We start from the raw sequence: 72,089 nt of genomic DNA, 5'->3' as shown, positions 1-72,089 counted from the left end.
TGCAACTACTTTTTCCTTTTCAATAATTGCTGCTTTGTCCAATTGTTTAAGTATAAAATCGTACTCCTCTTTGATGATTTCTTTTCTATGACAACTCCCTTCAACTACTCCTTCATCTGCAAAGGTCTCTTCTACCTTCACCTTTAATGCCTCCTCTAGCTCCTTATGAAGTATGGATTCGCGAAGATGATCCCTTCTCTCTTGTTCCATGTCAATAGCATCATTGGGATCATGTTGCTCTTGGATTGATGGATGTGGATGCTCTTCCATGGAGGGTGGTGATGGGATGGATGGATCTTTATGTGGTTGAAAAGGAAGTACACTAGAGTGTTGGTCCATACGGGATATAAGATTTTGGAGTTTAGAGGTGAGACCAATGAGAGAGGTAAGTGTATTCTCCATGGAGGTTTGGGGTGGATAGGAGGGTTCATTATTTTGGAGAAAGGGTTCATGGTAGGAAGGCGGTTCATCTTGATAATGATAAGGAGATGGTGTATATTGAGGTGGTGGTTCATGAGAGTAATTGTGTTAGAATGGGGGTGGTTCTATGTATGGTTCATTTGGTTCATAAGGTGGTTGGTATGGTGGATACGGGTTAGGGTTATATGGAGGTGAATGGTAAAAAGGGGCTTGTGAGTATGGTGGTCCAAAGTCATGTTGAGGAGGGGTTCATAGGCATATGGTGGTGGTTGTTGATAATTAAAAGAGCGCTCACCATAGCCATTGCCTTGATATGCATTACAGAACAGTTGTTGATAGTTCATTAGAGGTGGTTGTTGCCATGAGGATTGATTAAATCCTTGTGGCTCCTCCCATCTTTGATTGTTCCATCCTTGATGCATGTTCTCATTGTAATCTCCTCTTTCTGCAACATAGTTGTAACCATACTCATAGTCAAAGTTGTGAGAGTTCAAGGTAGCTAAAGGAAATAAAAACAAAAAACTAATAAAAAATTGATGAAAATAAACTCCTAAAACTAGAAATACTAACAACAATATAAGATAAAAATTTGAAAAAGGTTTAAATTTTGAAAAGGTTTTATTTTTAAAATTTTGAATTTAAATTTTGAAATTTGAATTTTTGAATTTTGGAATTTAAATATTGAAATTTGAAATTTGATTTTGAAATAAGATAAGATAAGATTTTGAAAAAGATATGATTTTTGAAAAAGATTTGAATTTTGAAATTTAAAACTAAGATAAGATAAGATAAAAATTTTAAAATAAAAATCTAATTTTTTTGTAATTTTCAAAAAAATCAATTAAAATAAAGAGAAAAGATATTTTTGAAATTAATGAGGAAAGAGAAAAATAATAAAATGACACCAAACTTAGCATTTTTAGATCAAAGCAAAGAAAACAAACAAGAAAAATATTTACAATAACCAATAATAAGGCACACATTTGCAATTCCCCGGCAACGGCGCCAAAAATTGATGTGGCAAAAATTGGCAGATTAAAAAATTAATATGACAGATACGTTGCAAGTACTGTTCTTAACCAACAAAAATCCGCTTATCAATTTAGAAGGGTTGTCACAAAATTAGAATTAAAATACTGGGAGTATGAATCACAGATCGTCTCCCAACGAGTTGCAGAAAGGTGTGCTATTCTATTAATCAGAGATTTTCTAAAATGGTTTCCAGTTTGATAAACAGGAAATTAAATCAGAGAGTTTATGTAAATTAAATAAAAATCTTGACCAGGAGTAGATTAATCGGAAGTTCTATCCTTGTTGGAGTTCTCCCAAGATCAATTGATAATTGTAGGTTGTTCTACTTAGTTATCCTTTACTAGGTAGAGGAAAGTCAAGTAAGTCAGAAGTCTACTTCTATTCACAAGTTCTAATCCTCTCCCTTGGGAAGGATTAGTGTCAGTGACTAGAGAGCCATCCAACAATAAACCCAATTACAATTTTACTCTTGAGCATTCCAACTCAAAGTTCTCCTTTCAATCAACTCCTAATCAAGTTAGAGAACTACTCGCTCATCATGAATGTAAACTTCACAAAATAAGAAAGGGAAATAAAGGAAGACATGATAAACAATAATAAAAAAGATCAACTAAAAATAAAAATAGTTCTTGTATTAATAAGTTCTAAAAATAATCCAATGGTAACTCTAAACAAATTAAGGATATGAAAAGAGTAAGTAAAGAGTAGAAAAAACAAACTAAAGAGATGAAGTCTTGCGGAGGTAACAACTCTTCTCTGTATCCTAATCCAAAAAGCAATAAAAACAAAATCCTAAGAACTATGAATGTGTAGAGAGAAAACCTAGAGGAGGAGTAAAATCAGATCTAAAACTAAAAATTATGCGGAATGAATGTTGTGTCTGGTCTCTGCATGTTCCCTGGCTCTAATATGCGTTTCTGGGCCGAAAACTGGGTTGAAACGCCGCCTAGAATCCACGCCAGCGATTTCTGCAAATTCTGCAAATCGCGCACGTCACGCGACCGCGTCATCCACGTGTTCGCGTCATCCAGCATTTTTCCTTACCACGCGTGCGCGTCGTTCATGCATTCGCGTCATTCGTGCAACTTTCAAGCCACGCGTTAACGTCAGGCACGCGAGAGCGTTACTGCGATTTCCTCCATTTTGCGCGGTCACTTGAGCCATGCGCCCGCGTCACTTCTTGCTGGTCATCTCAATTTCTTGTGTTCCTTCCATTTTTGCAAGCTTCCTCTCCATTCTCTAAGCCATTCCTGCTCTATGAAGCCTGAAACACTTAACACACAGATCACGACATCGAATGGTATAAAGAAGAATAAAAATATACAATTAAAAGATCTTTAGGAAGCAAGTTTTCAATCATAGAACAATTTTGGAAAGGACTTGTAATATCATGCTAATCATGTGAATAAGTGGGTGAAAGACTTAATAAAACCACTCAATTAAACACAATATAAATCATAAAATAATAGTTTATCAACGAACCCTCATTGACTTCCAAAAAGGGGAAGTAACTCTGAGAGTCAATGAGGATGAGTTTAGGCTGAATGCTATTGAAGCAATGAAGCACCCAGACACATCAAAAGACTGCATGCGTGTTGATATTATTGACTCCCTGGTACATGAGATCAGTATGGCTGAGAGTCTCGAATCAGAGCTAGAGGATATCTTTAAAGATGTTCAGCCTGATCTGGAAGAACCAGAGGAAATAAAAGAACCTCTGAAAATTCCTCAGGAATAGGAGAAACCTCCTAAACCTGAGCTCAAATCACTTCCACCATCCCTAAAATATTCATTTTTGGGAGAAGGTGAAACTTTTCCTGTAATCATAAGCTCTGCCTTAGAACCACTAGAAAAGAAAGCACTAATTCAGGTGCTGAGGACACGCAAGACAAATCTTGGGTGGTCCATTAGTGATCTCAAGGGCATTAGCCCAGCCAAATGCATGCACAAGATCCTATTGGAGGATAATGCCAAACCAGTGGTTCAACCACAAAGGCGGCTGAATCCAGCCATGAAGGAGGTGGTGCAAAAAGATGTTACTAAATTACTATAGGCTGGGATTATTTATCCCATTTCCGATAGCCCCTGGGTGAGTCCTGTCCAAGTTGTACCCAAAAAGGGAGGCATGACAGTGGTTCATAATAAAAAAAATGAACTGATTCCTACAAGAATAGTTACAAGGTGGCGTATGTGTATTGACTATAGAAGACTCAATACAGCCACCAGAAAGGATTATTTTCCTCTACCATTCATAGACCAAATGCTAGAAAGGCTAGCAGGTCATGACTACTGCTTTCTGGATGGCTACTCAGGCTACAACCAAATTGTAGTAGATCCCCAGGATCAAGAGAAAACAGCATTCACATGTCCATCTGGAGTATTTGCCTACAGAAGGATGCCATTTGGTCTGTGTAATGCACCAGCAACCTTTCAGAGATGCATGCTCTCTATCTTCTCTAATATAGTGGAAAAATTTCGGGAAGTCTTCATGGATGACTTCTTAGTATTTGGAGACTCATTTAGCTCCTGTCTTGATCATCTAGCACTTGTTCTGAAAAGATGCCAAGAGACTAACCTGGTTTTAAACTGGGAAAAATGTCACTTTTTGGTGACTGAAGGAATTGTCCTTGGGCATGAAATTTCGAACAGAGGCATAGAGGTGGATCAAGCTAAGGTGGAGGTAATCAAAAAATTGCCACCACCCACCAATGTTAAGGCAATCAGAAGTTTTCTGGGACATGCAGGATTCTACAGGAGGTTTATAAAGAATTTTTCAAAAATTGCAAAAACCTTTGAGTAACCTGCTAGCTGCTGATACACCATTTGTCTTTGACACAGAGTGTTTGCAGGCCTTTGAGACTCTGAAGGCTAAGCTGGTCACAATGCCTGTCATTTCTGCATCGGACTGGACATTACCATTTGAACTAATGTGTGATGCCAGTGACCATGCTATTGGTGTAGTATTGGGACAGAGGCATGACAAGCTTCTGCACGTCATTTACTACGCCAGCCATGTTCTAAATGACGCGCAGAAAAATTACACAACCACAAAAAAGGAATTGCTTGCAGTGGTTTATGCCTTTGACAAGTTCAGATCCTATTTGGTAGGATCAAAAGTGATTGTGTACACTAACCATGCTGCTCTTAAATATCTACTTACAAAGCAGGATTCAAAACCCAGGCTCATAAGATGGGTGTTGCTTTTGCAAGAGTTTCATATAGAAATAAGAGACAGAAAAGGGACAGAGAATCAAGTAGCAAATCACCTGTCCCGGATAGAACCAGTAGAAGGTATGTCTCTCCCTCTCACTAAGATCTCTGAAACTTTTCAAGATGAGCAACTCTTTGCCATTCAGGAAATGCCATGGTTTGCAGACATTGCAAACTATAAAGCTGCAAGATTCATTCCCAAGGAGTACAGTAGGCAGCAAAAGAAAAAATTACTTTTTGATGCGAAATACTACTTGTGGAATGAACCATATCTCTTTAAGAGACACGCAGACGGAATAATCCATAGGTGCGTGCCTAGAGAAGAGGCGCAGAAAATCCTATGGCGTTGCCATGGATCACAATATGGAGGACATTTCGGAGGTGAGCGAACAGCCACCAAAGTCCTCCAATGTGGCTTCTACTAGCCTACAATCTATAGAGACTCTCAAGAATTCGTACGTAACTGTGACAGTTGCCAGCGAGCTGGTAATCTACCTCATGGTTACGCCATGCCTCAACAAAGGATCTTAGAGATTGAGTTGTTTGATGTATGGGATTTTGACTTCATGGGGCCTTTCCCACCATCTTACTCAAACACTTACATTCTGGTGGCAGTAGACTACGTATCTAAATGGGTGGAGGCAATTGTAACACCCACTAATGATACTAAGACAGTACTGAAGTTCCTCTAGAAAAATATCTTTAGTAGATTTGGTGCCCCTAGAGCACTAATCAGTGATGGAGGCACTCATTTCTGCAATAAACAGCTTTATACTGCCATGGTCCAATATGGAATCAGCCACAAGGTGGCGACTCCATATCATCCACAGACCAATGGGCAAGCTGAAGTCTCTAATAGAGAACTAAAAAGAATCTTGGAACGGACTGTAATTGCCCGTAGAAAGGATTGGGAAAAGAGCTTGGATGATGCTCTATGGGCATACAGAATAGCATTCAAGACTCCTATAGGAACCTCTCCATACCAGCTTGTATACGGGAAGGCCTGTCACCTGCCCGTGGAACTGGAATATAAAGCCTACTGGGCAACCAGATTCCTAAACCTTGATGCCAAATTAGCTGGAGAGAAAAGATTGCTCCAGCTAAATGAACTAGAAGAATTCAGACTCAATGCTTTTGAAAATGCCAAAATTTACAAGAAGAAAAGAGATGGCATGATAAGAACCTGTAATCCAGAGTCATTAAGCTAGGATAAAAGGTTCTGCTGTTTAACTCTAGGCTCAAGCTATTCCCTGGGAAACTAAAATCCTGGTGGAGAGGACCATATGTGATTATAGGCGTGTCACCATATGGATATGTAGAGCATCAGGATATTGATTCTGACAAAAAGTTCATTATTAATCGACAGAGAGTCAAACATTATCTTGAAAGCAATTTTGAGCAAGAATGATCAAAACTGAGACTAGATTAAAGTTCAGTAAGGTCCAGCTAAAGACAATAAAGAAGCACTTGCTAGGAGGCAACCCAGCCATTACTGTAGTTTATTTGTTATTTAAATAATAATTATAGGAGTTTAATAAATTATCATCATAACTAATTCTCATTTACAGGAGTTCATAGAGTTACAGAAGGATTCAGAGCAGAGAACACAGAAAAGAAGCTCACTGGCATGAAAACGCCAGTAAGAGGCACTTTTGGGTGTTAAACGCCAGAATGGGCACTATTCTAGGCTTTTAACGCCAGTAAGGATATCTTTCTGGGCGTTAAACGCCAGAATGGATACCATTATGGGCGTTTAACGCCAGAACTGCTGCATCTTGGGCGTTTAGAAAAATACCCATTGATAAAGACTTTCTGGCATTTAACGCCAGCTAGGGTACCAGGCTAGGAGTTAAATGCCCAAAACAAGCAGCAATTGGGCGTTAAACGCCCAAAACAAGCAGTGTTTGGGCGTTTAATGCCAGGAACATGGATGGGAGGTAATTTTGTTTTCCAACCCAATTTTTTTTATGTTTTCATCCATAATTTCTTGCATAAACATATTTCAAATCCTCATCTTTCAATTTCAAATTTCAAAAAAAAAAATAACTCTTAATCCTAAAAATATTTTCTTCTTTTCAAATCTTTTTCAAAATGCATATATCTTTTTAATTTCTTTTCAAATCTTTTTCAAAATTCATATATCTATCTAATATATTTTCAAATCTTTTTTTTCAACTCATCATACTATCTTTTCAAATTTAGATTTATCTTTTTCAAAACTCTCTCTTATCTTTTCAATTTTAAAATTACATCTTTTGCATATCATAATTATCTTTTTACAAATCATATCTTCTATCATATCTTTTTTCAAAAATTTTCGAACCCACCCCTCCCTTTTAAATTAACATTCGGCTACCCCCTCTCCTCCACAATTCAAATTTGGCTCTCCTCCTTCTCCTCTCCTTTCTTTTCTTTTGCTTGAGGACAAGCAAACCTCTAAGTTTGGTGTGTTTTGCGTGATCATTGAGCTATGACTCACTAAGATCATGGCTCCTAAGGGAAAACAAACCACTTCAAGAGGCAAGAAAGAGAATAATCCAAAATCACTTTGGAATCAAGAGAGGTTCTTAACCAAGGAACATTCGGACCATTACCACAAAATAATGGGTCTAAGGTCAGTGATCCCGGAAGTTAAATTCGATCTGAAAGAAGACGAATATCCAAAGATCCAAGAGCAGATTCAAAATAGAGGCTGGGAAATTCTAGCTAATCCTGAGACAAAGGTGGGTAGAAACATGGTTCAGGAATTCTACTCAAATCTGTGGCAAACAGAGAGGCAGAGAATGACTGGAACCGCTTTCTATACCTTTCGAACCATGGTCAGGGGAAAGATTATTTACTTCCACCTTAACAAAATAAGGGAGGTCTTCAAGCTACCTTAACTACAAGATGATCCGGAATCCTTTAGAGGACATATGCATCCCTGGAGCCAAGTGGATAACAAGCACAAAAGGTGTTCCAAACCAACTCAAGAGAGGGGATCTCAAACTAGTTGCTAGGGGCTGGCTGGATTTCATTGGGCGTTCCATACTGCCTACCAGCAACCGCTCCGAAGTCACTATCAGGAGAGCAGTGATGATCCATTATATTATGCAAGGAAACGAAATAGAGATTCATCATCTGATTTCTTGTGAGCTCTACACAATTGCAAATAAAAACTCCAAGGATGCCAAATTGGCTTACCTAAACTTGATTTCTCTGCTATGTAAAGAGGCTGAGGTGAAGATGGGAGTAGATGAGTTCATCCCAGTCGAGCATCCAATCACCAAGAAGTTAATGGAGGGACAACAAGTACAAGAAAACTCCATCAAAAGCAGGGCGCAGGAGTTCCTCCCAGAAATCCCTCAGATTGACTACTGGACCTGCCTAGAAGCATCTAACACCAAGCTGCAAGAAACTATGGATCAACTTAAGGAAGAATAGCAGAATCAAAATAGTATGATCTTCAAACTGCTTAAGGAATAGGAGAAGCAAGGGCGTGAACTATAGGAGCTGAAGCGCCAGAAGCTTTCTCTTGAAGGTCCAAACAACCCACAAATTGAAGGAGCATCCATCTCCCAAAATAAAGGTTGTTGAGTCCTAATCTTAATTCTATGATAACTTCTGCTATTAGAAATCTATCTTAGGAGTCATATGAGTAGTAGTAATTAGTATTTTTATTTTTTATTTTTATAATCTCCAAGTAAGCTATAATTTATTTTTCTCATCATCATTAGAGATGAATAAAATAGCAGATATTTTTAGAATAAGGAGGCAATTTTTTTCGAGTTCTTAATAAGAAAAATTCAAATTATTTATATGTGGTGGCAACACTTTTTGTCTTCTGAATGAATGCTTAAACAGTGCATATTTTTGGATATTGTTGTTTATGAATGTTAAAACTGTTGGCTCTTGAAAGAATAATGAAAAAGAGAAACGTTATTGATAATCTGAAAAATCATAAAATTGATTCTTGAAGCAAGAAAAAGCAGTGAAAAAAATGGAAAAAAAAAAGAAAAAAAAAGAAAAATCCAATAGCCCTTAAAACCAAAAGGCAAGGATAAAAAGGATCCAAGGCTTTGAGCATCAATGGATAGGAGGGCCTAAAGGAATAAAATCCTGTCCTAAGCGGCTGAACCCAGTTGTCCCTAACCATGTGCTTGTGGCATGCAGGTCCAAGTGAAAAGTTTGAGACTGAGTGGTTAAAGTCGTGATCCAAAAGAGTGTGCTTAAGAACTCTGGACACCTATAATTGGGGACTTTAGCAAAGCTGAGTCACAATCTGAAAGGTTCACCCAGTTATGTGTCTGTGGTATTTATGTATCCGGTGGTAATACTGGAAGACAAAGTGCTTAGGGCCACGGCCAAGACTCATAAAGTAGCTGTGTTCAAGAATCAACATACTAAACTAGGAGAATCAATAACACTATCTGAATTCTGAGTTCCTATGGATGCCAATCATTCTAAACTTCAAGGGATAAAGTGAGATGCCAAAACTGTTCAGAAGCAAAAAGCTACTAGTCCCACTCATCTAATTAGAATTGAGCTTCATGTAAAACTCTGAAATTGCCTCTTGATCTTCGTGCTATCCTATTTTATTTATCTAGTTGCTTGGGAACAAGCAACATTTTAGGTTTGGTGTTGTGACGAGCGGATATTTTATACGCTTTTTGGGGGTGTTTTCACAAAATTTTTAGTAGGATCTAGCTACTTTTTAGTACATTTTTTATTATTTTTTATGCAAAAATCACATTTCTGGACTTTACTATGAGTTTATGTGTTTTTCTGTAATTTTAGGTATTTTCTTGCTGAAATTGAGGGACCTGAGCAAAAATTTGATTTAGAGGCTGAAAAAGGACTGCAAATGCTGTTGGATTCTAGCCTCCCTACACTCGAAATAGAATTTTTGGAGCTACAGGAGTCCAAATGGCGCGCTCTCAATTGCGTTGGAAAGTAGACATCGAGGACTTTCCATCAATATATAATAGTCTATACTTTACCCAAGTTTAGATGACGCAAACTGGCGTTCAACGTCAGTTTTCTGCCCTATTCTGGCGTTAAACGCTAGAAATAAGTTACAATCCAAAGTTAAACGCCAAAAACAGGTTACAAACTGGCATTTAACTCCAAGAATAGCCTATGAACATGAAAGCTTCAATGCTCAGCCCAAACACACACCAAGTGGGCCCCAGAAGTAGATTTTTGCACTATCTATCTTAGTTTACTCATTTTCTGTAAACCTCGGTTACTAGTTGAGTATAAAAACTACTTTTAGGGATTTATTTTGTACCTCATGACATTTTACATCTGAATTTGTATCTTCTACGGCATGAGTCTCTAAACCCCATGGTTGGGGGTGAAGAGCTCTGCTGTGTCTTGATGATTAATGTAATTATTTCTGTTTTCTATTCACTCACACTTGTTTTTTTCTAAGATATTCATTCGCACTTCAACATGATGAATGTGATGATCCGTGACAGTCATCACCATTCTCAACCTATGAACGCGTGCCTGACAACCACTTCCGTTCTACCTTAGATTGAATGGATATCTCTTGAGTTCCTAGCTCACGAGTTTGACTACATCTCTTGCAACAGAGCATTCAAAACCGTGAGATCAGAGTATTCGTGGTATAAGGTAGAATCCATTGGCAGTATTCTTGAGATTCGAAAAGTCTAAACCTTGTCTGTGGTATTCCGAGTAGGATCCGAGAAGGGATGACTGTGACGAGCTTCAAACTCATGAATGTTGGGCGTGGTGACAGACGCAAAAAGATCAATGGATCCTATTCCAACATTAGTAAGAACCAACAGATGATTAGCCATGTTCATGGACCCTTTTCACTAAGAAGACGGCTGGTAGCCATTGACAACGGTGATCCACCAACATACAGCTTGCCATGGAAGGAGACTTGCGTGCATGAAGAAGAAGACAGTAGGAAAGCAAAAATTCAAAGGACAGAGCATCTTCAAAACTCCAACCCATTCTCCATTACTGCGTAACAAGTATCCATTTCATGTTCTTTCACTTTTCATAATTAAAACTAAGAACTACTATTGATATGCTAACTAAGAATAATAAGATAACCATAGCTTGCTTCAAGCCGGCAATCTCCGTGGGATCAACCATTACTCACGTAAGGTATTACTTGGACGACCCAATGCACTTGCTGATTAGTTGTGCGGAATTACATAGTATGAGTGTAATTTTCGTGCACCAGCTATCCTGTACTTTCCATCTAATACCTGACACTAGGCCAAGACCGGCTCTATTTTCCTGGCAATAGTGGTAGCTTGAAGAAGGATCTGATACGTCCACCTTGCTTGGGTGGCCAGGTCCTCATCTCGAAAGACGTTTTCAGTTCTCGACAGTAGCTAGGTGTCGATGAAGAAGCCCGTGTTGAATTTTTCTCCATCAAAAAAAACTTTCCCGAACTAGAGCGATTTTCTTTTCTTGGGGTTGGGGATGCCAAGCACTTCTGGCTCCTCAATTGGAGCACCCAAAGACTGTTCAACCCCCCACCGCTTTGCCATAGGCAACGTCACCACCAGCTCTGTGCTTGGGATGTGGCCTAGATGGAGGCTGAGATTAAACTTCTGGCTCATCGGCTTGAGGGATCTTGGCTTGAAGAGTGGAGGAGTCAGAGTTGTTGCATCACCAGGGAATAAGTGAGTCATCAAATGACTAATTAAGGTATTCCTAGCAGCCATTCCAACTATAAAAGAAAAAGAAAATCAAGTTACAAAATCGGCAATAAAGCAACAGTACGTAAATCGGGACATTTTTAGAATAACAAAAAAAACATGAACTTACCTATGCAGTCCCATCCAACTTCCCAGTCACCCATTAGGAGGTGAAGGTTAAGGGAATAAGAACCAAATATTGCCAGCAAGACAATGGCAATCTGCTGATTCTACCGACCTAAATCTTCATAGGTCATTTTTATCAAGTAGTTAGTGCCGACGCCAAAACTCCAATAGTTCAGAATGCACCTCTCCCCCTCCAGGGTAAGCCAGAAGGGATGATGACCTTGTGCTGTCCTTATTTTGAAAAAAAGTCTCTTTAAATCCATAAAAAAGAATCTTTAAAGAGGCCAAAGATTCTATGATTCTGCATAGCACAAAAAGAAAGGTATCCCTTTTATGCTTACCCTCCCAGGAAGGGTTCATGAGTAAATAGAAGAAGAGGAAGACTCCGACAGTGGCTGGGATCTCCAGGTACTCGCAGACCATTTTAAAGCACCAGATGGCAGCCTAGTTGTTCGGGTGAAGCTGCGAGAGGGCAACATCACACCGATTTAAAAGAGCCATAATGAAAGGAGAGAAAGGAAATCAAACTCCCAAGGTAGTGAACATGGGTTTATACACTCACATCTAGTCAGGGACATGAGGAGCCTCAAGATTTAGTTGGCAAACGCGTTCCCGAGGGCCTGACACTAATAGTTCGTAATTTGTCTCCTCAGGGCCATCAAGTCACGGAACTCTGTTAACTCCTCTGCGGTTACCTTGGAGGACGTGCTCGTGACATCAGTAGTACACCAAGCATAGTGATTCACATGGGGTCGCTGCACCATACCTACTACAGGGGCACTACTTAAATCGTGAGGTCAGGAGAAGATTCTAAGCCAAAACTAAGTTATTTTACACTTAAACCAAAATCATTCTATACTACACCGTTCTAGCCTAAACCATGGTAAAGACACCTATGGCACGACCTGGCTATATGGCGAGACACCCATCACATGACATGACCTTGATGTTAGGACTTTATCGTCGATCTAGATTTTCACAAAGTAGAATTTCATCGTTGAAAGTATATTCTAGACCAACAATTAACTCCCAAATCAAATGTCTTAAATTCAAATTATAATAACCGAGAGTAATTAAACCTCGGGTCGTTCTCCCTAGGAGTTGCAATGAAATGTACAATTATTGGCTATGAGAGAGAGCTTGGGGGATTGTGAATTGGGAAAGCAAGAGAGGCAAGGAATGTAAATAGCAAGAAAGTAAATGACCATACAAGGAATTAAAAGAAAGCAAGTAAAGGCAATAAAATGGAAATTAAGTGCTAAAAAGGGCTCTTGGTGAGAATTGGAGAATTTAGGATTCCTATCCTAGTTATGGACTACAAACATGGCAATTGTGTGGAGTCAATCCAAATTAGTTAATCCTCCTTGAGAATTAGTCAAAAGGGCATAATTGGTCTCAATCCATAAGTCCTAGTCAACTCACTAATTACTTAGTGAAAGACTAGCGTCAACGGAAACCAAACCAATTAGCCATTCCCACACAATGCAGAATGGACATCCACAACTCAATTTCACCCAAACAACCAATTTCTCAACCAAGAGTGTGAAAACTAAACATGCAAAAAATAAAGGTCAAAGCAATAAAAGTCAAAAGCAATAAAATGCAAGAAACCTCTTGGCAAGTAATTGACAGATAAGGTTACCTATCCTAGATATTGACCACAAACACATGATGATTATGAAGAGTTAATCCTACTTAGTCAACCTTACATCGAAGATAAGTCAAATAGGCATAGTTAATTTCAATCCTTAAGTCTTATGTTAACACTAGGGGTCACAGAGAGTCAAAGGAAATCAAATTAACTACTTACTCTAATATATCAAACAAGGATGGACATCAATGACTCAAGGGACACCAAAGTCAACAATTCCAAGCCAAGAGTGGAGAAAAACTAAGTGAAAACTAAGCCAAGCATTTTATCAAACACTTGGTGCGCATTAGAATAAAATAATATCAAATTGTAATAAATAAATTCTAAAACTACCAAAGCAAGAAAGTAACTGATGACAAGTCATCATATACCCATTTTTCAAGCTAATTTCACTTGTTTTGTTAGCATTTATGCACTTTCTTGTATCCTAAGTAAGTGATTTGGAGTGAAAATGCATAACTTCTCTAAATCAAGCAACCACCATGAAATTAATGATAATCCATGAGGTTTAAGCTAATTTTAATTGAATTTTAATTGATTTATAAGCCTCTTGAATTTAGTGATACTTGGAGTGGTTGTTTTGGTTTATTATAGGTGAAGAAAAGAAAAGAAAAGGAAAAGCGTGGCCTAAGAAGTGTAGCCCAAGGAAAGGAAAGCGTGGCCAAAGTAATAGGAAGCGTGCCGCATGCAAGGGGGAGGGCAACATAAAGGAACCAACCAAGGAAGGCAACTCTGCCCTGCCCACTACAAGGGCAGAGCACAAAAGTGTGCCTTGGAACCAAGAAGAAGAGAACCTTGCCCTGCCCTCCACAAGGGCAGTATCGGGCTCTCCAAGGAAAGAAATCAAAGGAAAAATGCCTATGATGCATGCCACAAGGATCGAACAAGGAACCATGAGGAAGCTAGGACTTAAGGTTGATTGCCGTGCCAAGAAACCAAGGAAATTAATGGAAGGTGTGTCCCAGTCGTGTTTCGAACACGGGACAGCAAAGTGGCAACACTGCCCTGCCCTCCGCGAGGGCAGGGCAGCATTTGGATTGGTGCACAAATCTGGCGCACCACACACAAATCTGGCGCACCAATTCCCTCCTGGCAGCACCATGGCACGTTCCTGGCAGCATCTGGCGCACCAATCCTCTCTTGGCAGCACCAAATTTTTCTGCCCTGCCCTCCGCGAGGGCAGGGCAGCATCCTATGCACCAAGGAAAATTCTGGCGCACCAATTCTCGATCCTGGCAGCACCAAGCACGCACCGTGGCGCACCAACTTTTCCTGCCCTGCCCTTGGCGCGGGCAGGGCAGCATTTCACGCACCAGCCGCACCAAGGCCGCACCAAGGACGCACCACGTCGCACCAATCGTCCGCACCATGCACCAATTTTCTGCCCTGCCCTCCACAAGGGCAGGGCAGCCTCCTGGGAGTCACAATTTTGGGCCGAAAAATTCAATTAAAAATCCATTTTAATTCATTTCTTCACCAAATCAAAAGCCCATCCAAATCCCAAAATCCAAGAATAGAAAGTGTATAAATAGAAGCTAGTTTGATGTAATTAGGAACCTTTTACCACTTTTACCTTTACTTTTGAATTTTACTTTCACCTTTCTTTTGAGCTTTGGCAATTGTTCTTGGGTGACTTTACTGAGAATTCTAAGAATTGGGGAGGAGAATTGATCTCTCTTCTTCCTCATTCTTGCCTGAGCACTTCTAATCTTCTGTTTCTGAGTTTTGAGTGTGAGAAATTGAGGAAATTCTGTCTCAATTCCCATTCAAATTCTCTTCAATTCTCTTTCTGCATAATTGAATCTCTTTACATTTTCTTTACTGCTTTCTCTTCTAATTCTTGTCAATTGCTTTGTTAACTTGGATCTAGGAAGGCAAATAGAGATCTAGGCTCTGCTACCTAGTCTCTTGAGACCTGAGACCCAATTTTACTTTTGGTTCTTCTGTGAACCTTGCTGCATTTTAATTTCCTATTCTGTTTGAATTTCAGTTTACTCTAATTCATCTTCTACTTAATTGATTGCTGCAATTTACTTCTTCTTTGTTTAGATCCTGCAATCCCATTCCTCAATTCCCTTTTATATTCAAGCAATTTACATTCCTTGCCATTTAAGTTACTGCAATTTACATATCTTGCACTTTAAGTTTCAGTTATTTAGTTTCTTGTTCTTTAAGATTCAGTCCATTTTACTTTCCTGTTCTTTAATTTACTGCAAATTCCCCTCTCCCTTTACATTTACTGTCATTTACTTCCTGTTAAACACAAATCACTCAACCAATACTTGATTCGCTTGACTAAACCAACCACTAAACTAAAATTGCTCAATCCTTCAATCCCTGTGGGATCGACCTCACCCATGTGAGTTATTATTACTTGATGCGACCCGGTACACTTGCCGGTGAGTTTTGTGTTGGATCGTTTTCCACACATCAAGTTTTTGGCGCCGTTGCCGGGGATTGAAATAGATTGACAATGATTAAGTGAAGTGGAGGTCTAGATCAAGCACTTTTTCTTTATCTTTGTACTAACATACTAACTGTTTGAGAAATTGCCTCTATCAATTCACTAACAGTTTATTTTAACTAACTTCATTTAATCCTCAAGTGTGCTGCCATTTATTCCTCCTGTTTGATCGCATGCCACAGGAAATCAAGTTTCTACAAACAAGGAGTATCATGACATGAAGCCACCACTCATTACACTCATCAAGAACAATTGTTCTTATGATGGAAATCCATCAGAGGATCCTCAACAGCACATATCTACTTTCCTGAGAACTTGTAATGCGGTCAAAACCGATGGTCCAGATCAGGACACTTACAAGATCCTGTTATTCCCTTTCTCATTAAAGGGTGAAGCTGCACAATGGTTTGAAAATTTTCCCCAAGGAAGTATCACTAGTTGGGATGATTTGGTCACCAAATTTCTGGCCAAATTCACCTCATCCAGACAGATCATCCAGCTGAAAGAGGAGGAACATCTATTCACACAAGGGGACGAAGAACCACTCTTCAAGGCCTGGGAAAGATACAAGAAAGCAACTGATAAAGTGGGTTTCCGAGCTTTCTATGAAGGATTAACCCTAGAAACAAGAAAAGCAGTGGACTACTTCTCAGATGGTCTACTCAAAGCAACAACAACTGCACAATGAAGTGCAGACCTCAATGACAAAGGAGTCAACAACCAACAGTCATTTGAGAAACCACAGAATGCAATCTCAGAAAAAGAAGTGATGAATAATGAAGGGGTGAATGCGTTCAAAGACTTAAACAGACAAATGCACCCTCAACCACAGCAAAACGTGGAAACATCTGTTGCAGTGAATGCCAAATTTCCACCATGGAGACCCCATTCCTATCTGAGAATGAGGGAGTCTCAACATCAAGAACAAGGAAGCTTCCACCAAGGCAACCTCATGATCACAAACAATCAATATCACACACCCACTAATACCATTCAAAGCCAACCCTCACAACACAGACACTCCCAAACCCATCTCAACTGGAGAAGGAGTGAGTACCAAAATCACAGACCAAGGGAATTCCATTATAACAACCCGAACTTCATAAACCATCAAAAACACCATTACAGCAATAACAACCACTACATGCCGCCACCACACCCACCCTTCCCACCTTTAACATCTCATAACCAACCAACCTCACAAAACTCTCAGAGAATCACAAACTTGGAGATCCTAATAGAGAGAATGATGAAACACCAAGAGGAAACAAGAAGGAACCAAACAATGTTAATCAAAGGAATTGAGGAGCAGATAGCTCAATTGGTGAAGCACTTTGCAGAAATGGGCGAGAAGGAACCAAATACTTTCCTCAAAACCATTGAAGATAAACCAACCAACAACGAAGATGCTACAAAGAAGGAAGGATGGAAAAGGATCATAGAGGACAATGAGAAAGGAAGCACCAGCCAAGAAAAACACAACAGGGAATTCCTTCAAAGAGAGACAGAGGATAGAACTAAAGACAAGCAGAAAATCCCCACTGGAAAGTTTTCACTAGGGGATCGAGTGATGATCAATATTCAAACCATGAAGGTATCCCCACAGTTGTCTGATCACTACACTGTGACTAAGATCCTTCCACAAGAATTTATAGAGGTCATCAAAGAGGAAACCGGAAGGAAGTTCACAGTGAAGAAAGACAAGCTAAGGCACTGTGATTTTCAACCTCCATGATCAGCAAAAATGAAGATGTCAAGCTAGTGACAATAAAAGAGCGCTTGTTGGGAGGCAACCCAACCTGAGGTAGTTTTCTTTTTCATAGCTTTTTCAATAAAAATGTTGAATAATTGGTATGCATTGCAAGGAGTTAAGTTTGGTGTTGCACACCAAAACAATTTGAGGGAGAATGAAAACTTCTAAGTTTGGTGTTCCACCAAAAATATCAGTTAAAAACACATTCTCACCTCTTGCATGATTCTAGCTCCAAGCAATCAAACATTATTCAACTGCTGAATTGTTTTCTAGCTTTTATTTCATTAACCTTTAGCAAGAATACATGGTTTCAAATATGGTTGACTTGTTGCATCTGAGGCAGTGGTAAAAAAATTAAGTTTGGTGTCCCTACACCAAAAATCAATCCTAGAACCACACTCAGTTTATACATACCAACCATATAATTAAGGGCTTGAGAAGCAAGCAACTTTGAGGATTATGCAGGACATGAGTCAACAATTGAATATACTATGCATCTTAACTCAAAGAGAACACAACAGAAGGAAGAATCAAAGGGCTGCAACTTCAAAGGTTGTATCTGAACTTAATCCTTGCTGCTGTGTATTGTTTCGAACATGGGAACCACTGTTTGTCTTGCTAAAAGTGTTTATCTAGTTGCAAGTGAAATTGTTTGTTAAAAATGATAAATCTGCACAATGCTTGCTATCCATCACTTAGCTTGAAAATTGCTTTGTTTCCCATATGCTTAAATAAAAGAGTTTGGTTTGAATTGAAAAAGTAAAATATCCAATGTTGCATAAGTATGAATGGAAGTTGGTGGTGGTATATGTGTTTGATTAAATGCATAACTCATGAAATAATTGTTGCATAATATCATTCTCATTCAATTGTGAGTTAGCTTGCTGTTACAAAGACTCTTATCAATAATGAAAAAGCCCTTGGTAACAAAAACAGAACGAAAAGGGAAAGAAAAAGCCAAAATGGCAAGAAAAACAAAGAATAAAGGTTGGACACCAATAGCTTGAACCTTAGGACATATGCCTGTGGTGTTTTTGTACTAAGATCTGCTTGGATGAGTAAATTCTAAGGGGTATTTTAAAACCCGGTCACTTAGATCAACTGATTTGGGATGGCCAATTGAAAATCCACAATAAAGAGCAACTTAGATACAGAACATTTAGCTATCCAAAGAGATGCTGGGCATCAATGATCCTAGGAAGAATTAGTGAGCCATGTGTCTGTGGTGGAAAGATGTTGAGCAAAAAGAAAAGAAAATAAAGCCAAAGGCTATGCTGCAGCATTTGACACCCAACCTCTAAAAGAATAAAAAGCTTGTTAAGCATTGTAAGCCAAGAAAAGTTAGCAAGGGAGGAGTCAAAAAGTGAGTCTTATAACAGCAAGTTTAGCAAACCTTTGATGCAAAATGTATATCATGTAACAGCAACAATAATTGAGTTATCATTGTCTGCATAATGACCCCATAGATTAAGTTCTGCTATCTGCATAATAAGGATATGTATTCTTTTCTTATTCATTTCAATTACTCTTAGTTTTGATGCTTGCTTGGGGACAAGCAAGATTTAAGTTTGGTGTTGTGATGACAAGTCATCATATACCCATTTTTCAAGCTAATTTCACTTGTTTTGTTAGCATTTATGCACTTTCTTGTATCCTAAGTAAGTGATTTGGAGTGAAAATGCATAACTTCTCTAAATCAAGCAACCACCATGAAATTAATGATAATCCATGAGGTTTAAGCTAATTTTAATTGAATTTTAATTGATTTATAAGCCTCTTGAATTTAGTGATACTTGGAGTGGTTGTTTTGGTTTATTATAGGTGAAGAAAAGAAAAGAAAAGGAAAAGCGTGGCCTAAGAAGTGTAGCCCAAGGAAAGGAAAGCGTGGCCAAAGTAATAGGAAGCGTGCCGCATGCAAGGGGGAGGGCAACATAAAGGAACCAACCAAGGAAGGCAACTCTGCCCTGCCCACTACAAGGGCAGAGCACAAAAGTGTGCCTTGGAACCAAGAAGAAGAGAACCTTGCCCTGCCCTCCACAAGGGCAGTATCGGGCTCTCCAAGGAAAGAAATCAAAGGAAAAATGCCTATGATGCATGCCACAAGGATCGAACAAGGAACCATGAGGAAGCTAGGACTTAAGGTTGATTGCCGTGCCAAGAAACCAAGGAAATTAATGGAAGGTGTGTCCCAGTCGTGTTTCGAACACGGGACAGCAAAGTGGCAACACTGCCCTGCCCTCCGCGAGGGCAGGGCAGCATTTGGATTGGTGCACAAATCTGGCGCACCACACACAAATCTGGCGCACCAATTCCCTCCTGGCAGCACCATGGCACGTTCCTGGCAGCATCTGGCGCACCAATCCTCTCTTGGCAGCACCAAATTTTTCTGCCCTGCCCTCCGCGAGGGCAGGGCAGCATCCTATGCACCAAGGAAAATTCTGGCGCACCAATTCTCGATCCTGGCAGCACCAAGCACGCACCGTGGCGCACCAACTTTTCCTGCCCTGCCCTTGGCGCGGGCAGGGCAGCATTTCACGCACCAGCCGCACCAAGGCCGCACCAAGGACGCACCACGTCGCACCAATCGTCCGCACCATGCACCAATTTTCTGCCCTGCCCTCCACAAGGGCAGGGCAGCCTCCTGGGAGTCACAATTTTGGGCCGAAAAATTCAATTAAAAATCCATTTTAATTCATTTCTTCACCAAATCAAAAGCCCATCCAAATCCCAAAATCCAAGAATAGAAAGTGTATAAATAGAAGCTAGTTTGATGTAATTAGGAACCTTTTACCACTTTTACCTTTACTTTTGAATTTTACTTTCACCTTTCTTTTGAGCTTTGGCAATTGTTCTTGGGTGACTTTACTGAGAATTCTAAGAATTGGGGAGGAGAATTGATCTCTCTTCTTCCTCATTCTTGCCTGAGCACTTCTAATCTTCTGTTTCTGAGTTTTGAGTGTGAGAAATTGAGGAAATTCTGTCTCAATTCCCATTCAAATTCTCTTCAATTCTCTTTCTGCATAATTGAATCTCTTTACATTTTCTTTACTGCTTTCTCTTCTAATTCTTGTCAATTGCTTTGTTAACTTGGATCTAGGAAGGCAAATAGAGATCTAGGCTCTGCTACCTAGTCTCTTGAGACCTGAGACCCAATTTTACTTTTGGTTCTTCTGTGAACCTTGCTGCATTTTAATTTCCTATTCTGTTTGAATTTCAGTTTACTCTAATTCATCTTCTACTTAATTGATTGCTGCAATTTACTTCTTCTTTGTTTAGATCCTGCAATCCCATTCCTCAATTCCCTTTTATATTCAAGCAATTTACATTCCTTGCCATTTAAGTTACTGCAATTTACATATCTTGCACTTTAAGTTTCAGTTATTTAGTTTCTTGTTCTTTAAGATTCAGTCCATTTTACTTTCCTGTTCTTTAATTTACTGCAAATTCCCCTCTCCCTTTACATTTACTGTCATTTACTTCCTGTTAAACACAAATCACTCAACCAATACTTGATTCGCTTGACTAAACCAACCACTAAACTAAAATTGCTCAATCCTTCAATCCCTGTGGGATCGACCTCACTCATGTGAGTTATTATTACTTGATGCGACCCGGTACACTTGCTGGTGAGTTTTGTGTTGGATCGTTTTCCACACATCAGTAACAATAACAACTAGAGAAGGCAATAAATGACATGAAATCATAAAATTGCATTAATTACAGTTAAAACTACAAAAGTGTTCATAACATGAAAATGACATAAAAGAGAAAATAACAAAAGAGATGAAGAAGATAAAGACAAGAAAGCATAGAAACATAAATGAAACTACACTAAAACAAGAATTAAAGTGCTGAAATTAAAAAGAAAATAAGCTAAAAACCCTAATTCTAGAGAGAGGGGGGAGCTTCTCTCTCTAGAAAATGACCTACAACATGATAAAAACCTAAACCTAATTGCCCCGCCCCCTTCATCCATCTTCAATTTGGCCTTAAATAGCTTCAAAAATAAGTTGGATTGGGTTTTGGGGCCCAGAAATTGACCTCAGCGGTTTCCAATTAATGAGCTCACGTGCAGGGACTTGTGCGGACGCACAGATGTGTGTGTCCGCACACTTGCCAAATCCTGACTTGTACGTGCGCACAAGTACCTGTGTGTACGTACACATGCTTATGTCCACTATTGTAAATTATATATCATTTCGAAGCCCTGGACATTAGCTTTCCAATGCCACTAAAACCGCCTCATTTGGACCTTTGTAGCTCAAGTTATGATCAATTTAGTATAGAGAGGTCGAGGCTGGCAGCTTTCCGAATCCCATTTCTTCATGGTTTCTTCCCTTTTGCATGCTCTTCTCCTCACTTATCCAACCCATGCTTTCCTTGTAAACCTAAAATCACTTAACAAATACATCTAGGCACCAAATAGGATTAAAGTGAATAAAATTGACTAAATTAAGCACAAAAGAGCATGTTTTCACTTTCAAGCACAATTTAGGAAGAAATCTCAAAAGCATGCTATTTAGGTGAATAAATGTGGGTTTATGTGATAGAATCTACTCAAATCAATCCAAAATATATCGTAAAATATGGATTCATCAATTTTCCCACACTTAAACCAAGCATGTCCTCATCCTAAACCAACCAAAGGAGATGAATAAAGGGGTAATTATTAATGCAACTACCTACATGCATGTAACTATACTAAATTCTATCTACATATATCTATACTATAATTCCTATTGAATTTGGTAAAAACAAACAAAAGAATCTCAATCAATCCAAAATAAAGCTTAGGGCCAAGACAAAGCAAATATAGCAATGTAATCAATGTCCGAAGATTGATTTGAAATTTTCAAAAATAAGTTCAACAACTTACAAGAAAATACAAGATAAGGGATGGAAACCTAGAATTGAGCGGTTGAACCCCTCATCGGATGTGTTTACACTCTAGTCGCTCAGTGTTTAGGGCTTAATCACTCAATCCCCCTTTAATCATGTTTCTCAAAGATTTGCAAGTCGTCTAACAATCAACTAATATTTGGTGCATGAATGCAAATATCATGAGGACTTTTGTGGGTTGTAATGGGGCTTAGGTAAGGGTAGGATTAATATAGTTAAGTGGGCTAATAGATTGGATCTTTGATTAGCTCAAGTATTCCACCTAATCCTATATCATCCTATATACATAACAAAACAACCTAACTACCCATTTATCTTTTTTTCTCTCATTCACTCATGCATGCTTCTTTTTAATTCAACTACATATGCATCTCTTATTTACATTCTTATTATTATTTCTTTTTTTTCTATTTCTTTTTTTTCTTTTTTTCTTTTTTTCTTTTTTTATCCTACAAGAGAGATGCATATGTTCCAAGTAATGAATGCATGAGTGTTTTCCCACTTTTCCAAATACTCTCAATGAATACCCCAAAGAACTAACTACCAATGTTTTCTCACAAATTCTCCCACACTTGATTAACACACACAATCAAATCCAAGCTAATCAAAGATACAATTCAAAGACATAATGGTTTTTCACTTAGGGTGAATGATGTGCTTATAATGAGAACAAAAGGGGAATTAAAAGGCTCTAAAGTGATTTGCAAAGGTAGATGTAACGGTTGGCCATATGGGTTAGTGAGTTCAATTTCAAAGATGACCTCAATCATACTAAAAGCAATTCAAAACATCAAACATAGGACATATATACTAAAGCAAATCTAATATTACAATCATAAAAGGAGTTTAACACACAAGAACAAAAATTATGGTTGAAAATGTGCAACCACACAATCAAAGCTCAAATCTCACTTGGTATTTGTTCAAGCTCTTTTCTATGTTCCCTAAAAGGATACTTCAAGCAAGTTCAAGAACAATTTTCAAATCCATCAATGGTATGCCCAAAAAGAGATTTCATGAAAATTTCCTGTAATTTTACCAAACTTATTTATCCTACTATGCAAATGCAAATATTTACTAAAATAAAACTATAAGCACTAAAGAGATATGTACAAACAATACCAAACAAAGTATAATGCAATAAAAGACTAACAAATATTCACAAAAATATACTATCAAAACTAGAAAAATAGTGCAAGTGTTGAGAAAGAGAGAATTTACGCCCTAAAAGATGTGGATCCTCCCCTACACTTAAACATTGCACGGTCCTCCATGCATGCACTCAATCCGGGGGTGAAGAGATGCTCCAAAAGGCTCCACCTTCAGCTGGTGGACACCGGGGCTCCAGGTTGCTATAGAAAACAAGAATTGAGAAAAGGTTAGATGTGTGGTATGGTAAAAGACAATGTGTGTATCCTAAGTATGTGCACACTTTAGAACATATACATTGGTCGGGTGAAAACGGCAACCACATAATCAAAAGAGATAGCATGTTCCTCAATTAAGAAGCCTAGGGTGCAAGTAAAGAATAAGCAAATCTTAAGGCACAAGCAACCCTAGGTAACTACAACTAAAGGGAATTGAATGTATAAGAGATTGGATATTGAAATTGTGCAAGTGAAAGTGCAAAATTAATAGAAAATGGCACAATTAACAATAAGAAATTCAATGATGAAAAACAAACTACTTATTCATCCTTAGGAATAATGAAATAATCACATGTATAAGGTGCATGTTATAAAAAGTGACAAGTCTTGATAAGAATCAAGTCAAGTCGACTAAAAAAATGCAAAGCATTAGCAAGGAACAAATACCTTGTTATGTGATTATATTCACTTTAAGAACCATGATGACTAAGTAGTTCAACTCAATTCACTAAGGTAAAAGTGCACAATTCAAAATGCCACACAAGGATTAAGTCTAATGCATATGGTAGCAACAACATATGAATCAAACTCACAATTCAACTAGGCAATTAAATAAGGCTTTGATGCTCAATGCACATATTCATCAACAATTACACTAAAACTTAAGCAAGAAGCAACCCAATCAACATCAAGCAAACACTTGCAACCTATTCAATTAACAAACAACTAAACAAAAACTAATATAATTACCAAAATAAAAATGAAATGCAAAAACAAAGTAAAACAAGTAAAGAAGAGGGCAGAAGAAAGGAAAGAGAGGGGTGGAGGAGAAAAGAAGAGAAGAAGTAAAGAAAAGAAAAGAAAAGAAGTGTAGTGGTGAAGAAACAGGGGCGTGCGTACGCACAGGGACGTGTGCGTATGCACACTAGGTGGAAAAGAGGTTGTGCGCGCGCACAACAACGTGCGGGCGCTGCGAACAGAAGGGGTGTCACAGCCTGTGCGGACGCACAAGGACTTGTGCACGCGCACAGAAGGAAAAAGGGTTTGCGTTCACACGCATAAAGGGTGTGTGTGCTACGACCAGAGGGGGATTAAGGGGTTGTGCATGTGCACATAGCTATGCGCACACACAGGTAGGATTTTTTTTTGACATGAAGCGTCAAAATTGCCAGCTATCACACCATCTATCTGTACGCACACAGGTCCGTGCGCACGCACAAGGCGCAAAAAGAGAAGGGTGCGAACGCACAAGGCATGCGAATGCTCCCAACAGAAGGGGTGTAAGCTGGTGTGCGCATGCACAAGTGGGTACGCGTGCATAGAACACGAAAATGGGGTTGTGTGCGTATACACAGGTGTGTGCGCACACACATGCTCTATTTTTCTCAAAAAAATTTAGTGCTCTAAGGCACCAAACTTGATATCCAAAATAGCTTTTCAACCCCAAAATATATTATCCATCAAAAACACATAATCAAAGCTAAAATCTAATCAAATTAAGCTTGAATTTAAACTAAGCCTAAGCTATCTACAAGAGACAAAATGCAATAAATGGAAACTATGTACAAAGAGAGAGTTAGAAAGGCGTTACCATGGTGGGGTGTCTCCCACCTAGCACTTCTATTTAGAGTCCTTAAGTTGGACTTTATTGAGAAGCTCTAACAATGCTTGGGTCTCCATATTCTCTATTGATTGCACCAAGCTTTAGTTGAGTGTCCAATAAGCTAGTAGCTCCCAACAAGGAAAACAAAAAGCAAACAAGAGAAATATATTCACAATATCAACATATTCACAAAAGCCAAAAACAAGTAAGCAACATATGTACAATCAACCAAAAAATAAGCTATTTACATATTAACATATTAACAATATCCAAAAACATACACCATTGCAATTCCCTGGAAACGGCGCCAAATTTGATGTTAGGAATTTATCGTCGATCTAGATTTTCACAAAGTAGAATTACATCGTTGAAAGTATAGTCTAGACCAACAATTAACTCCCAAATTAAATGTTTTAAATTTGAATTATAATAACCGAGAGTAATTAAACCTCGGGTCATTCTCCCTAGGAGTTACAATGAAATGTACAATTATTGGCAATGAGAGAGAGCTTGGGGGATTGTGAATTGGGAAAGAAAGAGAGGCAAGGAATATAAATAGCAAGAAAGTAAATGATCATACAAGGAATTAAAAGAAAGCAAGTAAAGGCAATGAAAATGGAAATTAAGTGCTAAAAAGGGCTCTTGGTGAGAATTGTAGAATTTAGGATTCCTATCCTAGTTATGGACCACAAACATGGCAATTGTGTGGAGTCAATCCAAATTAGTCAATCCTCCTTAAGAATTAGTCAAAAGGGCATAATTGGTCTCAATCCATAAGTCCTAGTCAACTCACTAATTACTTAGTGAAAGACTAGCGTCAGCGGAAACCAAACAATTAGCCATTCCCACACAATGCAGAATAGACATCCACAACTCAATTCCACCCAAACAACCAATTTCTCAACCAAGAGTGTAAAAACTAAACATGCAGAAATTAAACATGCAAGAAATAATGGTCAAAGCAATAAAAGTCAAAAGCAACAAAATGCAAGGAAAGGAAACTTCAAATGCAAGAAACCTCTTGGCAAGTAATTGAGAGCTAAGGTTATCTATCCTAGACATTGACCACAAACACACGATGATTATGAAGTGTTAATCCTACTTAGTCAACCTTACATCGAAGATAAGTCAAATAGGCATAGTTAATTTCAATCCCTAAGTCCCATGTCAACACTAGGGGTCACATAGAGTCAAGAAAAATCAAATTAACTAACTACTCTAATATATCAAACATGGATAGACATCAATGACTCAAGAGACACCAAAGTCAACAATTCCAAGCCAAGAGTGGAGAAAAACTAAGTGAAAACTAAGCCAAGCATTTTATCAAACACTTGGTTTGTATTAGAATAAAATAATATTAAATTGCAATAAAATAAATTCTAAAACTACCAAAGCAAGAAAGTAACAATAACAACTAGAGAAAGCAATAAATGACATGAAACATAAAATTGCATTAATTAGAATTAAAATGACAAAAGTGTTCATAACAAGAAAATGACATAAAAGAGAAAATAACAAAAGAGATGAAGAAGATAAAGACAAGAAAGCATAGAAACATAAATGAAACTACACTAAAACAAGAATTAAAGTGCTGAAATTAAAACAAAACTAAGCTAAAAATCCTAATTCTAGAGAGAGGGGCGAGCTTCTCTCTCTAGAAAATGACCTACAACATGACAAAAACCTAAACCTAATTGGCCCCCTTCATCCATCTTCAATTTGGCCTTAAATAGCTTCAGAAATGAGTTGGATTGGGTTTTGGAGGCCTAGAAATCACCCCCACCGGTTTCCAATAAATGAGCTCACGTGCAAGGACCTGTGCGGACGCACAGATGTGTGCGTCCGCACACTTGCTAAATCCTGACTTGTGCGTACTCACACATGCTTATGTCCACTATAGCAAATTATATATCATTTCGAAGCACTGGACGTTAGCTTTCCAATGCCGCTGAAACCATCTCATTTAGATCTCTGTAGCTCAATTTATGATCAATTTAGTACAAAAAGGTTGGCGTTGGCAGCTTTCCAAATCCCATTTCTTCATGGTTTCTTCCCTTTTGCATGCTCTTCTCCTCATTTATCCAACCCATGCTTGTCTTGGAAATCTGAAATCACTTAACAAATACATCAAGGCACCAAATGGGATTAAAGTGAATAAAATTGACTAAATTAAGCACAAAAGAGCATGTTTTCACTTTCAAGCACAATTTAGGAAGAAATCTCAAAAGCATGCTATTTAGGTGAATAAATATGGGTTTATGTGATGGAATTCACTCAAATCAAACTAAAATATATCATAAAATATGGATTCATCAGACCTCCTGTAGGAGGATTTAGACAGCTAGCAGAAGCTTCTAAGGGGCTAGGTCCGAGTGAGAGGGCTTAACCGACGAATGAGGATAGCGGAGAGGAACCTACCCCTCTCCCCTGGTACGTCACTTTTACCCTAATTAGCCGCCTCCTCATATGGACGCTTACTTTGGCATCAAAGTGTCCTTGCAGATGACCCTACCCGCCAACCCACCGACGACTACTTGCTTCACACCTCTTCTCAACTCTCGTGCTCAGGTTCCAACCCTCACCTACAACGATTTATACTCCACCAGTCTGACGAACAACCGAACAATAAAAATTATTATCATATTATATATGTTTGACACAAAATTTTACAATCTCGCATAAACTTACGGTGAGTGAGTGTTGATTCCACGAGAATTAAAGAATTAAACAACCAATGGTTGATTGAGTATTCTAGTCAGGCAATTCATATGGAAATGATGAACGAAATTTTAAACTAGAACTTAAATGACTTGAATTAAAAGAAAGCAATAATGTGACTAGAAGGTAAAGAACATAATATAAAGTGATGAAAATTTAAATTGCAAGAAAGTAATTAGTGGGAAAGTAAATTGCAAAAAAACTAAAGTACAAGAAAGTGTGCAAGAAAGTACAGTGCATGAATGTAGAGTGTAAGAAAGTAAATGAAGCAACGCAAAAAATGTTAATTAAAACATCAATCAAATAGCTTTTCATCTCCTCTTCAAACATGCAATTCATTGATCTCTTGGTAAATCATAAGTGATTAAATTCCAATGTCTTGCTAATTCAGTCCCTCTTAACTTGATCGATTGCCAATGTCTTGATCTAATTGCTCATGAAAAGAGATGAAGATTTGGTCTCTGATTTAAAGCCACACAATTTCATGAATCAAGTTATGGATTGATTACATGTCACATCAATCCCAAACCCAAATTCACCAAATTGGGAGATAGATCTTCAAGCTCAATTCTACGATTTCTCTCTCAAGTTTTCATAGAATTCAAGTGAGATTGAAACTATCTCTCAATAGATTTTGAATCCTTGGAATGAAGAACAAAGATTCTTTCTAAAGAAGCAAATGAAAGATGAATTGAAGATGAAGAGTAAATCACAATTGATCCATTAAATTCAATAGAGTTCTTTTCTCCCAATCAAATAGGGAATTAGCCACTCATGGCTTAGAAAATATGAAAAGTAAAAAGAGGAGAAGAGTGGAAGAAAAGAACTCAAAGAGCTAGCTAAATTCCCCCAAAGTTTTCCTTCATCCTCAATTTAAAACCTATCTAAAATTACAATTCAAATGAAATTCAAATTACCTTAAATTCAAGATTAAATTGAGATGGATTCCATGGGCTTGATCTAATTGGAAGATTGAAAAATTAAGGAATGAATGATGAAGTTGAGCATTGGAGGTTGGAGGTTGAATGTGGAGCACAATGCAAAGCCAAACTTTTTCATCAAAGGATAGCCCAAATCATGCCTCTGTCGTGCTACGCCAATTGCTTTCTTTCCTTAAATTTGTCCAAAAATTGATAAGTGAGGCAACTAACATGAGACGATAATGGGCTTGGCATGAAACTTGAATAAGCCCAAATGTCCTAGTATGATGCTGAGGCGTGGTACGTCGAGGACTTGGCGTGACACTTCAATGACTATTTAGACCAAATTTGTGAAACTTAAGTCACAGGCACGATACGGGACAACATTGGCATGGGACGTTAGTTTGCAGTTGTGCGTACGTATGCTTTGAAGATCACGCCTGTTGTGCGTACGCATGAAGTGATGCATACACATGACTTACTGAATTCTTCATTTGTGTATACGCATGGGTGCATGCGTATGCATGCTTTTACTTAATTTGGACAATTGTGCATATGCATGAATGCATTCGTACGCACGATTGTCGTGGCACGCCAGCACTTTTACGTGGGAAGTCAAAGCTTTCCAGGCCCAGATGTGTTGGTTTTTGTCTTTGGAAAAGGTGTTTCCTTAGCTTTCAAAGCGTGCCCTTTCTTTCAAAGCGTTTCTTTTGTTTCCTCCTTTGTTCTTTAGATTTTTGTTTCATTTCTTATACTTATCAAAGCACAAAACAACTTCAAAGAGCATTGATCAAGGCACCAAAAGTCTCATTTAAAGCAAGAAAATTTCTATCTTAAATTTTAAAAAAGAAATATTAAGAACATAGATTTTAAAATATGAAATTCCTAATAAAAATACTAAATTACTACCACTATCTAAAGAAATAATAACTAAAAACTATTAAAGATATGCGTGCATCAATGTTTTACTTCCACTATTAAATTTTTTTAGATTTGTCATTGCCAATGACCCAATTATCAATAAAAATAAATCAATATTTATTTTATAAAAATTTATATTTACTGATGCCCTAGCCAAGGTGGAGATCGTAGAGCTATGACTGGAGCATCATAGGATGAGTCACTCGCATCTTGCGCATAAAGAAGTACATGTAACGATGCTCATCCATTAATTGAGATTGGATAGCTGTGTTTTGACAATCAGCTGGAGGCGGGTATCTGCTTCTCATACCTCTATTGAACATGCCGCTACTCCTCCTACACATACTAGTAGCGTGCCTCGAGCTCTATGAATCTTGTCCTATTCTGCTTCAGATCCCTGTTGAGCAAGATAACATGCTCTTGCTCCCTAATGTCGATCGGTCTATTAGAAGTAGACTCAGTATTAGAATAACATGGAGTAATGGTGATACAGACACGTTCAATCCCGTAGATCCTTTTCTCCTTGCATCTGCCTGCTGTCTACGTCCACAAAGGCATCCTCCGAGACTTGAGCGGGTCTGGCCCCTTCAGCGACCCTGATCCCACGTTGGTTAATTAGATATTTAATATTGAGAAGTACTACACATACAAGTTATTTGGTTTATAAGTCATACAAGTTGGGAGAAACTTAACAAAAAGCACGCTGGCCCATATACAATTTTCATGGCGTGCTTTGCGTTTCTCCTCCTCCTCCTCTTCCTTCTTCTTCTCCTTCTTCTTCTCATACTCTTCTTCTTCTTCCTCCATAAAAACGAGTTTCTTGTCAAATTTTTTCGATCTCCTTCGTTCGTTCTCTCTTTGCCTTTTCATTCGTTGTTTTATCTGCGTTTATCATTGGTATTCTTGCTTCATTTTTTTTCGATTTTCATGGTTTCTGAAATCAAGCTTTGAAATTGTTTTGAAGATAATGGAACTTCAGAAATACACCCAAATGATTACAGAAATACACCTAACCGATTACAGAAATACACCCAAACGGTTACAGAAATACACCCAAACGGTTACATGAATTCACCCAAATGATTATAGAAATACACCCAAAGGATTATGAAAATACACCCAAAGGATTTAAAAAATACACCCAAAATTCGTTGAAGTACACCCTATGCATAATTCAGAACTCTTCCTCTTTCTCCTCCTCATCTTTTACAGCTTCTTCTTCTTCTTCTTCATTTTCTTATTTCATATTCTCATAATTCTTTTTTAGAGGAAAAAATCAAACAAACAAGAAAAAAATACATAATGTTGCAAAATCAAAAGAAGAACGAGGAGAAACACGACGATGAAGATGAAACACTTCAAAAACGAAAAAGAAGAAGAAGAAGAAAAAGAGGCACAAAAAAAGAAGAAGAAGGAGAAGAAAAAGAGGAGGCATAGAGAAAAAAAAAAGAAATAAATGACTTATATAACTTGTATGGAAACACTTGTATGTGGAGAATTCCTTTTTAACATTTCAATATGCTCTTTTCTATAAAAAAAAAAAAAAAAAAAAAAAAAAAAAAAAAAGAGACAGATGACTTAATTACAATATTTAACATTTCAATATGCTCTTTCCTAACGTCAGAATATGATGTTGAGATGTTTCTTACATTAAGGTCATTTATGAAGGGAAACAAGCCATATATCAAACTATCAAAGGAAATGATGATGACTTATTATTCCGATGAATTAGGCCACTACATGTAATAAAAAGTAGTGTAATAACGTGTTGAATTCACAATTTAAAAGAACCCAATTGAGAGCTCCCATTTAGGCTCTTGGCAAAATATTTTGCTAAAAATTCCTTTATTGTGGCCTTTCTGTAGATTGCAGGATTTTCTTCTGAAAGTAGTTCCTTGATAGGACCATAGACCTTAGGAGTACCTTCAACTGGATCCTGTGCATTCACAAAGAAGCTTGCTATAGAAATTCTTGGTCCTGTTTTCTTTGATAACACCCGGTGATAAATACTGATGAATTTATCATTTGTGATAAGCTGCAACATTCAAAGGGAAATTGATAAATATACTATACACAATTGAAGAAACAACAGAAGTAGTTCATATTTCTATTTTTTTTTTATGCTTTCTTCTTTCACCTACCGTCAGTCCAATTAAAATTTAAGGGCTTTTTGTTTTTTCTTTATTTTCCCCTAAACAATTTAGTTGTTTTATCCATGAAAATGGTTGATTTTGCCCCCCGCCCCCCCCCCCCCCCCCTTTAGAGTGTAGTATTTGAACGTGCATTAGAAATATTAATAATCTAAGATGAACTAAGATAGACCATTTTTGTTTAACCTAAAATATATTTTATTTGATATAATCTATAAAAATTATATTTTGTTGTTTCTAAGTATAATAAGATGCTTATTATTTTGGGCAATGCTATATCTATTATTTTTACATACATTTAATTTAATAAATAAAAAAGTAGATTAACGTCTGGTCATACACTAGTTATAAAATAAAGGAGAATATATGCATTTTTTTTTCACTCACATTGATGAGAAGCTTTAAAATTCTAATTAACTTTTAATATTATTTAATTTTATACTTAGTGTTCGAAATAAATTTCAATTCTAATTGCTACATTTGCTTTTCTATAATCTACATATTATCAAATTTAATGTTGACAAAGAGACAAGTAGAGACGAATTTTGAACTATTCAATCCACTTCACCCTACTCTATCTTATATAGAACTCGTACTACTCTTACGCGTAGGTTTTGAAAATATGTATTTTAATTTTTTTTAAAGTTAAAAATTGAAACTTAAATTTAAAATTTTTATTTAAAAAAAGTTATATTATTTAAAATATAATTCGTTTTCTATTTTTTTTTCTTTTGTTATGAGAAACTTATCAACACTAAATCATCAGAGTGGTACAGGACTTTCTCTAATACTCATCACAGCCCATATGTATTCTAAGTTTCTAACCTTACCGTTGAGTAATATCATATATGTATTTGAATAAAAATATATATGTATTCAATTAAAATCGTAATTTATAATCTTATATTTTTATATTTATTTTTCTATTATTTTTAATATATAATAATTATTGTAATTATATATGTGTGCACACGTAGGCGTGCACGTGTATGTGCATGTGTGCTTGTACGTATCTCATCCCACATTGTAGTGAAACTAGCCACAAAGACAACCCGCCCCCTCACTGAATCAAGTAATTTCCTGTCTTAATTGATTGGAGAGAATGATACTTGTGGGTTCGGTTACTATTATCTTCTATTTCCTAATTTGCCTTTTATTCAATGTTCTAAAAATCGGATTAGGCCGGGTAGTTTGATCGAATTATTCAGGAATCGATCTTTTGACTGGTCCGATTAATATTTAAAATTGGTTTGCAAAAAATTAGTGCAGAAACCAATCGAATTGACAGTTAATTAGTAAATTGACTGAATCGGCCGGTTTGTTTTTTACGTTAGGGTTAAGTATGATTTTGATCCCTAACGTAGACTCTAAAAATTTATTTTGTCCCTGACCTTTTTTTCGCTACAAAATGGTTCCGAACGTTTAAATTAGCTTTAAAATCGTCTTTTGGACAAAAATACCCCTCCCTCTTCTTTTCCAAAATCAACCAGAAACAGAATCACAGAGGCACAAGCAAATGCAGAAAACAGAAGCAGGCAAAAGTAGAAAGCAGAAGCAGAATAACAACAATCAAACAACAACAACCAGAAAAACAACAACAACAATAACAATAGATAATGAAATCAAAACAATAACAAAAGCAGAATCAGAAGTAGAAACAAAAATAGAAACAGGCAGAAGCAGAAGCAACAAGAAGCATCAACAACAACAATGGAATAAAAGGAATAATCAAAAGCAACCAGAAGCATCATCATCAACAACAACAACAACAACAATGGAATAAATAGAAGCAAAACACCTTCCTTTAAATTTGAAAAATTAAAGAAAAAGGAATAAAAAATTGAAACAGCATTGCGGTGGTGGTGGGGGAGGAGGGGGTGCGGCAGTGAACTGCGAATCGCGAGGGGAGGAGAGCTGCGGTGGTGGTGGCGGATCGCGTGGAAAGGGCTGCAGCAGTGGTGGCAACGCCAGGAATTGCAACGAGAACAGCGATGCGGTGGTCGTGGGCTGTGAATCACGATGAGAAAGGCGCTGTGGTGGTCAGCGGTGCTGCGAATCGCGACGAGGGCACGGGTGTGGTGACGAGAAAGGCTCCGATCCTCTCTTCTCTTTCTCTCTCCCTCTGCTCTCTCCTCTCTTGACGTTAGTTTGAGTGTGTGAGAAAGAAAGGAACAGCGACGAGGAAGCAATAACGATGGCAAGGAGCAACGGCGGCGGGGAGCAGCAGCGGCGATGTGGAGATTCACTACAAGACACACGGAGGTTTGCGGCGGTAATTTGGGGGCGGTTTATCAAACCGCTGTGAATGGAAGAATTGGGGCGGTTCAACTTGAGGTTTTTGAGTGCGCAGCTAGACAATTTTAATTTGGGAGGTTTTTATCAAACCCCAACCCATTCTCTCCCTCCCTGATTGAAACATGGTGAATAACTTTTAAGGGTTCTCTGCCTTTCCTCGGCATTCAAAATCACACCTTTCTCATCTTATCGAGTTTTGGCGTTGCTCAATGTCCTTGCTTCGCCATGAATGTGTATCATCTCTCACTACCAATTCAGTCTACCTCTACCTGCGAATCCCGCAAACAAATCTCCATTCAATCCGTCACCCACACACTGCCCTTCGATCGTTCTGGTCGCGACCTAAGTTTCTGAGATCGAGAGAGAAAGCGCATCTTCCTTCAGCACATCTCCTCCGCCAACGACGTCGTTGCTCTCTTCGTTATCAAGCTATCAATTTTTGCACTCTCTTCTTTTTTTCACTCATCTTCTATTTCTGGTGTCTTTCTCCTTTCCTTTCTATTCATTTATTTATTTTTTATTCTGATATTCTGATTGATTTGCTCTTTGATATAACAATATTTAATAAGTTTTAGTTTCTCTTAATTGAATTGTTTCAAATTCTCAAACATTCCAAGTGTTTGATGAAATACTTATTAGTTTTTTTCTCACTAAATGCAGTAATTGATGTTGATTTAGTAAAAGATTATTAATTTGTGAGGGAGGACCAAAATATGAGTGAGGATTTTAATAATGATTCCTCAAACATGGTGGTTCTATCTTTTTAGTTTTTGGAATTCCCTTATTTTTATGGATTTTATGAGCTTTAGATTTTATCTTATTTTGCTCAGTAACTGAGAGCTTAATAACCATGTTGTCATTGTATTTTTCTTGAAATCTCTATAGGCAATCATATGTTTAGAATTGGTTTCTGTTAAAATTATTAAATATAATTGCTAGCTACTAGTCATTCTATCTGGGTTCGGGGAAGATAGGGCTTTGATAGTTAATCCCTTAATCAGTTATGCCAAGGTACTATATTCTTGGCTTGATAGCAGTAATTAAGAGATTAACAGAATTTGGTTATGTCTAGGTGATCATGGGGTGAATGTAATCAAGTGATTGACAAATTTGGTTATGTCTAGAAAATCATGGGTAAATGCAATCAAGAGATTGCCTCCTTGATCTAGCTCTGATGTTTAAGTGAGTACCTAGAATAAGAAGTCTCAAAAAAGGAGTGTGCATGTTCATGTATGTTTGTGTGAGAGAGTGACAAAATGAGCTAATATTCATATACTTAGAGGCATCTACAGGTTGAGTAATCTTGACTTGTCACTGATTAGGAACTCAGAATAGTTGGTATGAGATCTTCTATGATTGTTTTTTTCCTCTGTTGAAGTTTCTTCTCCCATTGTAAAATCAAACAACCCCATGCACAGTAAGTTAGTTAGTATGAACCCATTTGAAAATTCAAATTGTGAGCATCTGGCTTAATAGATAATGAACGTGTTATGTCAATGTTGTGTTACCCATTTCGCAGTCCAATTCCAAGTTTCTATGTGTTGATTGTGTTTTTTATATATCTTAATTGGTTTTATCTGATGTCTAAATCTGTTTCTATGTAATTTCTTTTCCTCAAAATTCTATGTAGAGGGTGCCGCCTTCAATTTGAGGTTACTTTTCAGTCTTAAAAAGTTACTTGAGATTTAAAGGTTATTAACTTCTTGCTTGTCCCAGCCTCCCAAAACTAGGTTGGTACAGTGATAGTTAAAAGTTTTTCTTACAGAAGGGGCAAGGAAATTGGTAGATTATTTTTTTGGTGCATGTGTGGCATTGGCATGGATTGTATCAAGTGCTGTAAATAAAATTCATTGGTTTAGGCTGCAGCAGCAAGAGAACTGGATAGCTTTGTCGTAAGTAATTTTTATCATTGTTAGTTTCTTTTAATGGTAATTTCTCTGTGCTTCCTATCTATTTCTTTGCATTAAATGATTTGTTTTTTTTTTTGTTTTGTCTAATTTATGCATTCATTAACAGTCTGATGTGAAAAATAACACCTATTACATTGGTTTTCCTGGCTGCTATGGTGCCCTGCTTAGAGCCTCTGGGTGTCCTCTCCTTTGATTGGAACTTCAAAAATATGGGTGAGGATGATGACAATGATTCCTCAAACACGGTCATTCTATCTTTTTAGATTTTGGAATTAGCTTATTTTTATGGATTTTTATGAGCTTTGGGTTTTATCTTACTTTGCTTAGTAACTGAGAGCTTAATAACCATGTTGCTTCAAGGAAGATATGTCTAATTGAATTAGCAGTTGTTAAATTTTTTATTAAGCAAGTCAAATTATTGATTAATAATGAATTTGTTAACAGGTGATTTTTGTTGCAATCGAAGGGAGCATAAGTGTAAGTATAGAAGATTGTAAGAATCGAGTTTGAATTTCGATCACTTCCCCTTTTTGAAACTTTATGCAATTCTTCTAGATCATGTAGTAGTATATACGGAATTGGATGAAGAATTTAGAAAAGGTTTAGTGCATTTAAAGAGCAAATTAATCTTGTTGAGGCTAACAAAAGATTTAGTGCATTTAAAGAGGAGTGTTGCGTTTCAGAGTTTTGAAATTCTTTTTATGTTATTTATCTCTGGTTTTAGGGCAATTTGTAGGGATGAGCTTAGTGGTTTCTCACGGAAGTAGCTAGATTTGGAAATATATTTAAAGATCCACAATGGCACAATTTAGATCAATATTTCTTAAGGTTCGTTTATTTTACATGGCCTATCACATGATTATACATTTAAACTTTTTTTCATGATTGAATTCTTAGAGTATTAATGTTTTACAAACATTTTTCATTAGAATTTTGTACAAATATTTTTAGATTAGACTTGGACCATGCTTTGGGTGATATGCAATCCACAGAAGAAGTAGAAAAGACAATGTAGGAATGTCTTTCATGAAAGTTTTTCACATGAGTTTTGCAAAGAGATAGCTAACATGGTTTTAAAAGAACACAATATTATAGTACTAATTAATCACTGTCACTGAATTGTTTTGCAACTTGAATATTTAGGTATGTTCTTGTCCTTTTGGTTTGATTATTATGTCTCCAGTTTTATTTATAATCATTGAATTATTAGAGTAAAATTGGTTATTGTCTACAAGGAGAACTAAAGAGGTGGTGGCCATCATTTTTTTACTCTTCAATACTAAGGATGGATAATTAGTAAATTATAAGGAGTATTTGAACTCCCTTTCGAAGGCAGGTTTGTCTCCTCCATTTAGTGTTCTTCTTGTGTGTTATTCACTCTTTCTTTGAATACTTTTTCTCTTTTTATGATTTTATAAAAAGCAATGCTATTTGAAGCGATCTTAAATATGAAAAAATGTAATTTCTAATGTAGGCTTTGATATTTAATTACCACTTATCAATCCAGCATCATTGACGCCATTTTGTATCTAAATGCATTTTTGGTAATTCAATTATCTATTAATGCATTTTTATTTTGAATTTATTAGATACTATGTTAGTTTTGATTAACATATAGATTGGTGTTTTTGAATTTATTAGATACCATTTTAGTATATTTGGCTTACTTATTTCTTTTTTGTTTTTCTTTTTTCCATATGGAAAGAAACGGGAACCGCAATGAAATCGTGACCTTAGCTCTATGATACCAAGAAGACTTAACAAGAAGGTAAGAAGACAGCGAATTAATAAATTCTGTAGAATATTCGATTCAGTGATTGAGAACTGTGGTGGTTTGTATTGTTGTGTGTATAAATTTATTCACCACTTCACGTATGAATTAACAGTCTATTTTTGCATGCACCTAAGAGCCAATATATGTTGACTTTTGAGTCATCTTCTGCATAAAATTGATCAAATTGTGATTTTCAATTATAAGAATCATCCAACACTATTTATTATATTTGTCACTGAAAATTGAATATAATATTGTTTCAGAATTTAACAAAATTATCAAGTTTTAGTAATTTCAACATTTTATAGTAACTTATTTCACTTGGAAGATTTTTGTTTTAGACTTGAAGACTAGTCTAACTGCATAACTTGATATTGTCATGTTTATTTTTTTGAGCTTTGGAATTGGCTACTGTGATGTAGACTTCTGTAGACTATACGTTTGTTAACAACTTTAAGATATAATATGCCAAGCATTTAGGTCCAATAAATAGTTCATGTAACCATGATTAAAAAAATGTGGTTGCTTTTTTTAATTTTGGCATTTTGGTTTTTCTCTTTTTAAACCTTATTTAGGAATTAGGAGGATATTTAGGAGGGCGATTAGGAGGGTATATCATTACCCTTTTTTCCTTTCAATTTTAATTTTGGGAGAGGCAATGGGATGTATCGACTTGCTAATAATTTTCGGTATTAAATGCCGAATTCCCAAGAGATTATAACTTCTGAAAGTTTTGAAGGCAATATTCTAATCATGTTTGGTTTAATCTATATGTCAACTTGTATAGATAGACTTTTTTTGTATTCCATAACATTGTTAGAATGATTGAAGGAGCGTGTTATTTTGCAGGGAGCTATTATAGAGTCATTGATAACTATAGTCATGATTGCTCTGAAGGATTTGTATGCTGAATTTGTTCTTAAAAAACCTAAAGAAAAGGTTCTGCTGGCAAACCATTTACATTTGCTTTATATGTGTTGGTAGCTACAATTCTACATTTAATTGATTAAGTATTTTTTTATTTACAAAAAAAAAGGCTTTTGGAAAGTTCTTAGAAAGTTTTTACAATTTGAATAATATCACTCATAATTGGTGTGTTTTTTTAAAGCTCGTGTATGATAATTGCGGCGGTTCAAAACCATCGCATTTTTAAAAAAAATTCACCCAAATATGTGGCAGTTTTAAAACCGCTATAGATTTTTTTTAAATTCACTGACTAAAATAGCGGCGGTTCTGCAACCGCTGCAAATCATATTTTTTTAAAATTTACTTATTTGCAGCGGTTGTGCCAGCGGTTTCCCAAAACCGTCGCAAAATCAAATCTCCACCCCTTAATTGAAAACGCTTGTGGAACCGCTGAAATTTCGTTTCGCAGCAGTTAAAAACTGCCACAAATCCCTAAAAAACTGCCACTATTCGGCGTGTCTCTTGTAGTGATTCCTTACCTTCACTTCCCCCTTCCCCTTCTTCCTTGGAAACAGCACCTCCCCCCCAAAAGCGCGACCTTCCTTTCCCCCTTTCCCCGTTTATTTTTTTTTATTTTATATTTTTTTAGTTAGGGATAATTTGGTAATAAAAATAAAAACTTGGTAAAAAGGACCATTTTAAAACTAAGTTAAATCTTTGGGACTATTTTGTAGTCAAAAAAAGGCCAGGGATGAAATAAATTTTTGAACTCTACGTTAGGGACCAAAATCGTACTTAACCCTCCACATTATAACAGCATCATTATGATTTCTTTCCCAAAAAAAAAAGAAAGCCCAAATGGGCAGAAGGCCAGAAGCCCATCTCTATCTCCCCAAAATCCCTAGTTTTTAAATTGTGCAGCTAGAAGCAAACATATCCCTTTCTCTCTTCTCTCTCTCTTCCCAAAATTCAACCTTAATTTTTGTAACCCTATCAAAGCAAACAGTAAAGGCACGTCGGCGGCACGCCCCTCTCACAGAAAACTCACGTTGCAGTCGAACTAGCATCTTCATCCTGTCGGCATCACTCAGTTTCATTCACTTTTAACTCTCGCTGACATGCTTCAGATCTGTCACGGATTTCTCCGATCCCTCCCTGTAATTTGCATTTGTTCTTCTCATCGGCGCTATGTCGCAGTTTTCTTCCCTACATCACTGACGTTTGTTTTTTCCTTGGCCTCTCTCTCTCTCTCTCTCTCTCTCTCTCTCTCCCTCTCTCTCTCTCTCCCTCCCTCCCTCCCTCCCTCCCTCCCTCCCCGAATTTGCTCTATGTCATCGCTGATAAGCCTCCAGCTCCCCATTGCTTCTTCAATTTCATTTGTGAGCTAATTATTTTTTTCTGATTATTTTTTTGACTGTTGATTATTGTTAACAGGAATATGGATTGTTATTGATTGTTTTTAACGAATTCTGGTGGTGTCTGATATGTGATTATGATTATGATTTGTGATGAGTAGTAATTTTTTATTTAGTTGAAAAGTTTGTTATTGTTTTTGTTTTTATTTTTGTTGGTGGAATGTATTTGTTAATTATGTATACTTTGATTTTTTTATTATAAACTTTGTTATTTGAATTTTTAAAGATAAATTATAAACAAGTTATTCTATAAAATTATAAAATTTTAAATTTTATTAGTTTAAAAATTATTATATTTAAATATTTGAATTTTATATTAAAATTTTAATATATATTTATTTTATATTTAATTATATCAGTTCAATTACGGTTCAACTCCAATCGAACCATTAAACTATGAAATTAGTTATCTCAGCGGTTCGGTACTCACAAACTTGTTTCTACCACATCATCCATCATGGTGACCATCACATCAACAAATCTGGTCCTCACTATCAAATTCCCACCCGACTGCACCTTATCCTACACCACATCATACCACCCCAATTCACTGTCATCGTTGACACCATTACCTTTAAAAGCAAAGTTGTTTGGTTCTTTTTTTTTTCTCCATCAATTTCACTCTTCAGCTTGTTGACAATGTAAATTTGAGTGGTGTAGCAGTGGGTGAGGTGTGCTAGCGATGAGTTAAAGGTGATGACAATGAGTGTACTGGTAGTGTTAGATAAAGGGAATGGTGCGTACAGTGATGGTGTGAGAGGTGATGATGGTGAGACGATGATAACAATTCAGTATTTATAAGTTAATAGTCAAAATCGTCCTTGAAAGATATCCCGATCTCTATTTTGGTCCTCGAAATCGTCCCTAAAAGATACACGGCTTGGTCACGTTAGTCCTTCCGTCGGTTGGGATGATGACGTGTCATGTTAAGTGCCACGTGACATGATGACATGGTGGGTTAATGCCACGTGTCACAAGACGATTGGTTAACGTGTCAGATTAGTGACACGTGGCACACCACGTGTCACTTGACATGTAAAAAAATTATCTATAATCAAAATAGTCCTTGAAAATTCAGACGTAAGTCATTTTCATCTCTAAAATTTTAAAAATTAATCAAGTTAGTCCTTATATAATTTTTTTATTTTTTCTTCATAATATTAAATTTGAAATATTGTTTGATACTACTAATTTTAATAGAAATGTAATTGACAAATAAAAAATTAGTAATTATATCTTTTCTTCTTAAAAAATTTTTCAAAAAAAATTATCTCTCCTTTAATTCTTCTTAAAATCTCTCTTATTCTTTTATGCTCTAAAATATTTTTCTTACATTATTACATTTTGCTGGAATATATATATATAATATATATATATATATATATATATACACACTCAAAAATAGTGGTATAACTTTGTTTAGGTTAACATATATAAATTTTAATTTTGAGCATATGACTTTATTTAGGTTAACAAATACATACATTTTAATTTTGAATATATATATATATATATATATATATATATATATATATATATATATATATATATGCCAACAAAATATAATAATGTAAGAAAAATGTTTTAGAATAGAAAAGAATAAGAGAGATTTTGAGAAGAATTAAAGGAGAGAGATAATTTTATTACAAAAATTTTAAGAAGAAAAGATACGATTACTAATGTTTTGTTTGTCAATTACATTTCTATTAAAATTAGTAATATCAAAAAATATTTCAAATTTAATATTATGAAGAAAAATAAAAAAATTTATATAAGGACTAATTTGATTAATTTTTTTTTTAAATTTTAGGGATGAAAATGACTTATATCTGAACTTTCAAGGACTATTTTGATTATAAATAACTTTTTTACATGTCAAGTGACACGTGGCGTGCCAAGTGTCATTGATTTGACACGTCAACCAATCATCTTGTGACACGTGGCATTAACCCACCACGTCATCTTTTAATTGACAGAAGGACTAACGTGACCAAGTCGTGTATCTTTCGGGGACGATTTCAATTAATTTTGTCTTTCGAAGACCAAAATAGAGATCGGAATATCTTTCAGAGACGATTTTGACTATTAACTCCAGTACTTATAATAAAAAAAATAAAAAAGTTAATAGTAAGAATAAAATTTAAACTTATTATAAACGTTAGATAAATTTAAATCAAATTAACATAATAAGGTTAATTTAAATTTCTTACATATGCTAAAAACAAAAAATATACTTGATTAAGTATATAATGTATTAGTATTGTTAATTTTTTTATAGATATTTCATTCTATAGAATATATACTTCCTATATAAATTTTAAAATAACCAAATTTAAATAGGTTTAAAAACAATCACATTTATCATCGTGATTCTTTTATTGTTATTGTTGATGATTTTTTTATTTTTTTTCTTTTTCTTTCTTTAAATAATTATTGCAATATTTTTTTTTGTTTAATTTTTGTTTGATTTTTTTATTTTTTCTTATTTTTATTCTTATTAAAAGATGAAATAGAAAAAATTATAAAAATGTGAAATAAAAAAAAGAAGATAAAAAAGAGAAAGAAAGAAGATGATGAAAAAGAAGAAGAAGAATAACAAAAAAGATTTTAAATTGTATAGAATTTATCAGAAAAAGTATTATGATATATAAAATTTCTTAATTTTGACACTAAAATTTTTTAACCGTGACATATGTTCTGGTTAAGAGGGTGAAATAAGGATGATAATTTTGAATTATATAGAATTTATCAGAAAAATAGCAACGAAACTTTTTAACCGTGACACATGAATTCTTTTATTTTGACACCGAAAATTCTTAACCGTGAGACAAAAATTTTTTAACATGTTATTTTCAACTAAATGATGTACTTTTCTTATCATTGAACTATTTGTTCCTGTGTCATTTGCAACAAATTGATATATTTTTAGTTCTAAAACATATTTAAATATATTTTGTTAGTTGAGTGAGTTTAGGTTTTCGCCTTATGATTCTTTAAAGATTTTTTGTCATTTACAAAAAATTTCTATGTCATTTCTAACTAAATAATGTATTTTTATTATCACTGAAATAATTATGTGGTATTGAACTAATATATAAGAGAATTAGTCATTCATGTGTTTTATTTACAATAATTTAATATATCTTTTAAATATAAAATATATTTAAATATATTTTATTAGTTGAATAAGTCGGTTAACTAAATGTGTGATATTTAATGATGATGATAATGATTATGTGTAATAACCTAAATTTTCAATAACGAACTTTCCAGACTTCATATGCTAAAAATTTACAAAATTTGAGTGATACAGTTAGACTCTGTTTAACGAGTTAATTTTAAATTTATACAAAAATAAATAATAATATTTTATTAAATAACAAAATTTTATAATATTAATATTTTATTATAATAATATTTTATGATAATAATATAATAATAGAAACCAAAGTTCAACCAGTAAGAATTATTATCGATATTCCCAGATCAGTACTATGGCACTAGAACACTCTAGAGATATTCTAGAATAGTGATAATCATAATATATTGATATCAGTGTCATTTATACTAGTATATAAGATATTTAGTCTAATAAAGTAAAAGTATGGAATCAAATATATCTATCTTTAATAATTATTCATAAAATTTAACTTTTATTTCAAGTTCATCTTTATCCCTCATAAAATTTCGGTCATCTTCTCTCTCTCACTCCTCCAAATTACTTTCTTAAAGTTTCATGAAACCATAAGAGAGAAAAAAGAAAGAAAAACCTTCATAGAAGTTTACTTTCAAGCTTGGTAAATGAAGGATTCAAAATTCAAATCAAAATTTTAAACCGATTAAAGTCTTCTTCTCATCTTTCTTTTCATCCTCATATCAATTTTCTGAAGGTAAATTGAAGTATAACTCTCCTTTTCTCTTTTGAAATTCAGCCATATGGTCGTCATGAAGAAAACTTCATGTTCTTGATTTTTTGCTTAGGAAATCCTATCTAAAAGCCTCAAGGAACAAAGAACAATCAATTTCTAACTTGAAAGGTGAAGAAAATCTATTTCTCTTTGTTTAAAAAGGTTCGATTGGATGGAACATTAAAGGAGTAATCATACTTTGTTCTATTCCTTGTATGAATCATGCTCTAGGTGTTATAAGAAATTCAAAGCCACAAGTCTCAAACTCAAAGGGTAAGTAAAACTCTCCTTTTTTTTTCTCATGAGCAATTCAGCTTTAAGAGTTTTTTTGTGTTAAAAATTATTTTTGATTAAAATATAGGTAAAATTTGGTGTTAAAAAGCTTCTAAAAAGTGATTAAAAGGTTTGGAATCAAAGTAAGGATTTACTTAAAATAATTGTATGATTATGTATGTTTGATCTATAATTAATGATTTTATTTTTGGTGAATAAAATTGAGTATTTAAATGCTTAATTGGTGATGTTTGTATGTTGATTGCAAACTTAAAGCTTGATGTTTCTTAGAAGTACCATGGCTGAATTGGCTAGGTGCTTATAAGAAACCTTGTTCAAATCTTGTTTAAATTTTAATTTGTGAAGTAAATTTGAAAGTTTAATACATTGAAACAATGTTGCTTGAAAAGATTAAAAAAAAGCTTAAGGAAGATGTCAAGAAATAAAAGAGAAAAGAAAAAGGAATGCTGTAGTAAGAGTAGAAGAAGATTTAGTCCAAGAGAAAAAGGTGATAAGGTAAAATATTAATAAAAATAAAATGGTCTTTTAATAAAAGATTAAGGTTAAAATAGTGATTTGAGGACACAAGGATATTATGGTCATTTAATAAAATATGTGAGGGTAAAAATATTCATTCAAGATTTTAGAGATAAAAATGTAATTATGTAAAAGTATAGTGATAAAAGTGTAATTATGAAAAAGATAAGGGGCTAAGATATAAATAGATAAAAGCTCTGGGACAAAATGTAAATATAAAAAGTTAAAGAATAATTATGTACTTAAATAAAGTATAAGGGACATAAATGTAATTATAATAAAAGCTTAGGACATAGTGATAAAATTAAGAGAAGATCACGGGCGTAATGGTAATTTTTAATAAAGAAGTATAGAAAATGTAATTTAAAGCCAAGAACTTAAAACTCATTTACATAACAGATTTAAGGTACAGATAGATTTTTGAGGAAAGAATAATTGCTGATTAAAAGAGAAGAGGACAAGTAATGAAAAAAGGTTAAAATGAGGAGTGATAACTGAAAACTGATGATTGAAAAATGAGGAATTGAACTGATAAAGAATAAATAGAAATTGAGAACAGCATAGTTAATAAATAAAAAAGAGAAAAGAGAACTGAGAATTGATAAGTGGAAAATGATAAATGATAACTAAAAACTGAAAGCCGAGTGAATGACTCCAACTATAAGACTTAAGCAAGAGACAACTGAAAGTCAACTGAATAGCACTATTCATAAGACTTAAATAACTAAAAATAGAAAATTGAGAAAGATGAATGAAATGACTGAAAATGCTAAATGAATGACTAAATGCCTGGCAAGGTCAAGGGTTTTGTCCCGCTTACTCAGTGCTTGAATGTAATAGTAAGGATGTCCACAAACTGAGAACTATTTTTCAAATGTAAGTGTATTAGTGCAAAGAAAAATTAACTGAATGTCTATGTCATAAGGCTTATTGCAATTCTAGAAGTCAACTGATATGGTTTCATCATAAAGGCTTGTACAACTGAACATCTAAAAAGTCATATTTAGGACTAGCGCTCAGGTAATGTTGGGTTTTGGGAAGTCAACCGATACATGAGTCATGGCCTATATAGGGCTAGACATGCATCATACTTGTCTGCAGCATAATTTTTGGATCTTGTATTATGCTTGAATTATTGTTGTTGTGCTCTATGACTTACTTGTATTTTGATTGTGTGGCTTATCTATGATTGTCTGTTAATGGTTGACTGCTATGAGATTAACCTTAAAGTTAAAGATGAAAGGCAAATCGTAAGGAATAACATAAAAAGAAAAATAAGGCTAAATCGATTATGGAGTAAAAGTTACTAAGATCGTATAATTTTTGATAAAAAGGATTACGCGATCAATTACCTCTACGCTAGATCGCTATCCTATGATAATGAAGGATTCATTACCCTCGTTAGTACCCTACTGGAAATTATAGGTTCTCACTCCCTTCCGTTCACTGTTCCTACAGGCAGAGCTGATAGCAACTCCCGTTAAAGAGTTGGTGCCGCTCTTTTTGCTACATCCTATACTTAAAGTATATGTACGTTTAAAAGACATATGATGGTATGTGAAGTTATAGAGCCTAGAGTGTTTTTCCCTCTTCTTGTTAGAATTTTTCTTGAAGGATAAGACTTATCTAGGATGAGTTCCAAACTAGAGAATTTTTAGATGTGTTAGGATTCAGGATGTCATGTATAAGTAGGAGTCTGTACTATATATATGTAATATACTAAAGGTGTCTAACTCTGGGCTAATATTATTTACGTTTGTTTGACTAGTGCTACCTTATTCTTTCTTGCTGTTTGTATGAAATTTACGTATTTATGTTGTGAATTAAGTTTCTTTACGTCTTTTATTATGATTTATAATTTATTGTGTATGACTGTTATCATTTGCAATGCATTTAAAACAAAGAAAAGCTTACCTCAAAAATGTATTATGTTCTAACGGCGAATCAGGCTCATATGTTATATTAATAAGGAGTTATAATTTTAGGAGAATAGGTTGGTAACACCTTATTTCTAGTGCGATTATGATGTGCTAAAAATTAGATCGTTACAAAAAGAAAAAAGATAGAAGAGATAAAAATCAAATGAGAAAGAGAAGGAGGAAGCGGTAGTAATAATGATGGCAACGATGATAATGTAAAAAAAAAAGAAAGAAAAAAAGGAGAAGAAGAAAAGCAAAAATAACAACAGTGCATAGAAATAAAAATGACTTGGTTAAAAATTGGTTAACAATTTATTAATTGTCTAGTTTTTCTAAAAATATATAGCGAATGTAATCTTAAAAACACTTAAATTTGTTAAACTAAATATAAACACAAGCCTGAATTAAACTAAAATAAATTCCAAGATAACAAAAGTGTAGAGACAGAAGAATTAAGATAGTTTGATAAATCTCATTATGTCTTCAACTCGACATCCACCCACCATAAAAGATTAATTATTGATTTGTGAGGGTGCACATTTTAAAGATAAATATCTAAAAGGATAAAGATTTTCAGATATATTTAATTAAAATCGAAACTATCCCATTAACATACAGACAAGAGCCAGCAATCCTAACAATTTTGACTAACACATACCTAAAAAATCACATACATTCCCAACCCGCAAATCTAAGACATCCAAACCAGATAATGACTTTTCAATTATAGTTACTGTTATGCCCGTTAAATTGCACTTTATGTTATTATTCTGAATGAATTGCATATATAACAATTTAATACCACACTGATTATTTAATATCTATATCTGTAAATAAAAAGATAAAAGAATAGTATAGAAATAAATAGCTTCTAAACACAGTTTTGTGTATAAAAGTGACTATTAATTAATTCACCATTTTGAAAAAAAATTCAAAGCATATTATAATAAAAAATAGTCATTTTTAGTCATAAAAAATTTGAACACTAACAAATTGACAACAAAAAAATTAAATATCCGTAAAAGATGAATATTATTTGACAAAAATATTCGATCGTTAAATTTTAAATTAATCTCGTTAAAATTTTATAAAATTTTCAAATTAACATTTCTATCATCTTCTCCACCAAATCTTTTTAACCTAACGTCTTCAAAATCAGAATCAACCTTAGAGCCCGTTTGGGAAGTAGCAGAAGCTACTTTTTTTAACTTTTGGATTATAAAAAGTCACAATCTATGTGTTTGGTACTATTTTAAAAAAAGCTTTTAACTTCCCGAAAAGTTAATTTGCAGCTTTTTGAAGAAGTAGAAATATATGACTTCTTGCTTCTCGAGAAGTCATTCTACCACTTAATTAAAAAAATTAATTTTAAAACAAAAAAATACTTTCATTCTTGACTCTATGAAAAATACTGACCCTTCATCACCATTTTCACACAAGGTCTGCTAGAAGCACTGACCTTCCACCATCATTCTCACGCAATGTTCTAAGTCTCACCATTTTTACGTAATGAAACATCTGATGGAAGTATTGATCCTCCACCACATTTTCGGACAATATTACATCTGAACAACTTACTGCATATATTCCTTCTAAGTATTTTTTTTATCATTTTATCACTATTTTTTATTATTAAATTTGTATTCAAGTGTGGTATGAAATTTCAGTTTTAATTTTATTTTTTTTCATATGTAATTTTATAGCTTATTATTATTTTCATAGTTAATTATAACAAGTTCTTGACCTCAATAAAGGAGAAGAGAGTTCTAATAGGAGTAAAAATAAAAAATAAAAAACAGAAATAAAATGTACATTGACACACATTTTATATTTATTTTTTATTTTTACCTACCATATCATACACAATATTAGTGATTAGGTTATGTAAAATCAACATTCAATATTGGAAAATATTTGTTATCATGGTTATTTTAATATTCATTCTCCTTTATGAAAAAATTTATCTTTTGCGTTATTTATCCAAACGCTACAACTTTAAAATAAGTACTTTTATAACTAAAAAATCAAACACAAAATAACTTATTTATAAGCTGCTTTTAATAAAAGTCCTTATGTTTTAAGCTCCTTTCCAAAAGAACTTATTTAAGTTATTTACCCAAACTGGGCCTAAATCAAACACAAACAACTTCCAATCAAATTCAGGACATGAAAAAAGCTAACTTGATTGTTTATCAAAGAATAAAAGAAGGAAGGAGCATTGTTACTATGCACAAAGAGAAAGAAAACAGTTAGAGGTTATTGTTAGTTGAAAGGTTAAACGTTATGTGAGTAAAAAGAAAATAGTTAGTTGAAAAAAAGAAAAGAAAAGTTAAAAATCAAGAAAAGTTAGAAATTAATGATAGTTGATAAGGAAAAGAAAGGTCAAAGCATATGAAGAAAAAGAAAAAGTTAGTTGGGAAAAGAAAAGAAATAAAACATAGTCAAAAATTATGTTAAGAAGAAGAAAAAGTTAGTTGAAAAAAAAAACAAAGGTTAAAAGTTATGTAAAAAGAAGGGAAAAGTTAGTAAAAGAAATGGAAGAAAAATCAAAGCTTAGTGCATAGTCACAAGTTCCTTAATTCCAAAAAGTTTCAAAATTTTCAAAACAAGTAAGTTTCTATTCACTTCTCAAATAAAATTCAAGATGCCAAAACAAGTAATGCAGATATATGTGTAGAGCACATAATCAAGTAAATATCAATCACAAGTAATTGGCATAAATTAAAAAAATTTGGCGTTGACAAAGTTAGAAACAAAAAGAAACAAGTAAGCCAAAAAACATTCGAACACCAAATTCCAATGAGGCATGAAAGTCACAAGTTGAAACAAGAATTGAAAAGCCCGTGATCTATGTGACCTAATGTAAGTTAGTCATGAATAGAATGAATCAACTTAGCCACATAGATTAAAAACCTTCAAACTTGTGAGTTTATGCAAAAGAGGCTCAAATTTTCCAAAGAATTTCAAGTTTATGGTCAATTTAAAAATTCACTTGAACTATTCAATGCATAGAAGTAAATTAGCATCACAAGTAAGCAAAGAAAGTTAGAAGCATGACCAAAACTTTCAAAGAGGTTCTTGAGGAGTTTTCCAAAACCATTTAGCAAACAAGATTCTATTGACACAGAAATCCGTCAAATAGAATCTTGTTGCCCCAAATAACAAAGTCAATTAATAAAATAAGGTTAGGAAAAATCCGACAGCATTTCAACAATAAATTGGCCTATTTTCCCAATTCAACCAATCAATTCAAACTTCCTATGAATTCATTGAGAATTAAAAACATAAAAACCAGATATCTAATCATGGGAAGTAGGCAAATGAGCCAACATGGATTGAAAAATCAGTAGCAGTCAAACTTGAAGCAAGAACAAAATGGATAATTGAACTTGAGGAATTGACAATTTAATCCAAATTCAAGAAAGGCAGCATCATTCAGCAACAGAATAGCAATCAATGGCCCAACATACAGCATCAAAACAGTAATAATGAACAATCCAGCAGCAATATCTCAGCAAAATAGCAGGAGCACAGTAGTTTATCCATTAATTCAACAGAAAATTAATCAAGCCGAACTAAACGAATTCAGCAACAGATTTATCAATAAAACCAATCTCATTCACTCACCTTCACTCTCTCTCACTCACCTAACTCAACCCAATCCTCACCTCTCTCATTCTGCTTCACTCACCTAACTCAGCCTTTTATTCTGACATCTCTCATTCTCTATGACTAACTGAATCACTTCCCTCATCCTCCTTCAATTACCACTCTCAGCTGCTCAACCTTACTCACTGAATCATAGAAGCAAGCTCATCTTCCTTCACACTAGCATCGTTATCTCGTCATGATCACTGGCTTGTCTGCTACTCTGTGCTGCCAACAGCTTCTCGCCGAAGAAATTCCAGAGTTCATCTTATTATTAAATTTTAGGCTTTCATCTAGGTGAGTTGATCTTCTTCTTCTTGTATTGAAGTATTGATTATTGCTTTTGCTATTTCTGAATTGAAAAATTCTGCTATTCTAGCTTGGTTCTATACTTTGTTAGAAAGAATTAAATCTGAGACCTAAATTAGTATCCATGGCGAATTAGGGTAGATATAGGTGTGATTGCAGTATATGCTTTAACCCAAGAGTCAACCTGAATATTGACTGAAATTCCTCTGCCTACCGTCTAGAGTAGTCCTTTTTCTAGCACCTTCCTCCCCTCCAAAATATTTTTCCAACCCCAAGAAGGATTATTACCAGCTTCTAATCGTAGGAAATTAGTAAACCTGAAATACTTGCTCCTATACACCTTATATATTAGGGAGTTTGTTTGGATTATAAGCTTCCAACCTTGTTTTGCAAGCATTGCAATGTTGAAAGCTTTTAAATCTTTAAAGTTTAAACCTCCTTGTATTTTCGATACACAAGTAATCTTCCAACTTACACATTGCATCTTTGTTTCTGTTCTTCTTTTGCCCTACCAAAATTAGAGAATAGGTAGTTTGTCTAAGAAAACCCTAACAACTTGAAGCAATTTTGTATGTAAATTGGAACCACCGTAGCCACTACCTTAATCAAAATTTTCCTACCGTTTGGGGATAGTAATGCTCTTTTCCAATGTTGACGCTTTAGAGTTACTTTGTCTTTGATGTAATTAAATGTGGCCTTTTTTTATCTCTAAACTGGCGAAGGTAAATCCAAGTACTTGTTTTTATTTCCAATGTGAGGAACCATTAGAATGTTGGCTAAGTTTCTCGGGTTTGTAGTGAAGTGTTATTGCTGAAAAACATTGACAACTTATCTAAATTAACCATTTGCCCACTTAATTCTTCATATACTTGTAGGGTATGCATTAGGCCCTGACAGTCCTCTTAACTAGCTCTACTAAATAGAATTGAGTCATCTGCAAAAAATAGGTGGTTGATCTTTAGACATCTGTGATTACATCTCAAGCTAGTAAACTCCTATCTTTGTTCTCCTCTATTGAGCAAATGGGAGAGCCTTTCTGCACAAAATAGGAAAAGGCAGGGGAAGAGAGGGTTGCCTTGCCGCAGCCCTCTACATGGTTTGAAAAAACCATGAGGTTGACTGTCCACACTAACAGAATAAGAAACTGTCATCACACATTCTTTGATCCAGTCCATTCATTTGCTAGAAAAACCCAATTTTTTCATCATAACCTAGACAAAAGGCCACTCAACTTTGTCATACACCTTGCTCATGTCAAGCTTCAGGGCTAGATCATATTGACCACATCTTTTGTTCTTTAGAAAATGCATGAATTCATGAACAATTAGAATATTATCACTAATGAGTCTTCCTTTAACTGCTACTAAGACTTATTGGTTGATTTTCTTCATTGAACTGGCATTAGCAACTTTTGGAATTAAGCAAATATTTGTGTGATTAAATGTTTTAAAGTTTTTATCTTCCAGGAAAAAAACTTCTTAATGCTTTAACCTTATCCTCTTTGATCGTTTCCCAAAAGAATTGAAAGATATTGCCAGTAAATCCATCATCCCCAGGTGCTGAAAATGGATTGATGGAGAAAACTGTAGACTTGATCTCCTTCTTTGTCGTTGATCGAATTAACAGCCTATTAGTGGTATCATCAATTTTCCATGGTTACTTCTTGGATTTCCTCTTTAGGATCCCTCGAATTGGTTGATGAGAATTGTTCTTCAAAATACTGTCGAGCAATCGAGGCTATCCCTTCCGATCAGTTGCTGAATTGCCATATTCATCCTACAAAATGTATACTTTATTTTTTTTATTCCAATTTTTAAACTTGGAATGAAAGAACTTAGTGTTTCTATCCTCTCACTCCAATCACTGCAATCTTGATTTCTCCCTCCAATACATTTTCTCCTCCATCAAAGCCTTCTCTAATTCTACTTTCACCACCCGAACCTATATAGGATTGGCCCTGTCTCCCTTTCCTAAATCAATCAGCCGCTATTTAATGCACAAATTCTGGTTTGGGAGTTATTAGTAGATCTTTTTTCCATTAGTTTGTGTCGATAATTTTCAATTTTTCAAACAGTTTATACATTGATAAGCCATCAATATCTATCTTCCAAGCTTTCTTAACGAATGAAATCACTTCGTCCTTCTTACAACATCTTTCCTGGAATCGAAAGCGTCTTTTATACTTCCTCTCCTACTTGTCAGCACTTAATAATAGTGGTCTACGGTTTGATCCAAGGTCTTCTAAGTGTGTTACAAAGGCATTCGGCCAAGCTATCTTCCACCCATTCGTCACTAGCACCCTGTCAAATCGTTCCCAGATAAGGTTGCTACCAAATTGATGGTTATTCCATGTAAATTGCTCCGCTTCATACCTTAAATTAGCAAGTGATGCGTGAGCATTTTATCTATATTTTCTATTTATTTTATATACAAATTAAGTGAGTTTCAATCTTATTTTAGTGTTTGGAATCTCTTTGGATGCTACTTTGAGTTGCATTGGTGTTTTAATTATTTCAGGTGAAGTTCAGATCAGTTTGGCAGAGTTTGTGTGCCAGAAAAGAGAAGAATTGGAAGCTGCCAAGCTGGCGCTAAACGCGGACCTGGGTGTTTAGTGCCAGCAGCTCAGAAGCGCGAGAGAGCTCTCTCTCCACAAGGGAGCTAAACGCCAGACCTGATGTTTAGCGCCAGCAAGCCAGAATGAATAGAAGCGTTTCTGCCACCTAGGGTGCTAAACGCCGAATCTGGCATTTAGCACCAACAATGCGGATCACACTTCATCAAAAGAGTATCTTTAGTTAGATTTAACTTTTAATTATTCTATTTTATTTTATTTTAGTTATTTTTAATTATAAATAAAATATTTTAGGTTTAGAATTTATTATTTTATTTTAGTTTCAAATTTTTTCTTCCGCACTTTCACATTTTTTGAACCCTAGTTTTCTCTCGAAGTCATGAGCTGCTAAACCTCTTTGGTTAAGGTTAGAAGCTCTATTTATTTCTATGTATTAAGACTATTATTTTTCTATTTTAATTAATGTATTGATTCAGTTTTAAGGATTATTATCGTTCTTTATCTTATGAATATAGGTATATCAGAAGAATAACCTTTATTCTATATGCATTCTTGTGATTCTCGGAAGAGTTATCTCAATTGAATACCAGCTTGAGAGTAAATTCCTCCTAAATTGCTAATTACTTGAACTTAATGGGATATGTGACATATAATCCTTTTATATTTGGGTAATTAGGGTTCTGTAGCCAATAAACTAGAATTGAACATAACCCTCTAATCTATATTAAATGACTAAGACATTGGCGGTTGATTAGGTTAGAAGAGACTAAATCACTAGGAATTAGGGTTTAGTCAATTACAGTTTGCCATGAAATGAATTTGCATGATTAAAATAGTTGGTAAGAAAACTTAATCCGGACAAATAAATTACTCCGAAATCTTAATTGTTTTCTCCCATATATTTAACAGCAATTTATTGTTTGCTTTCTGATTCTCTGATTTTACTGTTTAATGCAATTGAACTCTGTAAACATAATTTTCTACTTGCCTGACTGAGTAATTCATTCGACTATCGTTGCTCAGTCCATCAATCTTTGTAAGATTGATCCTCATTCACTTGATGTATTACTTGATACGACCCGGTGCACTTACTAGTTCAATTGTGATATTCTAATTGCGCACCAGCAAGTTCTTCTGAGTTAATGAAGTCATTAAAGTCTTGAATTGACTTCGCTGAGTTATCTTTGCCTCCTTCCTTCTCATGGTGAGCCCGTATTACATTAAAGTCTCCCATAACAATCAGATTATTATTGCTCCTTTCAATTATCTGCAATATGGTAGCGAATTGATCCCTTCTTCTATTCTCATTCGTAGCCAGATACACCCCAACAACCTCCCATTACTTGTTTGTTTGCAAGTGGACATTTTGAAGTGAATGAAAAAGCATTTTTTATTAAAAAACTAAACATCCGTCCCATCCTTCCACACACAATTGCCAAACCACATTGTTTCCCTCTTAGGTCCACTCACTCCACTGCCAAGGCAATGTTCTTAGTTTCACATAGGAATATTACTTCAGGGGAATGAGACTTAGCAATTCCTTATGTATATATACATGTGTTATTTATAAATTTTTAATGTAAATTTTATATTCTGACGTATATTCTATATATGTGGTTAATTTAGTGTATACGTTAATATTAAGACTACACATAAAAAAGTTCAAGAAAGCAAGATTTAAGAACTTACCTAACTAACTGCACAAACAGATTTTTTGTTTTTATTGGTTTTTCTATTTTCTAACTAGTTACTATGCTAGAGATGTAGTAAGATGTATGTGTCATGTGTGTATATAAGATGGATCATTTAGATGAATGGATGTATGAGGATTCTAGCTATTTATTTTGAACACAAAACAATTCTCTTTTCTGAATTTCTCTACTTTCTTTTCTTATAAGCACAAGCAATTACTTCTGATTTCTATTATGGTATCTAGAGCTTAGAAATTTTTTTTCTTTTCTCTATACCATGGATTCTGTAGGTGAAATCTCAACCATCAATATTGATCCTCCAAGCAACAATGCTGGAAATTCTTTTCAACAACCATTTATCATCAATCAACGATCTTTCACACTTATTTCTGATAAATCGGGTGAAAACAATCACAAAATTTGGCTGCAGCAAGATCTAGCTGCTATTAGAGGCCAAGATCTAGAAGAACACCTGTATGCAGATCGAGTTCCATCCCAAAAATCAACAACAACACAAGGTTCCTCCACAAACACCACAACTTACAAGTAATGGTGTCAAGATTATCAAAATTTAAAATTCACCTGATTTTAAAGGATATAGATGCCTCTCTTCTAGTGAAAAAATGTACATTTCAAGAAGTGTTCATTTTGATGAAACTCAATTTTCATATTCTGAATTATTCACTCTATTGATAGAATTATAACTAATGACACTGATAATCATGATTTTGCATCCTCTTTCACCAAACACTCTTTACTGCATACAGATCATCATCGTATTACTACTGATACTACTTCTAAATCAAACACTAGTCGCATTAATTCTCAAATTGATTGTCTTGATATTACTGAGAATGACATTAATAATGAATTACATAATTCTAATTTACCCCCTAAATTCCTCCCAAATTCCAATTTCAAGCATTGAAATACAACACTCTGCCTTGGATACTGATGCCATTGAACTAAATTTACCTCATATTCAACGTTGTGCACTTAATGCTAATAGACACTATGGTTACTAGGTCTAAGGCTAACAACAACAATCCCAAAGTCTTAAATTCTATCATTATTTCCCCTGATTACACACAACAACCACCAAAATCTACTAAAATAGCAGTTACTATACCTCATTGGCATAAAGTCATGATGATGGAAGAATATCAAATCCCTGTGAAAGCTAAGACATGGATTGTAGTTCCACCACCACATCATGCTAAACCCACAGGCAGTAAATGAATTTTTACCATTAAGAAGCATCCAGATGAAACTATACAAAAGTACAAAGCTAGACTTATTGCTCAAGGCTTTCATTAAGAGGAAGGCTTTGATTTTGAGCAAGTCTTTAGTCCTGTAATTTGGTCATCTACAATTCGATTAGTTTTAAGCATAGCTTTATCTAAAAATTGGATTTTGAGGTAGTTTAATTTTAATAATGCATTTCTAAATGGGGATTCAAATCAAATCTTATATATGTATCAACCAGTTGGTTTTGAACAAATTCTATCTAAATATGTTTGCAAGTTGCATAAATCCATTTATGGATTGAAACAGGCCCCTAGACAATGGTTTACTAAACTAAGTACTACTCTTTACTCCTTTAGTCTTCATAACACTAAATCTTACACACCTTTATTTGTTAAACAAATTCTAGTTCAGTTATCTATCTTTTGTGCTATGTAGATAACATAATCATTATAGAGAACAATGCTACTAAAGTTCAATCCTTAATCAATTCATTGGATAAAGTGTTTTCTTTGAAAAATTTAGGAAATTTAAAATTTTTTTGGGCATTGAGGTTCAAAGAACTAACTTAGGACAATTATATCTCTCATAAACAAAGTATATCACTGATGAGTTGTTAACCAAATTGGGAATGGCATGATCCAATTCAATGCCTACTCCAATGATCTCTTCCCTTCAACTCCTCTCAACAGGTTTAGATACCTTTGAAGATCCTAATTCTTCAGAATACTGATTGGATCTTTGCTATACTTAACCATCACAAGACCAAATGTGGCATATGCAGTGAACAAGATTAGTCAATTCATGCATTCACTCTTCTTGTTCACTAGAAAGCTGAAAACGAGTTCTAAGATACCTTCAATGAACTAAAAAGCATAGACTTATGATACATAGATGCCAGAATTATAGACTATATAGTTTTTCAGATTCAAATTCGGCAACTGATCTTGAAGATTGCAAGTCTGTTTCTGGTTTTTGTGTGTTTTCAGGTACTAATCTAATTTCTTGGACATACAGAAAACAGCACACAATTAGCAGATCATCTATAGAGTTAGAATTTCAAAGTCTTGCATCATGTGAAGCTGAGTTGGAGTGGCTCAAAAACTTGCTCCTAGAATTATAAATTCTTCTCAAGACAACACCTACAATATTCTGTGATAACATGAGCCAATTCTTCTAACGGCAAAGCCCTACTCGAGTTTGAAGAGTGTATTAAAACTACACATAAAAAAGTTCAAGAAAACAAATTTCAAGAACTTACCTAACTAAGTGCATATATAAATTTTTGTTATTACTGGTTGTTCTGATTTCTAACTAGCTGCTATGCTAGAGCTGCAATAAGATGCATGTATGAGTCATGTATATAAGGTGGACCATTTAGATAAATGGGTGTACGGGGATTCTAGCTATTCATTTTGAATACAGCATAGAATTTTCTTATCTGAATTTCTCTTCTTTCTTTCTTACTGCACAAACAATTACTTCTGATTTCTGTTAGCTAATATATACATAATTGATTCTTATTGCATTTAATAATTATATTTTAAATAATTTAACAAAAACTATGAATAAACCGGTGCAAAGCAGGGGCTAAACTCTAGTTGTTTTCTAATGCTTGGTAGCATGAGTAGTTGAGATTTTTGTGTGACTCTGTTTGTGGTGTTTTCTCATTCACTCTATTTGCATCCTTAACACCAGACAATCATGACCCCAAAAAAAAAAAAAAAACATGAAACAAAAGGATAAAATAATGAAAATTATTGGGTCTACGCATATAAAAATAAATAAAGATTAAACGAAATAAAAAGACAAAGAAGCTTAGTAAGGATATAACAGATTGCCTGTCATTATATTTCGTGGTAGTTGTCTCAAAGAAAAAATCTCCATTGATTAATATTTGCCGTGACAGTCCTTAATACGTTTTCTTTTTCAGTTGTTCCTATCGATCCTTTTATACAAACATTTTTAATAATTTAATTTTTGTTCCCAATTATACGGATAGTCTAATATACTTGAGCTATTATTTGTCCGTTTCTTTTCTTTTTTTTTTTTTTTGAATGATGAAATCATTACCAATAAATTTTAAAATTATGTGGAAACTTTCTTCCAGAAAAATTTTATCAGGACCACATGAGATTAGATGTGTGATAGCTATATTCTAATTAGTGCCAGACTGTGTGCATGAAAATAAATACCTATTTAAAATGGAATTAATAACTAGTTACTTGGTAGTGCATTAACATCAAGAAAAAAAGATTGAATAGTGAGTCTTCAAACTAGACCACTAGTGGAAGTCATAGAATGAAAAATTGGCATTATGTATGTGAATAATGTAGAGCATCTATGCATAGTGGCACCTCATATATGCAACTTTCAAATCAGTAATGGTAGGAACGAAGAGTTCTTTTTCGTGTGTTCCTGTTTTTACTGTAAACTTATTATTTTATTATTATTATTATAAAATAAAGTGGCCACTATATGGAATCAAAATATATGTCAGATATATATAGCACTAAAATATTAAGTAAAGTATTTTATTAAAATTGGCTCAAGCCCGAAAAATAGGCAACCAAAATACACATCTTAAGGAATTAAATATTTTTATATATGTTTATTGTGTATTATTCATCACCTTACTAACTAGAAGATGAAATATTGTTTTCAACAAAGTAAAAATTAAAATCATCTTATGACGTGTGAAAGAATAAATTAGAATTAACAAAATAAAATAAAATAAAACAAAACAAAATAAAATAAAATAAAAATATTGTTTATGGATAATATATCATTCATGTATTTATATCTAATATTTTAAATTTTTAAAATAAATAATTTTATAATATAATATCATAATTTTATCACCAAAATATTTAAAATTTAATTCTTATTATTTATTTCACATGTAAGAAATTTTAATAATAATAACTTAAACTTGTTGAATAAATAATTTCATGACCCCATTCTGCCACTTTCTCCTTCTTTCCCAAGCCTTTTGAAAAATTGATATAATTAAAAGCTTAATAAAACCATTAAAATGCAGATATTTTCGTTAACTTACGAAAAAAAAAATGCAATGATAACTTCAATTCTTCGAGCATTTACCTGTAGAAGATCTCCTATGTTTACTATTATAGCTCCATGCACAGGAAGAACATTGACCCATTGATTCTGGTGAAGAAATTGAAGCCCACCATGTTGGTCTTGCAGAATTAATGTCATGAAGGTGCTATCAGTGTGCTTGGTGGCTCCCATTGTTAATTCAGGTTCAGGGCATGGTGGATAGTAGTGACCCAAAATGTAGAGTCCTTCGGCACAATCTAACTCCTTCAGGTAAGAAGGATTAAGGCCAAGGGCCTCTGATAATAACTCAAAGATGGTGAAACCCAATTCCATTATCTTCCTTGAGAATTCAATCACAATATCTCTGTGATAAGTACGTAATAAACTCATCATCATGGGTTGAAGTAATTCAATCGGACAAGATCATAACAGCAACCGAAATTCACTTGCAATAGTAATTTCCCATCATTTAATGTACAACAGCCTAAGTTATTACAGCTGAGAATTTGCACGTGCACTTGCAAGATGGAAACATTTGGTAACTAAAATAAATTAGTTAAAATTAATCAGAATTTATCTTATTTAATCTTCATTAATTGTTTATAAATAAAGTAAGTTCTTATTTTTTTTTCTAGACTGCTTGCAAAAATAAAATAGTATTAATGAAACATAATTTAGGATTTTTAAATATTTTAATTATCAAAATAATTATTTTAATTATCAAAATAAATGTGGTGTAAATTGGTAAATACATTATAAATTATTTATTTTAGTAATTAAAATAATTAAATTATTTATTTAAAAAAATTCCATAATTTAACCTTTATAATTTTATGTATATAATATTTATTTATATATTTATTATATTTAAAATTATATAATTATTATAACTAATTCTAATGTCTCCCAAACATGATTGCAAAAGTATCTAAATATTGTTTTACCTTCTTTATAACACAGACCACATAATATAAAAAACGGTATTACCCCATTATAAGTTAAATTGTTCAATATATAATCAAATTATCTAGTCTTGATCAATGATATATGACCAATAAAATTGATTATTTTTTACCAACTTTCTAAGAATATTTAATACTAAATTTTAAATCTTAAATTTTAAATTTTAAATATTTATAGTAAAAAAAAATGTTGAGCCAAAATGTTATGCCAAAATTGATAAAGAGTGAAGGTCTCTTAAGATTTTTGTTTTAAATATATGTATTTAGTACTATAATAGACAACTATCTTGAAGACAAGGGATGGAGTAACTAAATAACTTAACTTCTAATAGCTAATGAGCACTTGAGCTTAAATTGGAATCAAGCTGATAATGTTTTCTATTACCTGCATATTTCTGGTATTTCTTCTGGTTTGGGTGGATGAGGAGCAACCAACATAGTAAGAGTATCTCTCCAATTAGCAGCCTGGTTAGTATTAGCTCTAACACTGGAATGATACAAAACTTTCTTCTTTACAAGATCCCTGCAATAAAACTCTTTCCTTACCTTAGCATCTTGTTCATGGAACAGCCTAATCCCATCGATCATACCGTCCAAGATGCTGACTGGAATTTCATGATTAATCACCTGAAAAATTCCCCACTCATGGCATGCCCTGCGAATATTTTCAATTACTTTGGCGCGGAAAGTTGTGCTGCTCTTTATGTCTCTGATGTCGACGATGGGAACATTGGAATCATAGGCAGTTGCTTGAGTTTCGTTGGCGTCCAACTTGCCGGAGTGGAACATGCGTGGGATTTTGGTCACACCGGATTCTATAAGGCCTCTAACGCCGACTTTGGAATCTTCGAATGCTTTCCCTTCGGCTTTTCTGTCATAAGTGGAATCACTTGTAACTGCTTCCTCTAACTGCTTTGTGTTTTCTCCTGCCATGTTGAGAGCGGAGTTACAAAAATTGAAACAAGGTCCTGCTATGAAAAAAAGTCGGTGTGGAATTGAGAAAAACTAACCGAAGACTCGAAAGGAATTATATAGGCGAGAAGAGAGAAAATAATCACAAAACAACCAATTATGAAGTACATGGATATAGAATAATAAATTATTAAAAATTATTCTTGTTTTGTAGATTTAGTAAATTGAGGGTGGTTTGATATCTAATAGTATGAGAGTGAAACCAACTCCACTTTTGCAGGTATCAATTTTCTATAAGTATATCAAAGTATCTTGAATTAGATGAGTATTGAAATAAACAATAAATTAAAATTTGTAAAGGAATAAAAGAGATGTAAAATAAAGAATTCGAAAGGTAAATTGATTGGAATTGAAAAGGGTTGTGTTGAAATTTAAAGAAAGTAATAAAATGCCTTCGACTGTGTCAAAGGATTTTGGACATGAAAATTAAAGGTACTGAAATGTAAATTGAATTCGAAAATTAAACATTGCCCGAAATATAAACTTGATTGAAAGATAAAGTTTTGCAGAAAATGTAAATGGAAAGTAAAGACATGTGGAAGGAACCCTACAGAAAATTGACTCGAAGCAGAAAGTCCCTGGGATGTGAGTGCGCGTGAGTAATTTTTGAAGCAAAGTTCCAACCTTTATTTCTTAAAACTTTATAATATTTATAACCCACCGATCCTTAATTACACGACATTGCCTTGTATGCGGATTCTTAGGTAACCGTTTACGCTCTTCTACCCATAGACGTTACCCATAAATTCCTCACTTGAAGAATGCCTTCAACTTCTCTATTAATCGTAACCGCTCGATTCTTTATTCGAGCAACTATTCGATTTCTCATCCAAATGTTTGCTCAACCGTGCTTGCTCAATTTAATAAGGTGTCTAATATCGAGTCCGTGTTGAGTAACTCCCAATTAACGCCTGCACGTGCACCTTTTCGATCTCTGCTTTCATCTTAATAATCTCTTTAATATTTCGAATTAGCTTTTTCCAGTTGAAAATATTTTTCGACTAACAAATTGCCCGCTTGGATTAATGTGTTTGTCTTTGAAACCGTTTCTTGGAAGATGAAACACTTAATCCAAATTCAAAACTTCAATCTCCTGAATCAGTAATAATTACCATTTAACTTCCCAATTAATACTGACCCTCCCACAATTTGCACTTTCTTTCTCCACCACTTCGCCTTCTTCGCAAAGTTACCTCTTTTTCCTTTGAGCTCTATCTGCGATAACAACTACAGTGAAAATCCCTTTTAAATTCGACACTTCCATTTTTTTTAAACTTTCTCGAACCCTTATTCTCTCGATTTCTCTTACATCTATTTTTCCTACACAACCTCTATTCTCCAATCTTCGTTTCTCCTTACCCTTCAATGGCTGCCTCTTCATCTCATGCCGTTATCCAAGACAAAGGCAAAGGCCCCATGGTGGAACCACCGGCTCCTCCACCTCTTCATGTGTTGAATCAAGTCAATGATGAAGTCATTGACGACCCACAACTTCCAACCAATGATTCCAGAATCCTAATTCCTTTCATCGTAGGTGGAGATGTCCATTGTTTCATTGGACCTATCAAAAACCTGGAAAGGGCAAACAAGAAACTCCCTTTCTTCCCTAGTTTTCAGGGGAAGGATTTGTTAATCAACCAAAACTTCGATATCTCTTTCTTCATCAGCCAAAAACCCTTCAGGAATAACCCAAAGGTTAACCCTCAAGGGACTGACTTTACAGCTTGATATGAATGCCTTGCTCCCACAAAAAGCACTGTTTGAGGGGCTCTTGGGATCCAGGACCTTCTGAGACTCTCTCACTTCTCACCTTCAATGCTCTCTTGGATGATTGGAGCCGTAACGTTTTTTTGGAATAGGACTACCAACAATTTCCACCTTTCTTGTGGAATGATTGGTATGTCTCTTTTGGACGTAGCCGCCATTACAGGACTATCAATAAATCCTCTAGACCTCACTTCTGGCATGCAACCCAGACATCAATACAACATTACCCCCACAAATTCTTATAGTGACTTTATTGCTCATCACTTGGGTGCAGAAGGCATTGCTGTTACAGATGATGAACATGTAGCTTTTCTATTCTATTGGCTAAATGAAATCGTCTTCTGCTCCCGAAGTGTCCAAATGTCAAAGATTTTCCTTCCTCTTGCTGCTCTGCTTCATGAAGAAAACAATCTTAATTTGGCCAAGCTTCTTCTAGGGAATGTTTTCGAAGAGCTTGGCTAGTTCGTGAATTGTCTTCTAAACAATTATTTAATCAGTACAGGTGGCCCTCTCTGGCTTCTCCAACTATGGCTTAATGCCATTTTTGAAAAATACATGATAAAGCCTGGAGGTGGTGCTACCGATAAATAGCACATCTAAGGTTTCTGATTGGCTAATTTCAAGCCAGATTTCCCAGACACACAATCAGATGAAGACCGATTTTGAGCTATTTTTTCTCTCTTCCATTCCTGTAAAGACTTTTACAATGAAAACCTCAATTTCACCCCTTTTTGCGTCGAAATTGTGGTCCTGCATGGCTTGAACGCTTACTCTTTCCAAACGATGCTGAAGAAAATGAACTTGCTAATCGAAGTTGGGCGAATTTGTTGGTTGTTCAAGTAATTCCTACAGGGCTGCCCCAACACAAAAAAGAAAGATTCAAAGTGACTTTATACGCCCCTCATTTCACAGCCAGGCAATTGGACTTCTCACAAGCCATCCCAACCTCACTCCCTCAGAACAATAAGCCATTTTTCCATATCACTCTGGCTTCCAAAAGAGAGTTTGATGTCTGCCTCTTGAAAAACCAACAACAGAGAGATAATTTCAATTACCTCGTTTATGATCGAAGTTCATACATCATCAAATCTTGCTTCGAATAGTGGACTGCTTACTATTCTAGGTACAGTCGTACCTTGGAAGATATCAAATGCTCTGTTTGTAACGGCCTAGCCTTTAGCCTCAAAGAAACGACATTTTTTCGGGGTCAAACAGAATTTTTATGGAATTTTTAGGAATTTTAGTGCATATAAGTACCTCCACTGCACAGGTGCTGTGTCATCAAGCTGCTGAGTTAGCAGCTTGACTGCACCAGGCACCTCTCCTAATCTAAGCAGGCACGTCACTAAAAGTTGCATTTTTGAGACACTTTAAGTCTGAATTTCAAAATTCTGATTTCCGTGGTTAGTCTCATTGTGACGAGCCAGTCTCGAATTTTGGGAGAAAAATTATATTAATATGATATTTATATATTATTATTTTATTCAGAATATTATATTATAATTTCTTCTATTGTGGTTAATATTGATCTATGTTTAGTAATATAATAACTGAGCTAGAAATCTTCTGGTAGTGGATAATACCGGCAGTCTTAGATGAACTTAGCAATGCTAAGGCTTCATCGTATATCTTTTATTCTCATGATTATCATGTTACTAGTATCATTTATACTATTAACGCTCATGCTTATCCTTTAGTAGTGTAATCTGATGTATCTAGTTTTAGTAATTATCTTCAGAATGATATTTTATTATTAAACTTTGATGAGTTAGGACCCTGTGACATGTGGCTCTCCCAGAGTTAGCCACCACATGTTTTCTTTCTTGCTCTCCAAGCAAAGTTTTCTTAAGAAAAAAGTAAGAAACACTTGTATTATAATACATCTAGCTTTAGTAATTATCCTTTCTTGAGATATTTTTACACCAAACTTTAGGATAATGCTTATCATCACCCCATGGGTCCCTAGACTCATCATTACCATCATCTTTTCTTCCAAGGCAAGCCAAAATACGAAAATTTCATGAAATGAAAATGATAGAACTTCCATGAAAGCTTCAAGCTTCTTTCTCCGTTCTTTCTCAAACTAAAACCCCTGACAAAAATCTAATCTGACAAAAGTGTTCACCTCATCCTCCTCTTCATTTCTATATCAATTTTCATGGAGTAAATCAAGGCATGATGGCTGCTCCTCCTCCTTGAAGTTTCATCCATGGTGGAAACTCACGCTGATGATGTTTTCTTTATGTTTTCTCTTAGGATCTCTTGTTCAGTCACCATAGGCTCTAAGAAAATGTGATTTCTAGCTTGCTTGAGGTGAGGAAAGCCTTCTTTTCATCATCATGAAGCTTCAGCCCTCAGGGTTCATAAGGTTCTAAAGTTGTTTTTGATGTTAAAATAGGTGTAAAAGTGCTTTTTAAAGCTTATTGTTGGTTCAATTCTTGGTAGCTGCAAAGGAGGTAAGGTTTGGTAAATTAATCAATGATTGGTTGTGTTCTTGAAGTGCTAAATCAGATCTTGTTGCTTGAGGCTTGATTTTGAGTTTTTGTGTGATAGTTTGATCATGAAATCTTGTTGTTTAATGCTTGAAAATTAAGTTTATGATGGTTTTGAAGTTGTTGTTGTTGCATCTAGAAAACGTGGCTTTCCAGCCATGAGATTCAAGAGATTTGATGTGTATTTGATGACTGAAACATTTCTCTTTGGTTTGGTAAAAATCAGGTAAAAATCAGTTACCGAAAAGATTGAAAAACTAGCTGAAAATCAAGTGAAAATCTGATGAACTTTCAGAAAAGTATTTTTGGTTTTGAAGAATGTGAAAACGTTTGGTTTTGATGATTTTAGGGTCAAAACACAATTATTAAAAAGTTTAGGGTTGAAATTTAATTAATGAAAAGTTGAGGGGCCAAAGTGCAAATATTAAAAGATAAAGGGGTCAAAATGAAATTTCTAAAGGGTTCGGGGGTCAAAATGCAATTTTTGGAAGTTGAATAAAATATTATTATTTTAATATTAAAATATTAAAATATTATTTTATTGTAAATGTTATTTTATTAATAATAAAATATTGATAAAAGGCAGTTTTTCCTAAAAGTCTCAGGATGGCAGTTTTGAGTCTTGAACTCCCTAATTCTCTTTATTAAACACCTAAGTGAAGGTATAAGATAAGATATCGAGGAATGTAAGGTAATGAAACAATTTTTAAAAACTTGCAAACATGTTAGAAAGAAATGGAGTTAAAAACTATATAGCAAGTGTGCTGTTGTGATGTTGTGATGTATACAGAGAATTGTGAAATGAGATCATTGTAATACTTGACTTATGATTGTGGAAAGATGAGAGAGATGATTTCTAAGTGATGTAAAGTATGGTTATATGTGACTTATGAGCCTTCGGGCGATGCCTGAGAATGGTTATGTAAGAATCTGTTGTAGAGAGGCAGTTAGATAGATGGTGGTGCGACCACTGAGAACACTTTCCAGGGATACTTAGCTATAACGCTATTCTGTAAGACAAAGGTCTCTTACAGAGGTATTGAGAAAACACAACTAGCATATGCTCCTGTAAGTCAAAGGACTCTTACAGTGAGTGTGTGTGTGTGCTCTACTAATGTGTGTGCGCTCTAACAATGGCATTCAACTTGGTATGCGCATCTACTAACTCAGCACTTTCTTCACAACCTAACACAACTAACCAGCAAGTGCACTGGGTAGTCCAAGTAATAAACCTTATGTGAGTAAGGGTCGATCCCACGGAGATTGTTGGTATGAAGCAAGCTATGGTCATCTTGTAAATCTCAGTTAGGCGGATAATAAATGGTTATGGAATTTTCGAATAATAATAATAAATAAACAGAAAATAAAGATAGAAATACTTATGTAAATCATTGGTGAGAATTTCAAACAAGTGTATGGAGATGCTTTGTCCCTGTTGACTCTCTACAACATACTGTTTTCTTACTTTCAATCCTTCTTACTCCTTTCCTTGGCAAGCTGTATGTAGGGCATCACCGTTGTCAATGGCTACATCCCATCCTCTCAGTCAAAAAGGTCCAAATGCTCTTGTCACAGCACGGCTAATCATCTATTGGTTCTCGATCATGTCGGAATAGAATCCATTGATTCTTTTGCATTTGTCATCACGCCCAACAATCGTAAGTTTGAAGCTCGTCACAGTCATTCAATTCCTGAATTCTACTCGGAATACCATAGACAAGGTTTAGACTTTCCGGATTCTCATGAATGCCGCCAACAATTCTAGCTTATACCACGAAGATTCTGATTAAGGAATCCAAGAGATATGCGTTCGGTCTAAGGGAGAACGGAAGTGGTTGTCAAGCATGCGCTCATAGGTGAGAATGATGATGAGTGTCACGGATAATCACATTCATCATGTTGAAGTACAACGAATATCTTAGAATAGGAATAAACTGAATTGAATAGAAAATAGTAGTAATTGCATTAAAACTTGAGGTACAGCAGAGCTCCACACCCTTAATTTATAGTGTGCAGAAACTCCACCATTGAAAATACATAAGTGATGGTCCAGGCATGGCCGAATGGCCAGCCCCCAATCGTGATCAAGAGATTAATCAAAAGACAATCCAAGATGTCTAATACAATAGTAAAATGTCCTATTTATACTAGACTAGCTACTAGGGTTTACAGAAATAGGTAATTGATGCAGAAATCCAGTTTCGGGGCCCACTTGGTGTGTGCTTGGGCTGAGCTTGAGCTTTACACGTGCATAGGCTTCTTTTGGAGTTAAAGGCCAAGTTGTAACATGTTTTTGGCCTTTAACTCTGGTTTGTGACGTGTTTCTGGCGTTTGACTCCAGAATGCAGCATGGAACTGGCGTTGAGCGCCAGTTTGTGTCGTCTAATCTCGAATAAAATATGGACTATTATATATTGCTGGAAAGATTTGGATGTCTTCTTTTCAACGCCATTGAGAGTGCGCCATATGGAGTTCTATAGCTCAAGAAAATCCATTTCGAGTGTAGAGAGGTTAGAATCCAACAGCATTAGCAGTCCTTTGTCAGCCTTTTATTAGAGTTTTGCTCAGGTCCCTCAATTTCAGCCAGAAAATACCTGAAATCATAGAAAAACACACAAAATCATAGTAAAGTCCAGAAATGTGAATTTAGCATAAAAACTAATGAAAACATCCCTAAAAGTAGCTAGATCCTACTAAAAACTACCTAAAAACAATGCCAAAAAGCGTATAAATTATCCGCTCATCACAACACCAAACTTAAATTTTTGCTTGTCCCCAAGCAACTGAAAATCAAATAGGATAAAAAGAAGAGAATATACTATAAATCTCAAAATATCAGTGAATATTAGTTCTTAATTATATGAGCGGGACTTGTAGCTTTTTGCTTCTGAACAGTTTTGGCATCTCACTTTTTCCTTTGAAGTTTAGAATGATTGGCATCTATAGGAACTTAGAATTTCAGATAGTGTTATTGATTTTTCTAGTTAAGTATGTTGATTCTTGAACACAGCTACTTTTATGAGTCTTGGCTGTGGCCCTAAGCACTTTGTCTTCCAATATTACCACCGGATACATAAATGCCACAGACACATAACTGGGTGAACCTTTTCAGATTGTGACTCAGCTTTGCTAAAGTCCCCAATTAGAGGTGTCCAGAGTTCTTAAGCACACCCTTTTTGCTTTGGATCACGACTTTAACCACTCAGTCTCAAGATTTTCACTTGGACCTGCATGCCACAGGCACATGGTTAGGGACAGCTTGAATTAGCCGCTTAGGCCTGGATTTTATTTCTTTAGGCCCTCCTATCCATTGATGCTCAAAGCCTTGGATCCTTTTTACCCTTGCCTTTTGGTTTTAAGGGCTATTGGCTTTTTCTGTTTGCTTTTTCTCTTTCTTTCTAATTTTTTTCGCCACTTTTTTTCTTTTTTTCGCAAGCTTTTGTTATTCACTGCTTTTTCTTACTTCAAGGAACAAATTCATGATTTTTCAGATTATCAGTAACATTTCTCTTTGTTCATCATTCTTTCAAGAGCCAACAATTTTAATATTCATAAATAACAAGATCAAAATTATGCACTGTTCAAGCATTCAATCAGAAAAAAAGTATTGTCACCACATCAATATAATTAAACTAATTTCAAGGACAATTTTGAAATTCATGTACTTCTTGTTCTTTTGAATTAGAAACATTTTTCATTCAAGAAAGGTGAAGGATTCATGGAATTATTCATAGCCTTAAGACATAGTTACTAAATACTAATGATCATGTAGTAAAGACTCAAAACATAGACAAGCATATAACATAAAATCGAAAAACAGAGAAATAAGAACAAGGAAGTTAAGGAATGAGTCCACCTTAGTAATGGTGGCGCCTTCTTCTGAGCTTCTCTATGTCTCTTCCTTGCTTTTGTTGCTTCATCCCTAGTGATTTTGGTGCTCCTATCCTTAGTTGCTTCCAATAGTTGTGTGGAGGAAAATGTATCCCTTGAGGTATCTCAGGAATTTCTTGATGAGGGAATTCCTCATGCTCTTGTTGAGGTCCATGAGTGGGTTCTCTTGATGTGCAGTCAAATGCTGAGCTATGGACCCTTGAGATGAATCTCTCCATCTCCCATGACTCGGAGGTGGAAGCTTTTGTCTTTTCTTTCCCCTTTCTAGAGGTTTCTCCGACCTTAGGTGCCATAAATGGTTATGGAAAAACAAAAAGCTATGCTTTTACCACACCAAACTTAGAATGTTGCTCATCCTCGAGCAAAAGAAGAAAGAATAAAAGAAGAAGAAGAAGATGGAGGAGAGGGAAAGAAAGATAGAGGGGTTTATATAGTGGAGGGAGAGGGTTTAAGGTTCGGCCATATTGGGTGGGTTTGGGTGGGAAAGAGATTTTGAATTTTGAAGGTAGGTGGGGTTTATGGGGAAGGGTGGATGGATGTGAGTGGTGAAGAGGTGATGGCAAGAGAAAGATTGAGGTGATTGGTGAAGGGTTTTTTTTAGGAAGAGTGTTGTGTGAAGAGGAGAGAAGGTGAGTTGAGGTAGGTGGGGATCCTGTGGGGTCCACAGATCCTGAGGTGTCAAGGATTTATCATCCCTGCACCAATTTAGGCATGTAAAACGCCATCTGCATGCAATCCTGGCGTTTAACGCCAGATTGATGCTTGTTTCTGGCGTTAAATGCCAGTTTCATGCTTATTTTGGGCGTTCAACGCCAGTCTGCAGCATGTTTCTGGTGTTGAACGCCAGCTTTCCTCAGTGTGCAATCTTGGCGTTTAAATGCCAGATTGCTGCATGTTTCTGGCGTTTAACACCAGATCCATTCTCTGTTCTGGCGTTGAATGCCAGCCAGATGCTCCTTACTGGCGTTTAAACGCCAGTAAGCTCTTCCTCCAGGGTGTGTTGTTTCTTCTGCTATTTTTGATTCTATTTTTAATTTTAGTATTCATTTTGTGACTTCACATGATCATGAACCTAATAAAACATAAAAGAACAATAAAAGAAAAGTAAAATTAGATAAATAAAAATTGGGTTGCCTCCCAATAAGCGCTTCTTTAATGTCAATAGCTTGATAGTGGGCTCTCATGAAGCCTCACAGGTGATCAGGTCAATATTGTAGACTCCCAACACCAAACTTAGAGTTTGAATGTCGGGGCTTTGTTTGACTCTGTACTGAGAGAAGCTTTTCATGCTTCCTCTCAATGTATGCAGAAGAACACCCTTGGGTCTTAAACACAAGGTAGTCCCCATTCAATTGAAGGACTAATTCTCCTCTGTTAACATCTATCACAGCTCTTGCTTTGGCTAGGAAAGGTCTTTTAAGGATGATGCATTCATCCTCCTCCTTCCTAGTGTCTAAGATTATGAAATCAGCAAGGATGTAAAGGCCTTCAACCTTCACTAACACGTCTTCTACCAATCCATAAGCTTGTCTTACTGACTTGTCTGCCATTTGTAATGAGAATATGGCAGGCTGTACCTCAATGATCCCCAGCTTCTCCATTACAGAGAGTGGCATAAGATTTATGCCTGATGCTAGGTCACACAGAGCCTTCTCAAAGGTCATGGTGCCTATGGTACAGAGTATTAAGAATTTACCAGGATCTTGTCTCTTTTGAGGTAAAGTTTGCTGAACCCATGTATCTAGTTCATTAATGAGCAAGGGAGGTTCACCTTTCCAAGTCTCATTATCAAACAACTTGGCATTCAGCTTCATAATGGCTCCTAGATATTGAGCAACTTGCTCTCCAGTTACATCTTCATCCTCTTCAGAGGAAGAATAGTCTTCAGAGCTCATGAATGGCAGAATGAGGTTTAATGGGATCTCTATGGTCTCTATATGATCTGCAGATTCCTTTGGGTCCACAATAGGAAACTCCTTCTTGCTTGAGAGACGTCCCATGAGGTCTTCCTCATTGGGATTCATGTTCTCTCCTTCCTCTCTAGGTTTAGCCATGTTGATTATGTCAATGGCCTTGCACTCTCTTTTTGGATTCTCTTTAGTATTGCTTGGGAGAGTACTAGGAGGAGTTTTTGTGACTTTCTTACTCAGCTGGCCCACTTGTGCCTCTAAATTTCTGATGGAGGACCTTGTTTCACTCATGAAACTTAAAGTGGATTTAGACAGATCAGAGACTATGTTTGCTAAACTAGAGGTGCTCTGCTCAGAATTCTCTGTCTGTTGCTGAGAAAATGATGGAAAAGGCTTGCTGTTGCTGAGCCTGTCTCTTCCACCATTATTAAAGGTGCCACCTCAGATACTGCTTGCAGGTTATCAAATGGAAAATTATCATCTATAGGAGTAGAATCATCCTTAATGTGCTCAAGGCGACTCAAGTGGTCTGCCACCAGAATCTGGTTACCACTCCTGTCCTTTATTTCTAAATCAAATTCTTGTAATAGCAGTATCCAACGTATGAGCCTTGGTTTGGACTCCTTTTTAGCTAATAGATACTTTAAAGCTGCATGGTCCGAATACACTACTACTCTAGTACCAAGTAAATAAGCTCGGAATTTATCCAGAGCAAAAACAATAGCAAGAAGCTC

At 35.1% G+C, this 72,089-nt stretch overlaps 1 protein-coding gene and 3 long non-coding RNA genes across 7 annotated transcripts; 3 read left to right on the top strand and 1 right to left on the bottom strand.

The window, feature by feature from the left end:
• Window positions 1–31,196: 31,196 nt before the first annotated feature.
• Window positions 31,197–61,375, bottom strand: LOC112796785 (1-aminocyclopropane-1-carboxylate oxidase homolog 12-like). Of its 3 annotated transcripts, none has more exons than XM_072235570.1 (4): window positions 61,334–61,375; window positions 60,709–61,249; window positions 59,404–59,725; window positions 31,197–31,784 (listed from the first exon to the last, which is right to left on the bottom strand). In XM_072235570.1, exons 2-4 carry the CDS (start codon window positions 61,110–61,112, stop codon window positions 31,524–31,526), a joined length of 987 nt encoding a protein of 328 aa, XP_072091671.1. In that variant the 5' UTR covers window positions 61,113–61,249; window positions 61,334–61,375; the 3' UTR covers window positions 31,197–31,523. The 3 variants fall into 3 exon arrangements, with proteins under 3 accessions (XP_072091671.1, XP_072091670.1, XP_025695187.1); XM_072235569.1 differs by lacking the exon at window positions 61,334–61,375 and having other exon boundaries at window positions 31,328–31,784; window positions 60,709–60,788; window positions 60,870–61,327; XM_025839402.3 differs by lacking the exon at window positions 61,334–61,375 and having other exon boundaries at window positions 31,328–31,784; window positions 60,709–61,327.
• Window positions 35,911–36,696, top strand: LOC140184435 (uncharacterized). Its single transcript, XR_011881128.1, has 3 exons — window positions 35,911–36,086; window positions 36,211–36,317; window positions 36,549–36,696. It is a non-coding gene; the product is annotated as an uncharacterized lncRNA (long non-coding RNA).
• On the top strand, window positions 37,340–38,847 carry LOC112796787 (uncharacterized). The gene is made up of 4 exons (XR_011881129.1): window positions 37,340–37,440; window positions 37,579–37,648; window positions 37,810–37,872; window positions 38,728–38,847. It is a non-coding gene; the product is annotated as an uncharacterized lncRNA (long non-coding RNA).
• On the top strand, window positions 43,889–53,866 carry LOC112796786 (uncharacterized). Of its 2 annotated transcripts, none has more exons than XR_011881127.1 (4): window positions 43,889–44,089; window positions 44,181–44,236; window positions 44,339–44,380; window positions 53,311–53,866. It is a non-coding gene; the product is annotated as an uncharacterized lncRNA (long non-coding RNA). The 2 variants fall into 2 exon arrangements; XR_003199386.2 differs by lacking the exon at window positions 53,311–53,866 and adding an exon at window positions 46,376–46,740.
• Window positions 61,376–72,089: the final 10,714 nt, after the last annotated feature.

This window comes from Arachis hypogaea, chromosome 4 (genome assembly GCF_003086295.3).
Source record: "Arachis hypogaea cultivar Tifrunner chromosome 4, arahy.Tifrunner.gnm2.J5K5, whole genome shotgun sequence".
Lineage (NCBI taxonomy): Eukaryota > Viridiplantae > Streptophyta > Magnoliopsida > Fabales > Fabaceae > Arachis > Arachis hypogaea.
This window is presented reverse-complemented; position numbering and strand designations above follow the sequence as displayed.

Coding starts and splice junctions, on each gene's coding strand:
- LOC112796785 (XM_025839402.3), bottom strand. CDS start 61,256: ATGGCAGGAGAAAACACAAAGCAGTTAGAGGAAGCAGTTACAAGTGAT. Junction 59,726..60,708: donor GAAATACCAGAAATATGCAG/GTAATAGAAAAC, acceptor TACTTATCACAG/AGATATTGTGATTGAATTCT. Junction 31,785..59,403: donor ACATAGGAGATCTTCTACAG/GTAAATGCTCGA, acceptor TGAATGTTGCAG/CTTATCACAAATGATAAATT.